The following is a 72,089-nucleotide window of genomic DNA, read 5'->3' as shown; positions in this document are numbered from 1 at the left end:
ACTTATTATTTTAATTATTTTTAGGGGGAAAAATAAGCTTTACTAATATTGAATATATAGCTTGACTTGGGTGCCCTCATGTTACCTTAAGATTCGTCTAGAGTTCTCTATAATAAGAATTTGGGGTGGGTTTGAATGATGGTTCCAGAGCACAGAGGGCTTGATAGAAGAGTCCTCCCTTGTCCCTTTATTTGAAGTATATGGTAACGGATCAAATGTTAAGTGTGACATAAGTAGATTTATGGCTTATATATCATTTTATGATATATTATATTTGGTTTTAACTAAAGTAGTTCTCATAATATGTACAAATGGCATTAAAATTATTCCAAAGGAGCATTATGCTAAGTGAAATAAGCCAGTCAGAGAAAGATAAATACCACATGATCTCACTCATTTGTGGATTATAGAGAACAACACAGACTGATGAAAAGGGACAGATCCAAAGACTGAGAAACAGCGATCAGGCTATCAATCCCCAGAAGGAAAGTAGGGGAGGGCGGGGGTAAGGGGAAGAGATCAACCGAAGGACTTGTAAACATGTATATAAGCCAAACCAATGGACATGGACAACAGGGGGATGGGAGCATGAGTGTGCGGGGCGGGGGGGTGGGGGGGAGGTTGGCGGTTAATGGGGGGGATGAGGACACATTTGTAATACCTTAACTAATAAAAAATAAAATAACATAAATAAAATAAAATTATTCCAAAGAAATCGGTGCTTGATAGTGACACTAGTAAAGCACACAAGGAAACAAGCAGACAGTGGAGCTGAACTTTCGGTTTCCTGATAAGAGCTCTTTTTATAGTTAACAATACTATATTACATACTTCAAAGTTGCTAAGATACTAGATCTTAAATGTCCTCACAGCAAAAAGAAATGATCATTATATGACACAGTGGAGATGTTAGCTAAGGCTGTGGTGGTAATCATACTGTAATAGATAAATGTATCAAATTAACATGCAGTACACTTTAAACTTACAAAATGTTATATGTCACTCATATCTCAATTTTTTTTAAAAAGAGCTCTTTTGTCAAATGTATTACAAGATGAAAACAATGGCAGCCTAATCAGATCTTAAAAGGTTGGGCAAAAATGTTCAAAATTGTCAAGAGGATTTTTTGAAATACTAGAGGCCCGGTGCACAAAAATTTGTGCACTCGGGGGGGGGGGGGGAGATGGAGGGGTCCCTCAGCCCGGCCTGTGCCCTCTCGCAGTCTGGGACCCCTCAGGGGATGACCACCTGCTGGCTTAGGTCCGCTCCCCAGGGGATTGGGCCTAAGATGGCAATCAGACATCCCTCTGGCAGCCCAGCAGCCCTCGGGGGATGTCCACTTGCCAGTGGGGAGCAGGCCTAAACTGCAGTCGGACATCCTTAGCGCTGCTGAGGAGGCAGGAGAGGCTCCCACCACCACTGCTGTACTGGCAGCCATCAGCCTGGCTGTGGCTGAGCAGAGCTCCTCCCATGTGGTAGCGCCCTGACCACCAGAGGGCAGCTTCTGCATTGAGTGTCTGCCCCCTGGTGGTCAGTGTGTGTCATAGTGACCAGTCATTCCCAGTCCTTCTGCTGTTAGGGTCAGTTTCCATATTACCCGTTTACTATATAGGATAGAGGCCTGGTGCACAGGTGGGCGCTGGCTGGTTTGCCCTGAAGGGTGTCCCGGATCAGGGTGGGGGTCCTGCTTGGGTGCCTGGCCAGCCTGGATGATGGGATGATGGCTGTTTGCAGCTGGTCAAACCCCCTTCAGGGGGGGGTCCCGCTTGGGTGACTGGCCAGCCTGGATGATGGGATGATGGCTGTTTGCAGCTGGTCATACACCCTTCAGGGTGGGGGTCCCGCTTAGGTGCCCGGCCAGCCTGGATGATGGGATGATGGCTGTTTGCAGCTGATCACACCCCCTTCAGGGTGGGGGTCCCCACCTGGGTGCCTGGCCAGCCTGGATGATGGGATGATGGCTGTTTGCAGCTGATAACACCCCCTTCAGGGTGGGGGTCCCCACTGGGGTGCCTGGCCAGTCTGGGTGAGGGGCTGAGGGCTGTTTTCAGGCTGGTGGGCGACTAAAGCTCCCAGCCTCTCCTTTTTTCTTTTTCTTTTTTTTATTCTGAGATTAATTTACCTTCTATAGCTGTCACTGGAGCTGAGAGCAGGCTCCAGCTCTGAAGTCGTTGCCGGCTGAAAGCAGGTACCTGGGTTTGTTTAGATTCTATAATTGAAACTCTGTTGCCATCACTGGCCGCTCTAAGCTCTGAGGCTGCGCTGGCTGAAAGCAGGTTTCTGGGGTTTGTTTAGGTTCTATAATTGCAACATTGTTTCATCTGGAGCTCAGAGCTGAGCTGCGGCAGGCGGGGAACGTTGACTTACTCCATCACTGGAGTAAACAAGACTCATGTTCATGTTCAATTCAGCTGCCTGGCTGCCAGCCGCCATCTTGGCTGGCAGTTAATTTGCATATCTCGCTGATTAGCCAATGGGAAGAGTAGCGAAGTTATGGTTAATTACCATGTTTCTCTATTATTAGATAGGATACTTTCACATCCACTATCATCCACAATTTAACTTAACTCTAAATGTTTAATGCATGTTGTTTTATTATGCTTTTGTGATACTTCTTTTTCAGCTATCACCATCATCAAAATCAATCCTATATAATAAAATCCTAATATGCAAATCGACCGAACGGCAGAACGACTGGTCACTATGACATCCACTGACCACCAGGAGCAGACACTCAACACAGGAGCTGCCCCCTGGTGGTCAGTGTGCTCCCACAGGGGGAGCACCGCTCAGCCAGAAGCTGGGCTCATGGCTGGTGAGCGAGCGCAGTGGTGGTGGCGGGAGCCTCTCCCGCCTCCGCTGCAGGCAGGCGGTAAGGAGCGACAGGGCACAAGCTGGGCTGAGGAACCCCACCCCCCACCCCCAGTGAATTTTGTGTACCAGGCCTTTAGTTTTCAATATAAGCTTCATTGGTTGTAAAATACTCAGAGAAAAGTGAATAGTCCCGGATATTTGACTATGTTAAGGAATTAATTTTTTTGTTATTTTTTTCTGTGTTAATAAGGTTGTGGCTTATTTTTTTTTAAATACATATTTTTAAGAATGTATATTGAAGCATTTACAGATGAATTATATGAAATCTCGAACTCGTTTCAAAATAATCCAGGGCAATGGTCAGGAGGAGTGTGAGGTATGGATAAACCAAGATTACTATGAACTTATAAGGGCTTAAATAGATGACAAATGCAAAGGGCTGTGTTGTAATATTCACCCTACTTTTCTATCTATTAAAAATTTCCATGTTAAAAAGGTAAAAATTTTTAATTTAGAAATTCATCTTTAATTTGTTGTATCACATAGTGCTAACAGTATTTTCAAATAATAAAGCATGTTCAATAGCATTGGTCTCACTAAATTATTATTAAAACAATATATATTCAACCACAACAACATTTTGGTGCCATTAATTTAAAGTTTGCATTGCTCCAGGGCTAGCCAATGCTTAGAGATAGCAAAGGCTCAGCAGAGTTCTGACAGGTGGCTCAGTTGGTTAGAGCATCATCCCGATTCTCCAAGGCTGTGCATTCTTTCCCCAGTCAGGGCACTTACAAGAATCAACCAATGAATGCACCCATAGGTGGAACAACAAATTGATGTCTCTCTCTCCTCTCTCATTAAAAATTAAATAAATAGAAAATTTAAAAGACTCAGCCGAGCAGTCATTGACATGCCAACTAACCAAGCCAAAACCAAACCTTCTCTATCTGGCTTATACACCCCAGAAGCAATATTATTCTGCTTTAGGCATAGTAGAGCCAGGTGCCAGAACACTAGGAACCACTCCTATAGCTCAAAACCCAAATAAAATATTCCAATTAAGCAGTCATAATCTGTTCACTCAGCACAGCTTTTCCAGCAAAGGCCTAAATTCAATTCTGGCAATGTCCTAAATCTTTCCCAGCTCTAGTCTCCTATCTATGCACCACCCTAATGGCTTTCCTACGTGGTCCTGTGTGGCACACCGTGACTCCTGTGCCTAGGACCTCTGAGTATAATTCACTTTGGTGTTCCCTGAGCCTCCCCTCTGTGGCTTCTGGTAAAGCATCTGTCTGACCATCTGATAAAAGAACACAAAACAGAAGCACATACAAAAAAAAAAAATGTGGAGGTCCTAGAAGTCATATAATCCCCAGTCAACAAGCCCAATGTAAGACTTTCTTCAATAGTGTCTTGCCGTGTGCTTGAAGAATTCTATTATGGTTTTAAACTCATCACTCCCCAAAGAAGCTGACTACATTGCTGGATTATGCTGCTTGCAATAAACAATCCTTAAATTGGCACTTGACAGTGAAAGGAAAGGAATGAAGACAAGTAGTATCACATAATTAACTTACTTTTCAGCAGTTCTGAAGTATATTCACCCTACTTTTATATTCAGAAGTGCTGAAAAGTGAGTTAATTTCTTTTTTAAAAAAAAATATTTTTATCGAGGAAGGGAGTGGGAGAGAGAGATATAGAAACATCATTGATGAGAGAGAATCATTGATTGGCTGCCTCCTGCATGCCCCACACTGGGGATCAAGCCCACAACCTGGGTATGTGCCCTGACTGGGAATTGAACCATGACTTCCTAGTTCCTAGGTCGACACTCAACCACTGAGCCATGCAAGCTGGGCAAGTGAGTTAATTTCTTGGTCCCTGAAACATACTGAAATGATCTTGCCTAACTTATATCAGTGTTCCTGAGTAGATTGTCTTTGATTACAAGACGCCAGGGCCAATTAGTCCAGAGCAACTTTTCCGCACTCTATCATTCATATCACCTACCCTATGATATATGCACTGATCGTTATAACCATTTAATTCAGAGAACTGAACAAGAATGACCTTGACATATTTGATTGAATTTGGAATCTAGGGGAAAAGAAAGTATTTCCTGTAAAAACCTTCCCTCCATTATTAGCAAATCTGAACAGGGCAGTGTGAAAATAATTTTCTCTGATTGAACCAACAACCACAAAACATCTGTTTTTACTGCTTCTTTCCCAAATTGGAAATGGTGACAGCTGTTACATTCTAATTCGCTGGTTCATGAAACCATTCAACTATTGATTGACCTCTGTTTGACTTTCATATTGCTTTATTGAAAAGAAAGTATGTTTCTTGGAAGAATGACATCGGTTTTAGTAATTTCAAGATTGAATTATAGGCAACAAATAGAAATATTCAAATTGGTCTGTAAATAGAGAACAAGGCGAATGGAATGTAATCCCTGGCTTCAGACAGAACTGAAAATAAAAATAAATATAAGACATCTGTTGAATATATTACACGTACATCCACCCTGGATTACAGCAGCAGTTCTAAAAATACTCACCGCTTTGTGTTTGTTTGTTTTTTAATTTCAGCTCTATTGAGGCATAACTGACATCTATTATTGACTTGCAGTTCTTGTTGCCATCCTCTCTTATGCCCCAGTGCCTCCTATCCTGCCTGACCCATTCAGATGCTGAAGCATTGGTGAGCCAAGTGGGTGGCAGCAGTGCTCATAGCCATGTACCCATGGGTTAGAGGTTATTTGAGATTAAGTAGAGATTCCGGAGCAGTATTAGCCAAAGTGGTTCAGAGATGTGTTGGTAGGATAAAGCGACAGCATTTAATAGGGTCAAAAGTGTAATGGATGTATCAAAATGAATGCAAAGTCTGATGAGATGGGGTTGAAAAACACTGAGGTTACTAGAAGAAGAAACAGTTAAAGATAGTTGTTGAGTCTAGTTTATATTTAATGGTTCAATAGGTCTCACAGACCCCTTTGAACCTGGAGCACTGTGCCTGCTGTGGAATCTGGCTTGCCAGGAAGGATACAGTCACTCAACTCACCTCTTCCCCCTTGCTCCATCGTCATAACCACAGACATGCCTGCTCTGGAGTGTGGGTGTGAGGTGAGAGGCCTTTGAGTGCCCCTCGGGCCCATAATCTAGTCAGGCCCTGGAGCTGTGTGTCAGGACCGGTTTGGGACAGAAGGCAATGTCCAAAAGCTAGGCGGAATTAAGGGTGAAGATTAATATATAAAGTGCAAGAAAGTGGAGAGGTGGATAACAGTGAATCCCTGGTATGGGCCAACTAGACTTCCACCTTGTAGCAGTTTCTGTCTTCTTGAATTACCCTCTGCCCTCAGGAAAGCATGCTTTAATGCAAGGTGTTGAGGGGTGCTATATAAAGCCTTGGCTATGTAAGAGTACACTGCAGTGGGGAGCGATTCCAGGTTTGGGTGGGCAGATGGCTGGGAAAATTTGGGGATTATGATCATGTACAAGGGATTCAAGCCATGTGATCCAAAATACAGCTTCGCACCTGTCTTCCACTGTCCCATCAAATCAGCCCAGCAAGAGTAATCCTGCTCCTGCCTGGGTGAAAACTCAGTCCCTCTGCCTTGCTGGTCACTCTTCAGTAAGAGTAAGCCCTGTGACCTTCTAACGTGGCAAATATAGTCACAACTCAGAAATGCAGTGTCTTAGGTTACAATCCAAACTTGAAATTTAACTTGAAACCTTCTCACTTACCTTCAGCTGAAGCCTTCTTTGAGCTGCTCACCTACAGTGGGAAGTGGGGCCTGGTCTTCCCTTTCTCTTTTATGGTGTCCTACTGTCTCTTCTATTTTATAGCTTGCTGTCATTCCCAGTTTCTCAGTCCTTCCTGTGTTGAAGGGAGATGGTGGGGAGAACAGTTAAGACCGATTGAGGGAGGCAAGGGGATCAAAATAATCCATGACATTCTCTTCCAAAACCTTCTTCATGAAATCCTTGGAAAACCCCTCCCCCTAATTTTTCATTTTTTCTGATGTGAGTGAGGGTCTTATAAATAAGTGTTGGTTATTTCCTTTGAAATTCTACATTCCAGGGAGTCTAGTACCTCGTGTGTTCTGGTGCTTCCTTCAAAAGTTCCAATTAAATATAGTGTTAACAACTATGTCATGGGGTGTTGGTGTCTTCGTCAGCCGCCAGTCGGGATGCTATAACAAAGTACCATAGATGGTGTGGTTTACAAACAACAGAAATTTTTTTCTCACAGCTCTGAAGGGTTGAAGTCTGGGATTGGGGTGCCAAGATGGGTGGATTCTGATGAGAGCACTCTTCCTGTTTGCAGACTGCTGGCTTCTTTTAATATTTCTGGCAGAAAAGCAAGGAAGCTCCCTCAAGTCTCTTTTATAAGAGCACTAAACCCTTCTATGAGGGAGTGAAAGCATTATACAAAGGAAGTTTAGAAGAATGATGAAGGCTTGAAATGGCACACTGTCCATTATGGTAACAATGGCAGCAAAATGGACTTTTGGGTGTAAACAGACTTACCCATCCAGTAATTGGAAACTTTAGGCCTCTTCTTGAAGGAACATTTAAATTTTCAATTAATGAACATTAAGTAAAAATTCAGTTCCTCAGTTGCCTTAGCCACATTTCAAATGCTCAGTATCTAAATGTGGCTAGTGGTGCTGTAGATAGTTTGGCTTAGTGGATAGAGCATTGGCTTGCGGACTGAAGGGTCCTGGGTTCGATTCTGGTCAAGGTCAAGTACCTCAGTTGCCAGCTAGACCCCTGACCCTGGTCGGGGTGCATGCGAGAGGCAACCAATCGATGTGTGTTTCTCACATCAATGTTTCTCTCTCTGTCTCTACCCGGCTTTTCCACTCTTTCTAAAAAATAATGGAAAAATTATGGGGCGTGGCCAGAGTGTTTTGGACAGGTTCAAGCCTTGGACTACTGAGAGGGCACCGTCTCATTGTCACGTGCAAGTCCCAGCCTGGAGGGCAGAGCCCTCCCAGCACAATTATAGCCAACAGCTATAGTTGTAAGCTTGAGCCTGTGATCTGAACACGTGGCCCCACCTGCCTGAGTGATAGAGTTCAGGTGCATGTAGTGGAGTGGGATTGAAGCTAATGAGAATGCTGTAAACAACTTGATCACGCCCTTACTATGCCTCCTGGCATTTGCTATAAAATAAAGACACGGCTTGTGGGCGTGGTCGCTCTTTCTCTCCATCAGAGGAGCAGCGTCCCACCGAGACCCAGCTTCCATTCTCATGTTTGTCTTTTCTTAATCCTTTCATCACCCCCACTCAGGATCACCCTTGGCCGTGCTGGTGCAGCACAAAAATATCCTTGGGTGATTAACAAAAATAAAATAAATGTGTCTAGTGGCTACTATATTAAACAGCACAGATAGAACATTTCATCATTGTAGAGATTCCTATAGAAAAGCACAGGTTTGGAATACACTCTTTGGGAAGTGGGGTGTTTGTGTAGGCAATTTGTTTTTGTGAAGGCGAGGTGTTGCTACTCGAAACTGAAAACTCATTTTCTAGGTTACTGCTCTTCCTGAGCTCTGGCCTCTGGAGGCGGGACTTTTGGGTGGCCAATAAATAACACCCCTTTCTTCTCCTCCTAAGTACACAGCAGTTTAGAAATAAGACCCAAGAGACAGTGGCATGCAGAAAAAAAAATTACCTTAATTACTGATAAAATTAATTAGAGAACATGGCTTTAGATCTTTAGCAAAATGAACTTTTGAAACTAGACAGACTTCACTCAGTGTATTCATTGGGAATCCAGGCCTCTGTAAGAACAGGAACATTTACCAGCTTATAACCTTGCCAAACTCACTAATCCTCCTTGAGCCTCAGTTTCTTTGTCTATAAAATGGGAATTGTATCTACTTCAACATTTTGTGGAAATAACTAAATAGATTGCTATAGTGCTTAGAATAGTGGCTGGCACACAGTTCAGTGCTATGTATGTGTTTGCATTTATTATTATTGCACAATGGAGGATAGCTCAGGATGCACCCTCTCTGCCAATAGGATCCAAAGGTACTTGGTCAGGCAAACTTAGCTCCTATTCCCAAGTTCATCAATTAGGTAAGTGAGGGGAGAAGGGATGGCTAGAGGTGTTCCTTTCATATTCTTAGTCCTGAGTCATAGAGTCAAAACCTTCACTCTATCAAAACAAGAGGAGTGGAGTATAGGTGTTTCCCCTAACAACAGGCTCATTCTTGGTATATATATTTTTTCTATTCTTTCTGTCCACACTCAAATAAATCTAGTAAAATGTTGTATTCCTTTCTTTCCCTTATGTCTGCAATGCCAAAATCAAACCCATGACCCAGTCTTAGTTTTTTAGTATGTGAAAATGGGGATAATAACTTGTCTAAACAGTCACATACCCTGTTTCTAGTCATTATGTGACAAATCTTAGAAAATCTCATTTCTATTTAACAAGGGCATCATAGGTTTCTAACTGAACTGCACTGTACATGTGTCTATTCATGTATTTTTAAACACTGAAATAAACTAAGACCAATCAGTGTGTGACCTATAAAAAATCCTGAGTTAAATTTTGGAAACAAAAAACAAAGACTATATAAAATGTTATTTCCCGAAAAGGTCTTAAGTTTCAACTTACTGAGTTTTTTATTGTTGTTATTTTGTGGGCTTTTTGTTGTTGGTTGTTTTTTTGTTTTGCCACTGAATCCTTTCTTCAAATGAAATCTTACTTGAAATCCAACATGTATAAGAGACCTGGCATGACAATCTCCCCAACTTCCCCATTCTCTCCCCCTCATCTCGATTGGCTGATGCACGCAGAAGGATCTATCAAGGTCTACTGTGGTGACCATTCATATTTAAAACCGAAATTTTTTTAAAAAAATATATTTTATTGATTTTTTACAGAGAGGAAGGGAGAGAGATAGTCAGAAACATCGATGAGAAAGAAACATCGATCAGCTGCCTCCTGCACACCTCCTACTGGGGATGTGCCCGCAACCCAGGTACATGCCCTTAACCGGAATCAAACCTGGGACCTTTCAGTCTGCAGGCCGACGCTCTATCCACTGAGCCAAACCGGTTTTGGCTAAAACCAAAATTTTATATTGTGAGTTCCATGACCTTAACAGCCTTTTTGGTTTGTTTGTTGTTGTTGTTTTTATCACTTTATTTCCAGTGCCCAGCATCTGACACAAAATTTGTGCTTGGTAAATATTTATTGAATGAATAGGACTTGGACTAAGTCACACACAGCAAATTGGTGAGGCCGAGACTTAGTATATAATGAGTGACTACACAGATATTGATGATATTACCAGGACAGGCAATAAAGAAGGACAAGTATGGAGAAAGAGATGCTGAGATCACTTTTGGATATGAGAGCTTGAGGTACTTATGGGGCATCCAAGTAGAGGTATGAACAGACAATAAGCTATTCAGTTGATGCAGCTTAGACTTGTCCAGCACTTCAATGCCTCTCTCTTAAAAATATTTTATTTATTTATATTTAATAATATTTATTGGGGTGACATTAATAAGATATTGGTTCCAAGTGTGCAATTCTATGACACATCATCTGTATCTTCAAAAAAAGGCTTTCAGCCCTGACTGGTTTGGCTCAGTGAATAGAGGGTCAACCTGCAGACTGAAGGGTCCCAGGTTCGATTCCAGCCAAAGGCATGTACCTTGGTTGAGGGCACATCCCCAATTGGGGGTATGCAGGAGGCAGCTGATCGATGTTTCTCTCTTATCGATGTTTCTAACTTTCTATCCCTCTACCTTCCTCTCTGTAAAAAAATCAATAAAATATATTTTAAAAAATTAAAAAAGGTTTTCACTCACTTTACTTTCAAGCACTATGCTACTCTGGGGATGTTTCCAGCCTTCGCATAGTCACTAGGGCAGAGTTTCTTAAACTTTAATGTGCAGCAAATCACATGAGGAATCTTGTTAAAATGCAGATTCAGAAAGTAGGGCCTGAGCTTCTACATTTTTAACAAGTTTCCAAGTGATGCACCACCCTTTTTGAGTAGTGAGACATTGCAAATCAGTGAAGATGGCACTAAGAGCTGGTTAACATTTCATTTTTTATTTTTGAAAAATTTCACAATCTTTATAAGTAGAGACTGGTGAACTTGCAAAATTCTGTTCCTTCTTAAAATAAATTTCTTCTCATAAACTTTGCTTTTGCACTTTGAAGAATGTTTAGTTTTTTTACATTAGGTTTAAAATATAATAAGGCTTTTAATTCATAATTTAAGATAAGCTCTTTTTAAAAATGTTTTTATTGATTTTAGAGAGAGAGAGGGAGAGATAGAAACATCGATGGGAGAGAATCAACATCAATCCACTGGGATCTAGCCCACAACCTGGGCATGAGCCCTGACCAGGAATTGAACTGGAGATCTCTTGGTGCATGGTCAACGCTAAATCACTGAGTGATACTGGCCAGCCTCAAGATTAAACTCTTCATTTTAATAATAATCCTACAAATTTCTTACTCTTTCAAAGAGGGGTGAGTGTGTGTGTGTGTGTGTGTGTGTGTGTGTGTGTGTGTGTTTTAGGATTTAACCTTAGGTTAAAGATAAGTTTAGCAGCTATTAGGAATAATGCAGCAGACAGGCAGGCTCTGGAAGTAGGTAAATTCAAGACATTTTGATACATTCAAACACTTAGAAAAAGTAGTAATTGCAAAATAGTGAGCTAGTTTAAAGCTAGGGAGAGGTATTGCTATTCAGCTATTCTTATCCTGCATTATAGAGATGATCCCATTCTAAAACAATAGAGATTTTTTTTTTTTGGAAATCAGTAGCTTTCTTAGCTATCATTAGATTCATTTAAACTGAATGAATAACTTAGGTATCAGCTATACCTTTATCTGTAAATAATTTTCCTTTACTGTGATTGTTTTATAAAATTCTATTATTTTTTTAATTCAAAAAATTTTTTAGTCAATAATATGGTAATAACTAGGTAAGGTGCCAGGTGAGTACTGGAAATACTGAAGTGACTTGATCAATTAGATGATTGTCTAACCACTATGCTGTATATCTGAAGTTAATACAAAATCATATTAAATGTAAAGTGTAACTGAAAAATAAATTTTTAAAAATATTATTATTATTATTATTATTTAGGATTTCTTGTAGTTCTGGATACTGAGAGACACCTGTGAATTAGAAAAAGATCTTTGAGTTCATGAAACTTAATTTGTGGGAAAACAGAGACAATAAAGAAGTAAATAAATATATTTTCATGTGAAGATATGTACTACTTAAAATAAAAAAGAGCAATGAGCTAGAGCAGCGGTCGCCAACAGGTGGCCCACGGACCACTGGTGGTCTGTGAGGTCCTTTTATCTCCACTTTACAGGTAAGGAAAATAAGATTTAGGTACCTTAGGCCACCTGCCCACGGTCACAGTTACACCAACAAGGAAATCGTAGAGCTGAGATTTGATCACAGTTCTATCAGCTGGGGATACTGAGCTCTGCTTAATCACTTAATTAGTGAGTAGTATCTCAAGTTTAATTCCTGCTTCTCTTTACAGGATCTCCATGGTATGGCCCACCAATCTTACTTAATTTCCTATTATTACTGAACTTGCATCTTCTACTCCACATTTCAAATATCTTCCTAGTTATCTCCTGTGCATTGACCTTTTCACTTCAATAAGATTGTAAGCTCCCTAAAACCACTCTTGTTTTAAATTTCTGTGAAGGGCACAATAAATTCTCATTAATACAGCAGGTGCTTTGTATCTATAGGTTCTGTATCCAAAGATTCCAGGAACCCGGATGGAAAATATTTTTTTAAATGCTATATTGTTGCTGACATATACTAGGTAGTTAGGTCTATGATGGCTATGTCTATACTGAACATGCACAAACTTTTTTTTGGTCATTATTCCCTAAATGATACAGTATAACAACTATTTACATTGTATTAAGTACTATAAGTACCCTATAGATGAATTGTAATATACAGGAGGATATGTGTAGGTTGTATGCAAAAACTATGTCATTTCATATAAGGGCCTTGAGCATTCCTGGATTTGATATGGGGAGGGGTTGGGGTGGGGCTCCTGGAATAAATCCCCTTCCAGAGGACTGTTACTGATAAAATCGTTAGCACAATCCTTGACACGTACGCATGCTGACTAAATGGTAACACTGATTACTACTACTGGAGGTTCTGATGCATCAAATTGAAGTTCCATAGGAAACCATAACATTCTGATCACTAACTCAATCCTAAGAACTTTTTGCTTGTTCTTATGATCTAGACTAGACGAATGTTTTTCCAAGCTAAGTTAGTACACTTCAGTCTTTTCTCACCCTTTTACCAAGTGTCAACAAGACAGACAACAGTAAGCAGCAACATTCATCCACCATTACTGAGTTCTTTAATTGGAGGCTGCTTTGGAGGAAATAAAAAAAAAAAATCGTTGTAATGTTTCTGAGGTGAATGGTCAACGTGCTTGCAATCAATCAATTTAACTTAATTTTATGGAGTTTACTAAGTGTCCAAGATTTCCTGGCTCGAGTTTCTGAAGTACAGAGTCTTACACAATCACATCTTCGCTTCGAATAGAATCGCCCCAGATCCAGCGACAGGCCTATGGGCCTCGCCATCTGACCTTGCTGTCGGAGCTGCATACACTTCCAAAGCGGCAGAGAAAAAAGGAGATCAGCGGCCCCAAAAGTCTCCTTCCGAAGGTCCCGCGGTCGGCCCCGCCCCCAGCGAGCGCGGCCGCGTCACGTGACGTCAGACGCCCTCCCGGAAGTGCTGCTGCGGAAACGGTGGGGGCGTGTCTCCAGGTCCCCCGGCGTGTAGTTACCGGAGAAACGCGGGAAGTGGGGTCCAGGCACGGTTCTCTCCACCGTTAAGGCTGTTTCAGTTCCAGCGCGAGCCGGTAGCCCGGCCGAGGCGTCGGGTGCGACGCCATGGAAGTGGTGGAGGCCGCCGCTGCGCAGCTGGAAACTCTGAAATTCGGCGGCACCGGCTTCGGGGGTGGCCACGGCGAGGCGGCGCCGTCCCCGGACACCGTTCCTGTCTCAGAGCCACCGCCGCCACCCCCGTCGGATGAGGGGGCCCCAGACACTGGGCGGGACGCGGAGGCGCCACCAGCCGGGGAGCAGCCGCCTGAACTGACGCTGAGCACCGCCGTCGGCGGGCCAGAACCGCCTCCTGGAGGGACAGGCGTCACGGGCCCGGGCGCAGCAGAGCCGGTGCCGACCCCGGACACCCCGGAGACCTCGGACTCGGATTCGGACAGGTCGGGTGCCTGCGGGTCCCGAGGCTGCGGGGAGAGGGCCCGTGTGACCGGCGGGAGGAGCCGGGGCCCGCGTGGGCCTGGGCGGGAGGGGAGGTCCCTGGCGCTCCCCGCGCACGTGTGGACAAGTGGCTCGGACCGCCCACTTCGGGTTGTTCACTGCAGATCCCTGGTGAATCTGAGCCTGATAATCAGATCTCTCTTCCCTAAATTTGGTAGTGTAAAAAAGGTGCTGTGCATAAATCGTAGCGTTTTCCGTTAAGATATGGAAACCTGCGGATATTGGGTTATTTCCTTAATATTTAGTTCGGCGGGTCCCTTTGCGGTTATAAGTTTGAGTTTCGTGTCAGATCTGACTTCTATTCTTCCATCCAGTTTAACGTGTGTTCTTGTTTTTGAACCAGATGAATTGAGGAGTGGTTAAAGGATTTTATATTCCCAGATTAGCTCCTGGCAATTTTGTTAATTCTTACAAGCCTTGTGGGGAGCTTCGTGAAATTTGCAAGGCACTGTTATTTAGTAGTATGATATGCTCTGATTCGGTTTCTTCAGGCCCCCCTTCCCCGCCCCACCTCCCCGTGTGTTTTAAAGATGAAACTTCTGTGGTGGGAGAGGACTAAAGTGTGTGGGATGTTCCTTACCCACACTGAACATGGTTTCCAAGTATTGGACTGTGTGGTGTGGGATACCGAACACAGGTGAGAAAAAAAAAAAAATGGACATGATCCCTGCCCCACATTCTAGCCAGAGGGATGACAAATATGAGTAAACGTATCAATAAACAGAGTTGATGAAAATTATCGTGAAGGAACAAGCAAGGCACCCAGAAAGTCTTCGGAGAGCCCAATCCTGTGGGACACTATGGCCATGTTCAAGTTTTTAATTCCAAGGTCTGGCGAAGCTGTTGAAGGATTTTAGGCAGAGCAGTGGCACACTCAGCTTAACATTCTAATAACGCTTTGCTCTGCAGAGGAAGAATTGAACTGGGCTCAAGAGTAAAAGCCGAGAAGCAAGGCTGGAACTAGTTGAAAGAGGTTGCATTGAGTCCATGAGGCGACCGTGATTGTGTCTGGATTCAATCACACTCATCAGGCTTGCTAATAGATGTGTCACTGGGCTAGACAAAGAGCCATCAGCTGGGTGGATTGTGGTACTGTTTACTAAGATAGGGGTCGGAGACCAGTGGGAATGTTTAATTTGGACAGTTAACTTATGATGTCTCTGACTGTCAGTTGGAGATGTCAGGCAAGCGGTAGTAGTATCATGAGTTTAGAGTTTGAAGGGCAGTTCTGGGCTGGAGATAGACATTTCAGCATCAGATTTCAGATAAGACTAACTTTTTATTATCGACATTTTCAAACTTGAAAAAAGTAGAGAGTAATATAATGATTGCACATACAGTCATCACTGGACTTAACAACTTCCAATATTTTGCTAATCTTGTTTTAGCTAACATTTCTAACTTTTTTTAACCTACTAGATTTAAAGCAAATCTCAGTGTGATTTTTTTTTTTTACTGTGCATCTCTAATTGATAAAACACTTTACATAACCACTATGTCATTATCAACTTTAATAAACTTAATTCTAATTCCTTAATATCATCTAATGCTTGGTCTGTATTTAGATTTTTCTGGTTGTCTGAAGGATGTCTTTTAACAGTTGGTTATTTGAATTAGAATTCAAACTGCATTTGAGTGTTATGTCTTTCAGGTCTTTTTTAAGTGAAGGTCGTATTTAAAATCATGAAGATAGAAGACTACATGAGAATGGAATACCCCTGTAGCATAGTGCATACCAAAAAAATGGAAATGTTTGAGGAAGTGAGTGGGGAACCTGTTAGATGTTGCTGAGAAGTTAAGATGACAGAAAGTTGCCTACTGGACTTGGCAACGTGGAGAGTATTGGTGACCTTGTAAGGAGTGATGATGATGGAAGCCAATTTTGGTGTAAAGATGGAGTTAGAAATAAAGGATTAGAGACAGCATGTGTTCACAGTTCTTTTAAGAAATTGTAAGTGGGAAATGAGTCCATAGCTGGAGAGATTAAACAGAGATACTACAGAATGTTTGGTATGCTGATGGGGCTGCTCTGGGGTAGAGGGAAAGATTCATAATACAGTAATAGTAGGAAGGAGTTCACTTGCAAATGGGATGGGTTCCAGAGCCTATGTGGTGAAATTGGCCTTTGCCTTTTCCTCCTGTAACAGGAGAAAAGACATTTGCCAAAGCTAGTGTTTTGTTTTCAAGCCCTTTCTAATCCAGCTGGGAAGACATGGTTTTCAATGAACTATGGTATAGTTCTAGTGGGCAGTTTGAAAAAAGTGCCATGAGAGATAGGGAAGGAAGTATATAATTGTACTTTGAGTGGGTGAGGGGTGGCTTCAGAAGAGGTAATATTGAGTTGAGTTTACAAAGAAACAATAATTTCTCTACATTGAGTACATTGTAGTCAAAGGAAATAGCACAAATACAGGGAAAGTTGGATGAGCTGCTTTGCTAGGTGTGTATGAGAAGTGATATGAGATGGAATTATGTAGGTTACCAGGAACCTGATTGCAGGGGCCTCTGAGGTGTCATAGTAAGGAGTATGGCCTTTAGCTTGTACACATTGTAGGTTATGGGAAAAAATTTAAGGTTTTTCTGAGTTTTAATATTTTCTCAATAAAAAATAGGAAGAATAGTCCAAAGCCATCACCTTGATTTAACAATTAACATTTCAGAACTATTAGATTCACAGGTATATGTTATTGAGCCATTTTAAAGTCATTTACACATAATACTTTATCCCTAAATAGTTTAGCACACATTCTCTAAGAGGACATTCTTTTACATAATCATAATATTTTATCACATGCAACATAATTAATAATAGTTTTCTCATATCTAATGTCCAGTCATGAATGTTATTTATTTTTATTAAATTACTAGGGGCCCGGTGCACGAAATTCGTGCACTGGGTGTGTGTGTGTGTGTGTGTGTGGGGGGGGGGGAGTGTCCCTCAGCCCAGCCTGCCCCCTCTCACATACTGGGAGCCCTCAGGCATTGACCCCCATCACCCTCCAATCGCAGGATCGGCCCCTTGCCCAGGCCTGACGCCTCTGACAGAGGCGTCAGGCCTGGGCAGGGAACCCTCATTTCCCCCCATCACTGGTTCAGCCCCCAGCCCAGGCCTGATGCCTCAGCCAGAGGCGTAGCCCCCCATCACCCTCCGATCGCCTGATTGGCCCCTTGCCCAGGCCTGACGCCTCCGCCAGAGGTGTCAGGCTTGGACAGGGACCCCCATCTCCCCCCGATCACTGGCTCTGGCCCCCGCCCAGGCCTGAGGCCTCTGGCCCAGGAATCATGCCTGGGCAGGGGACCCCCATCTCCCTCTGATCACTTGCTCCACCCCCTGCCCAAGCCTGACGCCTCTGACCCAGGCTTCAGGCCTGGGCAGGGGACCCCCAGCTCCCCGCGGTTGCAGGCTCCACCCCTGCCCAGGCGTAATGCCTCTGGCCTAGGCATCCGGCCCGGGCAGCGGGGACCTGCAGTGGCAGCGGGGGGCGCCGCGATCACGCGGGCTCTGCCCCTGCCCCTGCCCCTGCAGGATGCCTCTGGCTGAGGCGTCCGGCTCGGGCAGTGGGGACCCGCAGCTGCAGTGGCCCCGCGATGGTGGGCTTCGCTTTAGGCCCAGGCAAGGGACCCCTAGCTCCCGGGACTGCCAGCTTCGACCGTGTCCAGCTCCCATCGCTGGCTCCACCCCTACTTCCTGCTATCACTGGCCAGGGCGGCAAAGGCGCCTGATTCTCCCATCATGGCTGGGGGGCAGGGCAAAGGCGGCCCCAGGGCCGCCTTTGCCCTGCCCCCCAGCTCTTAGCTCCCCCCTGGGTTTCTGATCACTGTCAGTGGCAGGGGGCTTCTTCTTGCTTTCCCTTTCACCTCCCTGCATTGTGCCTACATATGCAAATTAACCACCAATCTTAGTTGGCAGTTAATTTGCATATAGCCCTAATTAGCCAATGAAAAGGGTATCGTCGTACGCCAATTACCATTTTTCTCTTTTATTAGATAGGATATCAGTGCTGAAGATTTAGGAGTTATCTGCACATGGATGATAATTGGAAACATTGCAGGGCATGAGATTATGCATAGGAAGAGTACAGAGAGAGAAGAGAATAAGTATGAAACTTTTAGAAACAGCATATAAAAGGGAGTGAAGGAGCCCTGGTCAGCATGCTCAGTGGTTAGAATGTCAGCTTGCTTACCCAAGGTGGATGGGTTTGTTTCCAGATCAAGGGGACGTACCTGGGTTGCAGCAGGTCTGATCCCTGCCACCAACCCTCAGGGCACATGTGGGAGGCAGAAGATGTGACAGAGACACATCAATGTTTCTCTCTTCTCCCCCCCTCCCTTCCACTCTCTAAAAAAATCAATGGAAAAAAATATCCTCACTTCTTGGATGAGGGTTAAGAAAATAAAAGGGAGTTAAGGGAATAGTCAGCAAACAAATTTTAAACTTAGAGTAGGGTTACTGGTAACAAGAATTGCTGTGGAAGTCATGGGCTTAAAGGAGTTGTTAAAGAATAGAATGGTCAGCATGGTTGGTAACTTGAGTTTCCAAGTTGTCTGAAGACTGAGAAGAAACTATTGGCAATTAAATGGCTAGGTGACCAATGAGAGAAGTGCATTGCCCAGAGTTCTCTTTGTCAGTGATTTGGCACATGATTAATTATATTAAGGCAGATGTGTGGTGTGTGAGACTATTGTAATTGAGTTGCAGTCATAGCACGGGTTTTGAAAATGTTATCAGTGGATTAAGGACTACTTTCCAAATACCAGAGTCAACTTCAAAATACTAGCTTTTGAATTATATCAGTAATAGTAAACATGTAGTAAAGTAGATATTTCCTAGTTGAATAATATATGTTAATACCGTCAAGTTACTGTTTTACTAAGTTTAAACTTTTCCTTTCCTACAGTGAAACAGATTCAGATAGTTCAAGCTCTTCCTCTTCCTCATCATCATCCTCATCTTCCTCTTCCTCTCGAATATTAGTTCCTCCAGTGCTGTCAGATGGAGATGAAGATGTACAAGTTGAGAAGGAAAATAAGAATTTTCCTCTTATTAAAACAAAAGATGAATTACTTCTTAACGTAAGTACTTAGATGTGTTAATAAACCTAATTTGGATGTTCTAAAATATACTAGAGGCCCGGTGCACAAAAATTTGTGCACTCGGGGGGAAGGGGGGCGTCCCTCAGCCCGGCCTGTGCCCTCTCGCAGTCTGGGACCCCTCAGGCAATAACGACCTGCTGGCTTAGGCCTGCTCATGGGTGGCAGAGGGCAGGCCCAATCCCTAGGTGCAGCCCCTGGTCTGGCTCAGAGCAGGGCCGATTGGGGAGTTGGGGCACCGCCCCCTGTCATGCACAGAGCAGGGTGGATTGGGAGGTTGCGATGCCACCCTCAGTCACGCTCAGGGTAGGGTCGATTGGGGGGTTGGGGCACCGCCCCCTGTCACCCATAGAGCAGGGCCGATCAGGGGGTTGGGGCGCCACCACTCTCACACTCAGGGCAGGGCCAATGGGGAGGTTATGGCTCTACCCCATCACACACAGAGCAGGGCCCGTGGGGGGGGGGGGGGGTTGGGGAGCAGCACCCTGTCACACACAGCCGCAGGGCGATCAGGGGGTTGGGGAGCTCCTCCCTATCAGGCACAGAGCAGGGCTGATCAGGGGGTTGGGGCACCTTCCCCTGTCACGAACAGAGCAGGGCGGATAGGGAGGTTGTGGCCCCGCCCCCTGTCACACACAGAGCCGCAGGGCGATCAAGGGGTTTGGGCGCTGCCCCCTGTCACGCTGATCCCGGTGCTGGGAGGCCTCTCGGCTCCGCTGATCCCCGTGCTAGGAGGCATATTACCCTTTTACTATATAGGATAGAGGCCTGATGCATGGGTGGGGCTGGCTGGTTTGCCCTGAAGGGTGTCCTGGATCAGGGTGGGGGTCCCCACTGGGGTGACTGGCCAGCCTGGATGAGGGGATGATGGCTGTTTGCAGCTGGTCACACACCCTTCAGGGTGGGGGTCCCCACTGGGGTGCCTGGCCAACCTGGATGAGGGGATGACGGCTGTTTGCAGCTGGTCACACATCCTTCAGGGTGGGGGTCCCCACTGGGGTGCCTGGCCAGTCTGGGTGAGGGGCTGAGGGCTGTTTTTCAGGCTGGCTGGTGACTGAAGCTCCCAACCGCTCCTTTTTTTCTATTTTTTTTTTTTTTTTTTTTTATTCTGGGCCAGCTTTATCTCTGGCTCCAGATCTGAGGCCTCTGCTGCTGAAAGCAGGTATCTGGATTGTTTGTGTTCTATAATTGAAACAATGTATAACTCCAGCTCTGAGATCCCCGCTCGCTGAAAGCAGGTTTCTGGGGTTTTGTTTAGCTTCTATATTTGTTACAATGTTTCTTAAACTACAGGCTCAGAGGCCGGCAAGGCAGGCGGGGAACATTGGAGTCCTCCGTCATTGAAGCAAGCAAACCTCATGTTAGCTTCCAGCTGCCTGGCTGCCGGCCGCCATCTTGGCTGGCAGTTAATTTGCATATCTCCCTAATTAGCCAATGGGAAGGGTAGCGGTCAGACACTAATTACCATGTTTCTCTTTTATTAGATAGGATTATGGTACTGATATTGATCTCCTTTGCTCTGTATCTGATCCATACATTTGAAAACATCCCAATTTTATTGGACACTAGAGGCCCGGTGCACAAAAATTTGTGCACTCGAGGGGGAAGGGGGGGTCCCTCAGCCTGGCCTGTGCCCTCTCGCAGTCTAGGACCCCTCGGGAGATAACGACCTGCTGGCTTAGGCCTGCTCCCGGGTGGCAGAGGGCAGGCCCAATCCCTAGGTGCAGCCCCTGGTCGGGCTCAGAGCAGGGCCAATTGGGGAGTTGGGGCGCCGCCCCCTGTCACACTCAAGGCAGGGTCGATGGGGAGGTTGTGGAGCAACCCCCTGTCACACACAGAGCAGGGCCCATCAGGGGGGTTGGGGCTCTGTACCCTGTCACGCACAGAGCAGGGCCCATCAGGGGGTTGGAGTGCTGCCCTCTATCACCCACAGAGCAGGGCGGATCAGGGGGTTGGGGCGCCGCCACTCTCACACTCAGGGCAGGGCTGATGGGGAGGTTATGGCTCTACCCCGTCACACACAGAGCAGGGCCCGTGGGGGGGGGGAGCTCCCCCCTATCAGGCACAGAGCAGGGTGGATAGGGAGGTTGTGGCCCCACCCCCGTCACACACAGAGCAGGGCGATCAGGGGGTTTGGGCGCTGCCCCCTGTCACGCTGATCCCGGTGCTGGGAGGCATATTACCCTTTTACTATATAGGATTGAGGCCTGGTGCATGGGTGGGGCCGGCTGGTTTGCCCTAAAGGGTGTCCTGGATCAGGGTGGGGGTCCCCACTGGGGTGCCTGGCCAGCCTGGGTGAGGGGCTGAGGGCTGTTTTCAGGCTGGGGGTGACTGAACTCCCAAACGCTCCTTTTTTCCTTTTTTTCCTTTTTTTTTTTTTTTAATTCTGGGCCAGCTTTAGCTTGAGGCTTGGCTCCAGCTCTTAGGCCTCCGGCTGAAAGTAGGTTTCTGGCCTTTGCTTACAATGTTGCCAATCTGCTGGCTGAAGTTGGGCGTATTTGTTACAATGTTTCTTAAACTGCCCGCTCAGAGGCCTGCAGCCGCAGGCGGGAACGGGAACGTTGGCGTCCTCCATCACTGAGGCAACCAAGCCTCATGTTAGTTTCAAGCTGCCTCGCTGCCGGCCGCCATCTTGGCTGACAGTTAATTTGCATATCTCGCTGATTAGCCAATGAAAAGGGTATCGGTCGTACGCCAATTACCATGTTTCTCTTTTATTAGATAGGATACTTTTGCCATGTCTTACCTTTCTTAACTAAAAGAGGATTGTCAGACGATTGATCTGGATAATTTCTAAGGTTGCTTCTAAATCTAGCATTTGGTAATTGTTCTTCCGGGGTGTTAACTTTAGCTTGCTACTCTCCATTTTTTTTCATCTTACCTTATGTAAATTTACAACCTTGCTTTTTTCTTTCTCTTTTAGTCCATAAGTCAGAACATTTTGTTAAGTTACAATTAAAATCAATGTTTTAATTGACTTGCACTAAGAAACATAGAAATTGAAATTAATTGGTTAAGGATTTCTACTGGATTTTTGAAGTGTTTTTGTTATTATAGTAGGAGAAAACTTGTTTATTAGAATGGTGTTTTTTGGCACTTGATAGGTTTTGTTTGTAAGGTTAGCTCTTGTATGGTTATTTCCTCTTAAACTGTGAGTTCTCCCACGTAGGAGAACGGTAATCTGGTGGTGGGAACCTCAACAAAAACACCTCAGAATTTGAGAACATAGGCTACATTGTCACATATTTATACTCTCTCCTCACACATGTCCTTTGTTGTTATTAGAGCTTTTTCAGTATTTAATGATCACTAATTATAATTATTACATAACACTTAGATGAGTGAAATAGTTTAATTCAATATTTGAGGGGGGGGGAAATTGAAAAGCCTAGAGGCTGCTGGGCACCTTTTCATCACTGAATTCAATTAATATTGTTTCTTTTTCTCTATGCATAATAAAAATTACCACCTTACTTATGCTATATATTTAAAACCCTTGGATGCTTATGCAACTTCATTAGTGGTTCATGTTTTAATCCTACAATCTGCCGAGCCAGCTCAGCCAAGGGTTCTGCAAGCCTGAGTGAGGGCGGTGAATGGATGAAGAAATGACAAAGAGAATAAGCTGGGTCTAGGTCAGTGATGGCGAACCTTTTGAACTCAGCGTGTCAGCATTTTGAAAAACCCTAACTTAACTCTGGTGCCGTGTCACATATAGAAATTTTTTGATATTTGCGACCATAGTAAAACAAAGACTTATATTTTTGATATTTATCTTGTATATTTAAATGTCATTTAACAAAGAAAAATCAACCAAAAAAATGAGTTCGCATGTCACCTCTGACACGCGTATTATAGGTTTGCCATCACTGGTCTAGGTGGATCTTCCTGTGTCTGGCTAAGGCCACAGAGAGAGATCTAGAGGCAAGCTGAGCCTTTATTTTATAGCCAGAGGTAAACAAGGTAGTGGTCACCACAGTTACAATGTTCTTGTGAGTTTCACTTGTTTTGGCAGCACTTGCTACATCTTCCTCAGCCCATTAGCTTCCCAGATAAGATTTAGGGAGAGTCATAAGGTCAAGCCTAATTATGGTAAGAGGGCTGTGCCCTCTAAGTTGGACTTGTTAGTGGCTTTGCCAACAGGTCAGTCCGAGGCTTAACCCTATAGCCGTGCCCTACAACAATCATTGATATCAGTGGTCTTTTTACACAAAGGCTCCCCCAACTGACTATTTTCTGAAAGTATTGGGAGAATTGTTTGATCTTTTTCCTGTATCTTGCTCTTCTTTGCACCTAGCTTTTCTCTTAGAGTACAAAAATCCTGTCTAATAATAGACAAACATGGTAATTAACCATACATCCGCTACGCTTCCCATTGGGTAATCAGCAGGATATGCAAATTAACTGCCAACAAAGATGGCGGCCGGCAGCCACACAGCCGAAGCGAACATGAGGCTTGCTTGCTCCAGGGATGGAGGAAGCCAACGTTCCCCGCCTGCCTCGCCCTGCTCTAAGCTACACTCTAAGCAACAAAGTTGCAATTATAGAAGCTAAACAAGCTCCAGATACCTGCTTTCATCCAGCTTCGGCCTCAGAGCTTAGAGCAGCAGTGATGGCAACAATGTTTCAATTATATAAGCTTAACAAACCCAGATACCTGCTTTCAGCCAGCCGCAGCCTCAGAGCTGGAGCCGGGCCTCAGAGCTGGAGCCGGCTCTCAGCTCCAGTGACAGCTATAGAAGGTAAATAAGTCCCAGAATAAAAAAACAAAACTAAACAAAAAACAGATAAAAAGGAGAAGCTGGGATCTTCAGTTGCCCGCCAGCCTGAAAACGGCCCTCAGCCCCTTACCCAGGCACCCCAGTGGGGACCCCCCCACCCTGAAGGGGATGTGACCAGCTGCAAACAGCCATCAGCCCCTCATCCAGGCTGGCCAGGCACCCAAGTGGGACCCCCACCCTGATCTGGGACACCATTCAGGGCAAACCAGCCGGCCCCCACCCGTGCACCAGGTCTCTATCCTATAGAGTAAAAGGGTAATATGCAAACTGACCCTAACAGCAGAAAGACTGGGAATGACTGGTCACTATGATACACACTGACCACCAGGGGGCAGACGCTCAATGCAGGAGCTGCCCTCTGGTGGTCAGTGAGCTCTCATATGGAGGAGCTCTGCTCAGCCACAAGCCAGGCTGACGGCTGCCAGTACAGCATTGGTAGTGGGAGCCTCTCCTGCCTCCTCAGCAGCGCTAAGGATGTCCGACTGCAGCTTAGGCCTGCTCCCCGCTGGCAAGTGGACATCCCCCGAGGGCTGCCGGGCTGCCAGAGGGATGTCTGATTGCCATCCTGGCCCAATCCCCCGGGGAGCAGGCCTAAGCCAGCAAGTGGTCACCCCCGAGGGGTCCCAGACTGCGAAAGGGCATAGGCTGGGCTGAGGGACCCTCCCCCCTCTCCCCAGTGCACAAATTTTTGTGCACCGGGCCTCTAGTCAACAAATAAAAGACCACAGTACTTTTGTATATGTATGTATATTGTCTTAATTTTTTTACTAGATCTGTAATACTTACCTTGGGACGTCTTGAAATTTAATACAAAATCTTAGTCTACGTATTATTTTTCTAAATAGAATGCCCATATTTTCATCAGAAAGTCAAAAAGAGTCCATGGCCACAAAGAGGCTAAGAACCATGTTCTTTGACAGACTAAGTTTATATCTGATCTTTATAGCTTCTCTATTGCCCAGTAGAGTGCTATACAGGTAATGGGTTTTCAGTCAGTGGTAATAGAATGAATAATTGAGGGGGTAGGTATCTTTCATTCATTCTTAAGCTATTATAGCACACCTGCCATATGCTAGGTGCTATTATTAAGACCCATCCAGTTTCTCCTTTCATAGTGTTTAGTGGAGAAAAACAGACAATAATTAAAGAAGAGACAAATGAATTTAATTATAGGAAGTATCAATTAATTGTGTGAGTGTATGTTTGGCTCATATCAGAAAATTACATTTTTGATGGGAATATATGTTAGCTTTTAAAACTTGGAACAATGGGCTTGTTCTTTATTTTTGTGCCAGTACTGAGGGATTTTTGGGAAGAATGGAAGAGCAATTGTAGTCCTTACTTTTCAATTTTGTATTCTTTTTTTTTTTTTTAACATCACAATATGCTTTTAAAGAAATTTTGCATTGTGCTCACATTCCCTTAAATGTTGTTCCCAAGGGTTCTCAAACTCTAGTCCAACCAAAATCTTGGGAGAGGCAGACAGTTTGGTGTAAAAACACAGGTGGGGGTAGGAGGCAGCGAAAGGAGAAAGTAGCCTTTCAGTTAAAGATCAGCCCTCAGTTTAAAGTAACATATTTTGCCCAAGAGCTTTTTACTTTATTTATTTTTATATATTTTTATTGATTTCAGAGAGGAAGAGAGAGGGAGAGAGAGAAACATCAATGATGAGAGAAAATCATTGATTGGCTGCCTTCTGCATGTCCCCTACTGGGGATTGAGCCTGCAACCCGGGCATGTGCCCTTGATTGGAATCAAATGTTAACCCTTCAGTCCTCAGGCTGATGCTCTACCCACTGACCTAAACCAGCTAGGGCCAGCCCTCAGTTTAAAGGTTAGCTTTGGGCAGGTTGGCCTGAGGTGGAGTCATGGTCAGAAGGAGAAGCAGTTTTATATCTTGACTAACTGTTCACTTTATATTTACACAATTGAGTAAACTTACTAGAAGTTCTTGGTCCTTTGCTAGACTCTGTTGCTAGAGCTAGGTAGAGGAATGAGTTCCCTGGTCTGCCCTAAATTATTTGGCTTAGAGCTCTGAAAGAGTGTATTAGGAACTCTCAAGTTCAAGGGAAGAGAAAGACTTAGGCCCCATTACCAAGGATGGTTTGGCTACAGTATTCAGTATCTTAAGACTGTTTTCTCTGTCTCTCAGTAGGTGTTTCTCCGTGGGCCTGGCAGTTTGGCCACTGATTCTCCTGTATGAAAGTCATGGGAAGGACTTTTACTGGTTTACCTGGGCCCTGGTACACAGCCCTGAACAAATTACTGAGGCTAGTGGAATGGGTATTTCCACTGCTTGGAAATGATTCATAAGTCCTGTTTCTGTGGGAGAGTATGTAGGAAAAAGTATGCTTGAGAGAAAGCACGTGGGCGAGTGTGTGGGTGGGAGTGTATAAGGGCAGTTAACAGGAAGGGAGTGTGAATGTGTATATTTTGAGGAGGGTAGGGGTTGAGTGGGTGGTATCAACCCCAGGCAGACTGCAGGCATGGGTTCTCTGTCACAGGAAAGACAGGATCCATTTCAGAAGGGGATCTGTCAGTCAGTAATAGTAGTTATCTTCTATAGAGGGAAAAAGGGAAACACTTAGAAGAAGTTATCACATATGACTTAAGTTGCAGTCTTGTGGTTGTGAACAACAGAGACTCAAATTAGTTGATTAGAGGAGGGATTTGCTCTAAACTTGCATAGGAAAGCCATTAAGAATAAGGGCAGCAGTGGACGATGTCCTAGGAAGTGTTCTCTGTTTTCTTGTAACTCTGGCTGGTGTTGCATGTGCTGTTTTGTTCGGGTCTCGTGAAATAGTAAACACCAGCTAGAGTTAGTGCTAACAAAATATACTTTCTACAGAAAAGTGATGAAATAGTCTATCCATGCTGTCTTTGCTTAAAGGTATTCATAAAATGGGCCAAGAAGTTAAACAATATTAGCGCTTGTGCTGGATCTTTAGAGATCTCTAGAACATAGACATGCCCAATTTAACCCAATTTTATGTCCTACCTCTTTATAAAGCAGCGGTTCTCAACCTGTGGGCTGCGACCCCTTTGGGGGTCGAACGACCCTTTCACAGGGGTCGCTTAAGACCGGAAAACACATACATAATTACATATTGTTTTTTGTGATTAATCACTATGCTTTAATTATCTTCAATTTGTAACAATGAAAATACATCCTGCAGATCAGATATTTACATTACAATTCATAACAGTAGCAAAATTACAGTTATGAAGTAGCAACGAAAATAATTTTATGGTTAGGGATCACCACAACATGAGGAACTGTATTAAAGGGTCGCGGCATTAGGAAGGTTGAGAACCACTGTTACAAAGTGCCACATTCTAGCAGGTGTCCATCTTCAGACATGCTGAGCTTAATTTTTACCTCCATTTAGTCTGTTTCTCAAGCAGGAATGTTGCCTCCTTGGATGAGGCTTATCTTCAAGTGTAGATATGTGGAAGTACATAGGTGAAATAACCTTGAGATTGTTAATTTAGAATTAAACCTTAGATAGTTGCAACAGTCCCTTGGCAAGATTTGGTTATAACTTGGATGAAAAGCAGGGGTAAGGCAAAGAGGGATTAATCACCTAGGGTAGTAAACACACAATGCAATATAGATGATATATTGTAGAATTATACACCTGAAACATATAATTTTATTAACCAATGTAATCAATAAATTCAATTTGAAAAAAAAGGATTAGTGAGCTATAGAAGAAGTAGAAAGAGTCTTAATTGGTTCTTTTCATAATGCCATAATTTCATAATATTTGACATTAAATATTATCAAGTAGAGTTATACTTTTATTATTTACTTACTTAAACATAAACCCTTCTTTAATGTTGAGAAGGTTTTTGTTTAACCTATATAGTAAATGTAAAACAACATAAATATTATGGCCTTGGAACTACATTAAACCACATAGGGTTTATTTCATGTTTCGGTGAATTGGAAAATTAGATTAGTTTTGAAAAATGTTCTCAGCAATTTATGCCTTGCTCTTCATTCAGATAAATCAGATATCACTAAAAATTTAGAATAATAAAAGCATTTATGGGATTGTGCCATTTCAAAGCCTGAATCAGAAAGGAATTTTATAAATTAGTGCCTGTTTTTTTCTACTTCTGAAAACCTGAAATTTTTATTACAATGCTTACGATTATAATACTTCAATGAGGATAATAATGTGTGTTTGTATATAAAATATAGCATGACCAAGGAAAAAATTTAATGCTTGTAGGCAATTTTGGTAAATTTTACATTCATAATTTGGAGACTGCCTATGTTATATTTTAAAACAAATGTACTTTGTAGTTAGATTGAATGCACTATATTCTGTTTCTGATTATGACAGTGCAGACACATATCCTATAATATTCTAACATGATGATATGGAAATACCTGGGCAGAAGACAGTGGCTAGAAGTTACAGTGGATTATTTCATACCTTTTTTTTTAATCTCCACTATGAAATTATATTTCATCTTGGCCTACACATAAGATACTAATATTTTGTGTTTCCTTGTGCAAAATTATTTCCGTAAAGCATATATTTAGCATGAGCGGTCCTTTCAACTTAAAATAAAAACTGTTTTATTCAGTAGAGCATATATGTCCTGTGTATATAAACATATATGACTGTTAGAGAGAAACATTGCATTTATTAGATTCCTCCATTCCCCAGTAGGTTTTAATTGAGTTCTTATTGCTTAGGACAGTGGTCGGCAAACTGCAGCTTGTGAGCCACATGTGGCTCTTTGTTCTCTTGAGTGTGGCTCTTCCACAAAATACCACGTGCGGGCGCGCATGTACAATGCGACTGAAACTTCGTGGCCCATGCACAGAAGTCGGTTTTCGGAAAGGAGATAGACAAAACAAGTATACAAGACAAGTGTGGATGGGAGAGTTGGAAGGGGTCGACCTCAGCGAATGTACCTCAATCAGACTGAGGACATTTTCAGCAAAGGCCAGCTTAGGAGTACCCTAATTAAGTTAATAACAATGTACCTACCTATATAGTTTAAGTTTAAAAAATTTGGCTCTCAAAAGAAATTTTAGTCTTTGTACTGTTGATATTTGGCTCTGTTGACTAATGAGTTTGCCTACCACTGGCTTAGGATGAAGATAAATGTCTGTTAAAGGGGAATTTAGCTAGAGATTGAGCATACACACATAAGCGGGAAGCAAAGTAACACCAGAGAGGTGATGATTGCATGGTATTGGGCAAAAGAAGTCATTGGATTGAGTGGAAGGGCAGATAACTTGCACTACAGTGGTCAAAGAAGGCTCATGGCTTGACCTTAGATTGAAAGATGGGTAGGTGATAGGTCAAGAGAGTATGAACTTTCCCAGTGAAAGGACCAGGTTTGTTGCTTGACATTCCCAGTGCTGGTTACATAGTAGGGGCTCAGGAAAGGTTTCTTTGTTTATTCATTCATTATCATGCATAAAGTTAAATGGGACTAAGAATTGATGACATTTTTACAATTATTTGGTAGTGCTTTTATCTTCATGGTACATAAAATCAGTTTTAGATTTGATGAAATATGACCTTGTTAGTATCAATACAATGCTAGAATTCATTGTTTTATTGAGATGGATTATAATTGTATTTTACTTTTATGTGTCAATTTTTGGAGGTATTCTTATTAAATTTTTTTGTGACAGTAATTTTGGGGGGAAAAATAGGATGAGAGCATTGTATTTATTTAAAAAAAGAAAAATATAAAGACAGTACAAAGAAATGTTGACTTTTATTTATTTATTTTTATTGTTGACAGTTATTATAGATGTCCCCCAATTTCTCCCCCTCCCTTTTGCTCCCCTCCTCCCAACCCCTGCCTCACCCCAGGCCTTTACCACACTATTGTCTGTGTCCATTGGCTACCATGCATATATGTATGTAAGTTCTTTGGTTAATCTCTTACTGTCTCCCCATTCCTCTCTGAGATATGTCAGTCTGTTCCACACATTCATGCCTCTGGATCTATTTTGTTAGGCAGTGTATTATGTTCATTAGATTTCACATATAAGTGAGATCATGTGATAGTTGTCTTTTCCTACCTGGCTTTGCTCAGCATAATCTTCAGGTCTATTCATGTTGCCAACAAAGGACAAGAAATCTGTCTTTTTTTACAGCTACATAGTATTCCATTGTGTAAATGTACCACAGCTTTTTCTATCCACTCATCTACTGATGGGCACTTGGACTGTTTCTAGATCTTAGCTATTGTAAGTAATGCTGCTATGAATATAGGGGTACATATATTCTTTCTGATTGGTGTTTTGGGCTTCTTAGGATATATTCTTAGAAGTGGGATTGTTGGGTCAAACAGTAGTTCCGTTTTTAATTTTTTGAGTAAATTCCATACTGTTTTCCATAGTGACTGCACCAATCTGCATCCTCACCAGTGTACTAGCATTCCCTTTTTTCCACATCTTTGTAAGCACTTGTTGTTTGTTGATATATTGATGATGGCCATTCTGGTAGGTCAGAGGTGATAGTTCATTTTAGTTTTAATTTGCATCTCTCTGATGATTAGTGACATTCAGCATTTTTCGTGTGTCTATTGGTCATCTGTATGCCCTCTTTGGAGAAGTGCCTATTTTTAAATTGTGTTGTCTTCCTTTTGTTGAGTTATATGAGTTCTTTATATGTTTTAGAAATTAACCTCTTATCAGATGTATTATTGGCAAATATGTTTTTCCATACAGTGGGTTCCCTTTTCATTTTGATCATGGTTTCTTTTGCTGTGCAAAAGCTGTTTTGTTTGATGTAGTCCCATTTGTTTATATTTTCTTTTGTTTATCTTGCCTAACTTTAATTTTTAGATGAAAATATTTAATGGGCTAGTCTTAATCTGAGTTTAGTGTTATATACAATAGGGTAATTAATGAGGGCAATTAATTACTTAGCTAAAGAAATAGTTGAGTTCCATGAAATGTTGTAAAGGTAATTTTCCTAAAGAAGTTGATGAGTTAGACCAAGTGTTATATGTGATCATAGTTAACACACTTAGTGTACAGATCTAATCCATTCTTTTTTTTTTTTTTTAAGGGGGAAAATCTACTTTTTTTTTTTATTGCTTAAAGTGTTACAAAGGGTATTACATATGTGTCCATTTTTAACCCCCGCCCTAGACAGTCCATAGCCTCCCCTATCCCCCAGTGTCTTATTTCCATTGGTTATGCTTATATGCATGCATACAAGTCCTTTGGTTGATCTCTTACCCCCCTACCTCTTGCCCCCCAACCCTCCCCGGCCTTCCTGCTGCAGTTTGACGATCTGTTTGAGGCAGCTCTGCCTCTGTATCTATTATTGTTCAAAAGTTTCTAATGGTCTCTATTATCCATGAATGAATGAGATCATGTGGTATTTTTCCTTCATTGACTGGCTTATTTCACTTAGCATAATGCTCTCCAGTTCCATCCATGACGTTGCAAATGGTAAGAGTTCCTTCCTTTTTAGAGCAGCATAGTATTCCATCGTGTAGATGTACCACAGTTTTCTAATCCATTCATCTACTGATGGGCACTTAGGCTGTTTCCAGATCTTAGCTATGGTGAATTGTGCTGCTATGAACATAGGGGTGCATATATCCTTTCTGATTGGTGTTTCTGGTTTCTTGGGATATATTCCTAGAAGTGGGATCACAGGGTCAAATGGGAGTTCCATTTTCAGTTTTTTAAGGAAACTCCATACTGTCTTCCATAGTGGCTGCACCAGTCTACATTCCCACCAGCAGTGCACGAGTGTTCCTTTTTCTCCACATCCTCTCCAGCACTTGTCGTTTGTTGATTTGTTGATGATAGCCAGTCTGACAGGTGTGAGATGGTACCTCATTGCTGTTTTGATTTGCATTTCTCGGATGATTAGTGACTTTGAGCATGTTTTCATATGTCTCTTGGCTTTCTGAATGTCCTCTTTTGAAAGGTGTCTATTTAGGTCCTTTGCCCATTTTTTGATTGGATTGTTTATCTTCCTTTTGTTAAGTTGTATGAGTTCCCTATAAATTTTGGAGATTAGGCCCTCTAATCCATTCTTTTATCTAATACTAGAGGCCCAGTGCACGAATTTGTCCACGGGTGGGGTCTGGCCAGCCTGCCCCAATGGGGGCTGATCGGGGCCTGGCCAGTGCAGGGGGAAGGGACACAGGAGGTTGGCCGCCCCGCCCCTGATCTGGCTGATCATTCAGGCGTTACGATTGCTGGCTTTTTATGTATATACATGTTTTACCAGCTATAGGGGGAAACAAGTTTCTAATAATGGCCCTCAGTACTCCAGGGATTGGATCTTACTTTCCAACCATATCTGAAAAGTGAAGGCACACCTAATATCATCAGGTAATTGGCAACCACTTCTATGTCCTCTATTCTTAAGTAATATGAGAAAAGTGGTCAAATAATTTCATTCTGCTTTCCTCACTTTTAAAAATTCTCCCCAAACTAGCAACCAAAAGGTTAGTTGCCATTTGGAGTGATTCCTTTCCCAATACCCCCTGCTGCTGCCCTTTTTTATATTTGTGAGTGAAAACCCAAATTAAGGTTCTTTAGATAATTTTGCCTCAGAAGGCCATCAGATTACTGATTTTTCCCCCTAGCCCAGTCAGTGGTTGGCAAACTCATTAGTCAACAGAGCCAAATATCAACAGTACAACGATTGAAATTTCTTTTGAGAGCCAAATTTTTTAAACTTAAACTATATAGGTAGGTTCATTGTTATTAACTTAATTAGGGTACTCCTAAGCTGGCCTTTGCTGAAAACGTCCTCAGTCTGATTGAGGTACATTCGCTGAGGTCGACCCCTTCCAACTCTCCCATCCTCAACTCGTGCATGAATCGCGTGCCTCCCCTGCGCTGCGTATCCCGCGGCACACTCTCCCGTCGCCCGACTGACCAACACCCCCCACTTCTTCTAATGCCACTTCTTCAAAATAGACTCGCTCAGGCCGAAAACCAACTTCTGCGCATGGGCCATGAAGTTCCAATCACACTGTATGTGCATGCCCGCATGTGGTGTTTTGTGGAAGAGCCACACTCAAGGGGCCAAAGAGCCGCATGTAGCTCATGAGCCGCAGTTTGCTGACCTCTGCCCTAGCCTATAATAAGCCTTCAGAGGGCTAGGGAAGTATGAATGTCATCTTTTTAGAAAGCCACTTTTGACCCATTTGCATTAGCTCCTTCAATTTTTGTGCTGGAAGATGTAGATACCCATTTTTTGATAGGTGCATCTACAATTTAATTTTTAATAGAGTGGAATTTTAATGTTATGTGCTACTACTCATTTGAATATTTTGCTTAACTGAACGATCTTGTAGACCATGCAGATGATTGAGAATCAGGATACAATAGTATTATTATAACACAGGCAATAATTGCTCTTTCATGGATATTTCAGAAGTGTAGGTTGGATCTTGCATTTCTTTAGTACTATAGATATGAGTATCTATTATTACAGAATCATAGTCATTTTGTTGGGGTCTCATATATAATTATTACATTTATACACTCACTTTTTTATTACATGCTATTAAATTTTTTAATTGCATTATTAGCCATTTTTATGCACTATCAGAATTTTTGCGTAGTTTCTTCACTATTTATAAGAAAACTGATACCCAGAAAGTGACTTGCCTAAGTGAGGAGGAGCAGAACTCTAGTAATAGCGAGGTTTCAGTCTGCTATATTTTCAGTACTTGGGGAGATGTGCTCAATAACATTGTAATTTGACCATTTAAACTACTGATTATTTGGTTTCTGACTAATATATATATTGCATATTTTGTCATGTGAAGGATGATTGTATCATCTAATGTAAGCTTTCTAAAATTGTATTTGCTTGGGCCATATTGCCTCTTAAAGCCTTTGACTTGGAACTATAGAGTATCTAGGAAAATTAGTTGGATTGTTTTACTATGTTAAATTCCAGTGGTTCATTTGCCAAATGCTGTGATGTGTCTGGGGATTTTTGTTTCCATATGACCTTTTCTTTTGCTGATGATATGAATGAAATATTTTTTTCTTTTAGTTGCCTACTCTTTGTTATTGTATATAGAAGTATTGAATATGTCCAGAAAAATTATTTCTACTCTTGATTTTTGAGTCTGTAAACATTAATTTTATTTAAATGATAGCATGGATATTTATCTCTAGTTGCAGGTACTGTACGTAAAAAACATTTAGTTTCATTTTAATTTTGGAAAATAACAATTATGAAAATAGATGTTTATCACAAATCTTTGTTTCCCAAGTAGAATAATCAGGTTAGCATTAAGACTTCATAGTCATATGGTGTATACTATTATAATATGGTCTTAAAATTATACCTGTATTAGTGACTGAAAATAGATTGGTGCTATTCATTTATGCTATTCCTGGTTATGTTTTGTAATAGAGGACTTTTGGATATATGACACTATAAAGCAGTGCTGTTCAATAGGTAGGTCTTCCTGCAATGATAGAAATCCACTATAACTTAATGTGTGCTTAAGCCTTTGTCTTATGCTACTTGAGTACTTGAAATGTGGTTAGTGTGACTGGAGAGTGCATTTTAAATTTTATTTAATTAAATTTAAATAAATAAGTGTCTAGTATTGGACAAGCAGAATAAAATTAGTTTTTCCCACCCACTCATCCATCTTTCCATGAGGGTAGTAGGTTCATATTTTAAACTTCTTCACTTGCAGTAAATAGCCTTCTTCTGTTATTTTCAGTAAATTTGATTTTTACTTATATGATGATGAAGCTTTTTCTATCTTAAGTTTCCCTTACCTCTACCTGTAATTTTTTACCTATAATTTTTTAGTTAATCTGTGTGAATTTTATTTCTGATTCTTTATATTTTATTCTATGTGCAGGGTCAAAATGGTAGTGTTTTGCCATATTTTTTTTCGTATTGGAGTGTATCTGTTTGTTTCTCCTTTTCTGTCACACATACACATCCTTTCCCCACTCACAGAAAACCGAAGTGATTGATTTTTTTATTTCCTTAAAGAGATTATGAGACCTATGAGACTGAGGAGATTTATTTATTATCTTACCTGGGGCAGCTGCTGTGTTATCAGGGAGCCAAGTGTTAACCTAATAATGATAATAAAGTTTGTTGCTGCAAACCTGAGGTATCTATTTATCAATTCTAGGCAGTGAAGCTTCCTTCCAAGCCTGCCTTTTTTACTTTATTTTTGAGATGTTGGGTTGAGATTCTTTTTGTTCCTCAAGAATTCTCTTTTGAATTCTAAGAATTGTATTTTCCATACCTGATTTTTGCTTTGACGGAAAGACTCATCTCTTTGAGATTTTTGTTTAGCATGGACTAATGAAATAAGTCTATTCATTTAGTAAATAAATACCAAGCATTTCTTCTGTGCTAGTCATTGTCCTGGGTCCTATAGCAAGGCGCAAGACTGGCCAGGTTAAGTTTTTGTTGGATTTGTTGTCTAGTTAGAAAAATTGACTTTAAGAAGTAAACAGGATTTTAGACGGTAATGTCTAACAAGAAAAGCAGTAGGATAATTTGATAGAGTGACCAGGCTTATTGGTGGTATAGTGGTTTAGATATAGCAATTAGGGAAGAGAAGGGGTTATTTGACATCCAAACATCAATACAAGATCTTTTATTGCCCATTTTGACATGGCAATCCAAGAACTTTCCCTTTGAAGTTCTACCTCTAAACCTGCCACAAATCTTTATAGAAAGCACATCGCTTGGGTGATTTCTTGATGGAGTTTGGGATGACATTTTCCCTCTTTGGTCCTACTTTTCTAGCATGCTCATTTACAAAAACACAAATGTATCTTTTCTCCCTTGGTTGGTCCCAAAATCTCTGCCATTTTCAAAGCAAATGCAGTACTATGCTGCTTGATTTAACTGCACTTTCAAGGGCAAACTCTGTAATAGGCTTTCAACCTGGAATTGTACAGGCTTGATTTCACTTACTGATTCCACTCATGTCAGACATGTTTCATGTATAATATTTAGTTCTTTATATAGCTTTTGTGTTCTGCAGATATTTTGGATAGAGATTTTATGCACAACACTTTATAGGCAGGTTTGTTTCTATTAAGAGGCAACATAATGCCTTCATTGGCTTCTTTAAGGAATGCTCAGGAAAGTGTATATACATGTGTTAAGAACGTACTGGGATCATTGAACTGGAATTAAGAGTATGGTGGTGATCACAGATCACAGTGCCTGTGTTTTCTCCCCTAAGTTTGGTTCTATATGAAATCAGAGATCTTGCCCGTTTGTGGGCAAAACTTTTATTTCTGGTCATACATCGGTCAAAATAGGGTAGCAACAGGAATTAAGGGGGCCTGCCAGTTTGTTTTTTACCATAAGTATCAGTCCTTACACACTACAAATATTCTGGCTTTGTGCATCTTCCCTTGTATTCCTCATGCTGGATGTTTCATAGACATTCTTAGAACAGAGACTTCATCAGACTATATAGACTGACCTGCTTAACTCAGAATAAATTATAATGATCTCAAAAGATTATAAAAAAGCATTTGATAAACATCAATAATCATTTCTGATTTGAAAAATAAAACTTGGTAAGATAGGAATAGATGGATACTTTTTTAATCTTATTAGAAAGAAATTCCAATGAAAATGTATCTTTTTGCTAACCATTTGAAAAGTTCCTAATAAAGAATTGGACATATCACAGTTGCTTGGTACTTGACATTCTGGAAATACCAACCAATGCTGAAAAGTGAAAAATATGATGTACTAATACTGGAAAGAAGGAGTACGTATATTTTTAAAATATGTAACATAGTGAATACATAAGAAAATCCCTAGACACAAATTTCAGCATGATGTTTTCTGGTGCTTAAATAGTACTCTATAAAGAATCCATTTTTTTTTTAATTAAATCTTTATTGTTCAGATTATTACATTTGTTCCTCTTTTTGCCCCCCATAACTCCCCTCCTCCCAGTTCCCACCCCACCCTCTGCCCTCACTCCCCACCCACTATCCTCATCCATAGGTGCACGATTTTTGTCCAGTCTCTTCCCGCATCCCCCTCACCCCTTTCCCCTCCAAGAATAGTCAGTCCATTCCCTTTCTATGTCCCTGATTCTATTATAATCACCAGTTCATTCTGTTCATCAGATTATTTATTCACTTGATTCTTAGATTCACTTGTTGATAGATGTGTATTTGTTGTTCATAATTTGTATCTTTACCTTTTTCTTCTTCTTCCTCTTCTTAAAGGATACCTTTCAGCATTTCATATAATACTGGCTTGGTGGTGATGAACTCCTTTAGCTTTTCCTTATCTGTGAAGCTCTTTCTGACCTTCAATTCTGAATGATAGCTTTGCTGGATAAAGTAATCTTGGTTGTAGGTTCTTGGTATTCATCACTTTGAATATTTCTTGCCACTCCCTTCTGGCCTGCAAAGTTTCTATTGAGAAATCAGCTGACTGTCATATGGGTATTCCCTTGTAGGTAACTGAGTTTCTTTCTCTTGCTGCTTTTAAGATTCTCTCTTTGTCTTTTGCTCTTGGCATTTTAATTATGATGTGTCTTGGTGTGGTCCTCTTTGGATTCCTTTTGTTTGGGTTTCTCTGCGCTTTCTGGACTTGTAAGTCTATTTCTTTCACCAGGTAGGGGAAGTTTTCTGTCATTATTTCTTCAAATAGGTTTTCAATATCTTGCTCTCTCTCATCTTCTGGCACCCCTATAATTCTAATGTTGGTACGCTTGAAGCTGTCCCAGAGGCTCCTTACACTATCTTCGTATTTTCGGATTCTTTTTCATTTTGCTTTTCCAGTTGGGTGTTTTTTGCTTCTTCGCATTTCAAATCTTTGACTTGATTCTTGCGCTCCTCTGGTCTGCTGTTGGGAGTCTGTATAATATTCTTTATTTCGGTCAGTGTATGCTTAATTTCTAGTTGGTTCTTTATCACAACATTGAGGGTCTCAGATTTCTTGTAGATCTCATTAATTTTATCGGCAGTTTCTAGAAAATTATTGAAAGACCTTAAAAGTGTGGTTCTGAACTCTATATCCTCCATTGACAATTTTGTCCTGTTTCTTTGTCTCCACATTTTTTATGCTTTCTTGGTGCACCCCCTAGTGGTCTTTGTGCGCAGTCTTGTTGTAGTTAAGCCTTCATTGTTGTAGGTAATACTTGGGGGGGATTTGACCTCCAGGCCAACTGGCTGTGAGAATCAGCTGTGTCTGCGGTGGGAGAACTTCCGTCCTCTGGGGAGGTGCTAATCTAGCCTTTGCCTGAGGCTATCTGGCAAATGCCTTTGTGCAGGGCTTGGGCGGGGCGGGTCGCATGGGATCAACAGCGCAGGCAAAGCGAGCACTTATGGTTGCTCTCAGTCCCGTCCCCAGAGGCTCTGCCTCTCAGAGTCCCAGCAACCGCTGCAAACCTCAGAGAGAAAGCTGCCCTCGAGTTCCGACTGATGCCAGACAGTCCCGCTTCTCCCGTTTGAGTCTGGGTTCCTAGAGACTCACCCAGAACTGGAGCTCAGAGCCTGAGACTCCCTCCCGATTGAAACAGACAACCACACCCTCAGCCGCCAGCCCGCTCCGCACGCACCTCCACACCTTTGTATTTTCCGCACTGTGCCTCCTCTTAGTCTTGGTATGGTGTTCTCTTTCCTTCTAGTTGAAGAATTTTCCCTCAGCCAGCCTTCCTGTGGTTCTGGGTGATGTCCATTCCGTCTTTTAGTTGTATTTTTGAAGTGGTTGTGCGAGGCAGCAATCTCCAGTGTTTACCCATCTTGGTTCTCTCTCAAGAATCCATTTATAATAGCAATAAAAAACATTAAATACCTAGTAACTTATAATAGCAAATAAGGTACAAAATGGCTTTGAATAAGCCTAATGACTATGTAGGTACTGTAGGAAGACAACTGTAATTAAATATTTTAATTCATACTAACAACACTAATATAACAAACTGGTTTTAAAGTTTAGTGAAGTAAATATGTGCAAATAGCTAGAAAAATTCCAAGGGGAAATATATTACTGTGAGGATGGATAGGGAAACTAGCCCTTATTCCCAAATATTAAAACATAATATGAAAGGCATAGTTATTAAAATAGTTTAGTACTGACACTGAAATAGATCAGTAGAACCAAATGGAAACTTCAACAAAACCTGAAATGTATAAGTACATTTAGTATATGTTAAAATTTGTTTTTTTGATCAGTAGGGAAAAGAGATGAATGGATTATTTTTCAATGTGTGGGGATAACTGGCTAATAATTTGGATGAAAATAAATCCAATCTTTGCCTTGCTTTTATATAAGAATAAAATCACAAATGGACCAAATATGCAAATATTAAAAATGAAACTAGAAGAGCAATGAAAACATGAGTGAATTTTAAAAGTTAATTTCATCAAGGGCAGGTCTTTCTAAATGTAACATACACAAGTGTCAAAAAGCTAAGAAAAGATTGATATATTTGCTACATAAAAATTAAAATAACTAAAGTTCATTACACAACAAATGCTAAAGAATATGCTGGGAGGTGAGGGAGTGGGTATTTGCTACATTTATTATATATATAAAAGCCTAAATGACCATCTGACTTGTAGCTGTGATGCACAATGACCCTCAGGGCCAGATGCTCAACGCAGGAGCTGCCGAGCTGCAATAACTTGGCAGCTGTGGTTCTCAGGTGACATACCTGGAACCACAGAGAGGGAGCCCTCTAGCAATCCAGGACCCCTCGGGGGATGTCAGAGAGCCAGTTTCAGCCCAGTCCCCGCAAGCCAGGCCAAGGGACCCCACTGGTGCACAAATCTGTGCACCAGCTCTCTAGTATTTGTATAAAGGGCAGACATTCTTAAAAACTTAGTTATCTTATAAATTAATAAAAAGATAAGACAACCATGTAAAATATACAAACAATTCATAAATACATAAAAATAACCAGAAAACATGCAAAAATATTCAGTTTTCTTGATTAATGATGAAATTCCAATTAAAACAAGATACTGTTTTAGACCCATCAGACTGGAAAATATTTGCTTATTAGTGATGGCTTATTAATGATGGCAAGGATGTAGGAAAATCTCGTATATATAATTCGTGGAAGTGTGAATTGATGTAACCTTTTTGGAATGAACCTGTCAAAATTAAAAATGCTCATGTCTTTGGATTTAGCAGTTACTACACTTAGGAGAATTTATCACAGTGCTTATTTAGAAATACATGTGAAAGAATAAATATTGTTTCATTGTGTGTAATGGTAAAAATTTGAAGAAGGCAGGTGTTTCATTAGGTGACAGGTGTACTAAATTATGGTATATCTATATAGTGGAATACTGTAAGAATGTTTTTTTTTTTTTTAATATATTTTATTGATTTTTTACAGAGAGAAAGGGAGAGAGACAGAGAGTCAGAAACATCGATGAGAGAGAAACATCGATCAGCTGCCTCCTGCACATCTCCCACTGGGGATGTGCCCGCAACCCAGGCACATGCCCTCGACCGGAATCGAACCTGGGACCTTTCAGTCCACAGGCCGACGCTCTATCCACTGAGCCAAACTGGTTCCGGCACCATAAGAATGTTTAGATAAAATTAGATATTTATGTTTTGGTGTAGAAGGATGTGTAAGATGTAATAGGTGAAAAGGATAGCTTATGTCACGATGTCTATTTTATTTAAGTGAAACATTTTAAAGTTAGTAATGTGAAGTTTATATCTGCATAGTAAATATATTTGAAAGACTTTAACAACAGCAATCTATGGAGAGGAATTGCGAGGTTGAAAGGAATAGATTAGGGGAATTTTTTTCTTTTTACTTTGCACTCTTTTTTACTACTGTTTCCTTTTTTAAAAAAACCCAGATACTTGTATTAGTTTTATGCTTTAAAGTTTTAAAGAGCCAAAAACAGTATCAAGTTTAGATTTGTATCAAAACATAATTACATTGCATGGGATTTTATTCCTCCTAATAGAAAATACAGAATGAGGAACCTTTCATTTTGTGGTCAAATAACATTTATTTAGTATTTGAGAATAGCATTGATTTTTGTCTCTGAAGTGTTAATGGCATGTGGTCTGTACTTCTATCGAGTTCAGATATTTTATTAAAGATCTAACAGCACTTCTCTCAGAGATTTCCCTACCCTTTCTTCTACCAGCACACTCCTGATTTTATTTATCTAGTAGGTTCTATCATAGTCCAAAAGTAATGACAGTTCTTCCTCTAGATCTTCCTGTAATTCGGGTGGGCAACAGGGCAGATTTCATCACTATACTACTGTGTTAAAAATAACATTGGCCAATTGTAAGAGGTGCCACTCCCTGAACCAGAATCGGTGTGGGATCCGTATGACAGTTTTCCCTCTAAAATATCATTAAAGCCCTGCTGTCTGCAGTCTCTTGACATTATAGTTTTCCAGTCTGATATTTCACAGGGTGTGGGGTTTCTTTAGCTAAGAACTTCATAAACAAGGCTATTTTATATCACATGTCCTTTATTAGTTCTAACAACTGAACTTTCTTCACTCTTCTGATACACACATGGACCACTTTCAAGTAATGGTCTTGCCAAGAAAAGACTCTCTGTATTTAATATGATAAAATGACAAGTGGTTGTCCTCTTCCTAAAAGTACAGAAAAGTTCTGATATGTAAAACACAATCATTCCTTCCACAGCCATGCAGAGGTAAGTCTTCTGCATTGCGTTGCTTAACACATTTCTTACCGCTCAGGAGTTTTCTCGTGTTTCGAGCGCCATCTGTTAAGGACCGCTCACGAGTGTTCTCATTTTTCATGCCCATGGAAAAAGGAGCGAATCTAGATACTTATGTAAATTTTGTTTGGTCCATCTTCATAGAGGAAAATGTTTTACGCAGTACCATACGTTAAAAAAGTACTAGGAACTTTAATTGTTTAATTGGTTTTGTAAATAAAAATGTTATAATTATTGAAAACAACACCTAAAGTGCATTATGATGATTTAAATAACATGCAGTTTGCCCCAAAACGTGCGGTCCCTGGTGTATGTCTTAGAAATTTCTCTGCGGTACGCAATGTGTTTAAGACCCTTAGTGAGGCTCTTTATAAGTAATCCTTGATCAGAAAATGGCACGTGCCTGAAGCAAGTTATACTTTGATACTGGGTAAGTGGTTTTGTTAAAAACTTTTTTTGAGTCCCTGTAGAGGAAATTCATTACCCATGATGCATTCATCTGTAATAACATTGTATTATTTAGGTTTTCCAACCTTTTTCAACATTTATCCAGAAGTTATCTTTCTCCTCCCAAACTAACTCCTAACATGCTATTAATTGTGATCTTTTGGCAAAGGTCAAGAATAGAAAGAAAGCTATGTTTATTTAATTTAAAGGCTACGGCCCGTTTCAGTCTTAGATTTTTCTTCAATTTCATCTCTACTTCAATGTCTAGTTTCTATAGCAACTGAATTAGGTGCTAGATCAGAAAAAAGAAATCTTCTGATGTTAAAAATTTGGTTTTTAACCTAGAGAGGGAAGAAAACAGGCAACACTCTCAACTGTTTTCCCTGGGCTGATGCCTACATTCTGTTTCCAGGAATTCTGTATTTTTTCCTAAAGAGGCCAGACACTTAACTCTTCTTTCACAAAGCCCTAAAAAGGACTGCTGCATCTCTGTTCAACAACTTAATCACAGTAAATTTAATTGATTAATCAAATCAAGGCAGCTAAGAGAGAGAACTCTTCCTCTGTGGAGAAACTAGTGAGTGACCAGTGGAACTGTTTTTTGTTTTTTTTCTCAAATGGAATGTCTCTGGGAATTATGTGAATTGTCTCTTTTTTTAATCTTGGATTCCTTAACAATAACTTTTTCTTTTTTATTGGTCTCTTGTTCAAGTGTGATTGGGAAAATCTCGAATGGTACTTCTGTCTATATTCTCAGTCTATCTGGGTTAGGGAGTGGGCACGACATATTATGTCACGTAAATGGGGAGATGGAGGTGGGAGAAATGCTGTTAGACACTAAAATAGATTACATCAAGGGGATGGTATAAGTACTTAATGTTGCATCTTCATAAATGTGAATAGTATTTAAATGGAAGCTAATTTTTTTTTTTTAAATTAAGTTGTCGAAGCTGGAGGAAGATTAATGTGTTTTTTTTATATAATAGGAACTACCTTCAGTTGAAGAACTAACCATTATTTTGCCTGAAGATATTGAATTAAAGCCTCTTGGGATGGTTTCAAGTATTATTGAACAATTAGGTATGTAAATAATTTTATTAATAAAAATGATATATAAGTAATGCATTAATCAAATCAGAGATTTTATGACTAGTGAATTTTGAACAGATTAATTTTACTTATGTAATTCATAAATATATTTTCTTTATAAAAATTTAAAGTCTGCTTTTACTGACATGTTTCTCCAGAATTTTCTTTGATGTGCAATATTCGTTTTCTGTTGCTATTAAGTTACTACAAATTTAGTGGCTTAAAATAATACAAAGTTATTATTTTGCAGTTCTTTGGGCCAGAAATTTGTCATGGATCTTACTGAGTTAAAATCAAGGGGCCCATCAGGGCTTAAATTTTTTTTGTAGAGGCTCTAGGGGAGAATTCATTTCCTTTCTCCATTCAACTTCTAACAGCTGCCTGCACTCCTTGGTTCCAGACTCCCTTCTTTCACCCTCAAAACCAATAATGTAACTTCTCTCAGAACAGAGCCTGGAAAGCTTCTCTGCTTTTACAGACTCCTTAGTCCTTCATGTGTATTCTAGGGTAATTGCTCCATCTCAAGGTTCTTAACACTAATCACAACTGCAATGGAAAAAAAATTATTTATTTTTAATGAAAGGTAACATTCACATGTTTAGGGATTAGGGTATGGTTATCTTTTTTTGTGGAGAGGGCATTATTCTGCTTACTGCCTTAAATTTTATTTTATAAACATGTAAATTAGGAATTTCTGTGATGTAATACTGATATGAATGGCACGAAATATGAAACTGTTGAATATGAGACAACTAGACATTAAGGATTTCCTTTTAGTTCCAAGAGATAGGTATCAAAGGGCCTTGAAATTAACGTAGCTGCCATTAACTCTCATTGTGAGATACATTTGAGAATAGAACTCAGCGTTGACAGACATAGGATTTTTGAACTGGGAAAAAAAAGTAGATCATACACCAGCTCCCTTAGTTTTTAGGACTTAAGGGACCCAGAAAAATGTTTCACTTGCATTTATGAGTCATTGGTAGAAATTAGACTTTATCTTTTGACCTTTTTCTAATAGTATACATATCAGTGTTTTTTAAAAATTAATATAAATTTAGATAAATCTGTACTTTTGTAATTTATTAAAATTTAGGTTAAAGTGGAACATTTTTAATAAAAAGTATAGTTATTAAAACTCTGTACATAATTCTCAAGTTATTACATTAGTTTTTGAGTCATCTTATTGATAACTGGAACAGTAGGCCAAGGATTTTCCCCCGGGGTCATGTCTTGTGACTCGAAAGAATGGACCAGAAGATTTAAGCAAAAGTGTGGAAAATTATTACAAGCAGAGTCAGACTTCCTGCAAGGGGAGGGGGACCCAGTAATGGGATGCCCCTTAAAGCCTTGTAGTCCAGGGGTATATATTTGCTACAAGCCTATCTGTGTCATCAATTGATCGATTCCCTCAATTGTTTTTGCCCAGCAACAGACCTGATCTTTCCCTGTTCCTATGTGTTCTTTCTCTGTTCTCTGTTCCTGTGTTGAACTTTCTCTTTTTCTATGCCTTTGTACACCTTGTGACTGCAGGCTCTCCCTTGTTTTCCCATGCCTCCTGCTTTGAGTCCAGAAACATTTTATTATTTCTGCTAGGTTGGTTTCTGTGATTAGGCTTGCTCGCACTGCCATGTCTGCCCCTATGTGCCTTTGTTTTCCACTGGACCCCTACCATATCTGCCTGCATTTCAAGCTAACTTCTTTCATTATGGTATTTAATAATATGCATAAATAAGTGAAACGGGTAATTACTTGATTATAGCGTGTGAATTGAACATTTATTAGACTTGATGTATATAGGAGATTGTAGGAGATGATTGAGAATGAATTCTGTTAGTGCTCACTATCCTTATCTTTATTCCAGAAGCAGATCTAACTCAAAGAATGTTGACTCATGATTGGTTGCTTATATGTACATTCAGAATTTAGAAGCACTAGTTGCTGCCCCCCACACTCCCATCCCCATTGCCATTTTGCCTCTGGTTTGGGGTCTCCCTAGTCCCTCCAAGATCATCTTGCCCCCACCCTCATATTTAGGGTGGATGTGGGCTTACAGATACAAAGGCCCTGCTCCCACCCCTGTAGTCCACCTAGCAATTTCCCCCTTCCTGCCCTGGGGGCCCGAGATGTAGATATTATACAAAGGTTTCTAAATCCCCTTTTTTTCTGTGCACTTTTTTATTTAAGAAGATGGGATCCCAGGTGGGAACCCTCTACATTAAATTGGTGTTTAGGAAAAAAAATTAGCTGAAATTTTTTGAATGAATCTTCACAATCTGAACTAATATGTTTTTTCTAAGTAGAGATGGCATTATCTATATAATGTGACAAAGTAGTCTTGCTCGTTGCTCTAATTTTCTAAGAACCTATCATCCCCCCACCCCCCTTTTGCTGTAATAGATTGTTTAACATTTGTGGCACTTAAAAAGAATTGGGGTATGCTAGACTAGTGGAATAATGCTTTTGCTTTTTGAGAAAAAGTGATAAAAATTACTGTGTGCTCTCTCATTCTTCTTCTGTTCTGAGGAAGATACTTCTGTGGTTAACTTTTTCATATAGCAGTAAGTAATCAGTGCTCATAGAAAAGAATGTGAGAAAAAAAACCTAATTTTTTCTAAAACAGGAGTTTTGTGACTAAATTATATGTTTTTGGGGTAAAAATTGCTTGAGAAAATGTACATGGCTTGAATTTGTTGATTTTAATGGGTGAGTCAAATTTTCTGTGAGATTTTATACTTTAATTTTCTTTCTTAGAATTTTAGCTTTTTGTATGAAATAAAAATAGAATCTATTTCACTGTGCTATGTTTAATAAATAGAATTTGTTTATCCATGAGGCATAGTTACTGTGGCATATTATTTCACCTTAAATTTCATATTAAAGCCTAAATTCTCATTTAAATTCTATATTACCTCCTGATTAAATCTTAAAATAATCTGATTTGTTTCATTTTTCAGTAATAATTGAATCTATGCCTAAACTACCTCCAGTTAATGAGGAGACTGTAATTTTTAAGAGCGATCGGCAGACAGCAGGGAAGGTTTGTAAAAAATTTCAAATTCTACAAATTATTGTTTCCTTGTGGCTTACTGTTTTTGACTTTCTTTATCTGCCCTAAAAACAGCTTATTAATTTTAGTAGATGAGCAGTCTATAACTCTCAGATTGTATATTCCCTTAGTACATCTTAATTTTCATCAGTACTTTGTCTGTATATTGATTTAATACTGCTTATTACTCTTTGCTGATTGAGTCATTAAATAGGCATGTATAGGTATTTTGTTAGGCAGGGGCTCTTCATATTAAATAAGACACAGTTCCCTATTCTCCATGTACTCACTATTAAATGCAGCAGATTATTTCCACCATGTAGTAGGTCTGAAACTTTTTTGGTTTGTGAGTCCCATTGAATAATGGCTCTCAAATTATGGATTATTGATATATATAGTTAAGTAGTATCCTTAAGGTGAGGTTTCTTTTAATATCTTAATAATGGAACAAACCTGTGTGTTCATCCTTGATATGGAAGACCTCAAATTTTACCCAACGGTTACACAATTCTGAGCAGTCAGTAGAAGACATAAAACTTTCTTAGATTAATCCTGGCCTGTGTGGCTCAGTTGGTTGAATGTCGTCCTGTGCACCAAGAGGTTGCTGGTTCAATTCCCAGTCAGGGCACATGCCCAAGTTAAGACTCTTATCTCCAGTTAGGGTGCATGTAGGAAGCAGCCAATCGATGTTTCTTGGTCACATTAATGTTTTTCTCTCTCCCCCTCTCCCTCTCCTAAAAATCAATAAAACCATATTTTTAAAAAACCCAACAACTCAGATCAAATCTGTAAATACCCATCAAGTGTTGCTTTTCTGGGAAAGAGTTTTATTCACCTCAGTATTCCTCCACTGTATGTAATACAGTCCTTCATAAATTATATGTGCTAAGTAAATGTGTATTGAGTTGAAAACAAATAAGAAACCAGCTGATATTCTTTGTAGAAGCAACTCTCTGGAGCTTAGTTTTTCCCAAATAAGCAACAGTTGGCTTCTTTTTTTTGTTTTAGGAAATATGATTTACATTTAATCAAAAAAAGGGCATATTTTGAATTGTATTATTGGGTCATTCATATACTAGTAACCTTTCCTTTTCTCTGCCTTTTCCTTTTATTCCATTCTCGCACATAAGTTGACAGACTACTATACCAAATAGAAATAAATCACTTAGGAATGCAAAGCAATCGGTGGCAGAACTAATTGAAGTCTAGAGCTAATATATTTTGGCAATTCTTGAGAAGGTTTGTGAGAGGAACAAAGACTTTTAAATGTCTGAAAATGATGCTCTACTTTTTCCCCCTCAAATAACTAGACTTTATACTTTTGCTTCAATTATGGGTACTGCCGGTGTCTTGTAAGGAGTTAAAGATACATTAGGGGCTTAAGTTCTCCCTGCCAATTGGGATAGTACATTCTGCCCTGGTGAAAAAACAAAACATGTCTTTCTGTCCTCAAGAAAGTAGTAGAAGACGAAAAGGGAAAAGACGCAAGGGAAAACTTATTTCTGTATTTGTCTCACTGAATTGAGCAGATTATCTCCATGATTCCTTTTATTTATGATTTTTATGACAGTTGTCCTTTTTTTTTTTTCTAAATAGCCAACTTAAATAATTTCAATTTCAGTGTACCTCTAAATTCTCATTTCTTATATCCTCCAATACATTTAAATTCTCATTCCTATAATTGTAATTGAAAGAAGTCAGATAAAAATGCAATATTTACACTAAGCATGTCAAACTCGCAGCCTCCAACAAATGTTTTTGCGGCCCAGCCAATATAATAGTATGTAAGAAATGTTTTAGTAAAAATTTTGTAACTTAATTATTACGATATCCTGTTATATATAATTATTAATACTGAACTACAGTGTTCACTAATGACTGATTACTATAATCATGTTGCATTCATTTTCTTTACGCGCAGGCACACCATTTCTCTCCACTAATAATTGCAGTAAATATTTTAGCAGCCGATAGCAACATCATTAGTCTTTTTTTTATTGTTTAAAGTATTACATATGTCTCCTTTTTTCCCAATTGACCTCCCCTCTACCCCCCGCCACTCCTACTTCCCAGGACAAGCCCCCACCACCCCAGTGTCTGTGTCCATTGGTTATGTTAATATGCATGCATACAAGTCCTTTGGTTGATCTCTAACGCCTCCCTCCCCTGCCTTCTCTCTGAGATTGGACGGTCTGTTCAGTGTTACCTTGTCTTTGGATCTGTTTTTGTTCATCAGTTTATGTTGTTCATTATATCCCACGTATGAATGAGATCATGTGATATTATTCTTTCTCTGGCTGGCTTATTTCACTTAGCATAATGCTCTCCAGTTCCATCCATGCTGTTGCAAATGGTACAAGTTTTTCCTTTTTTATAGCAGCATAGTATTCCACTGGGTAGATGTACCACAGTTTTCTAATCCACTCATCTGCTGATGGGCACTTAGGCTGTTTCCAAATCTTAGCTATTGTAAATTGTGCTGCTGTGAGCATAGGGGTGCATATATCCTTTCTGATTGGTGTTTCTGTTTTCTTGGGATATATTCCTAGAAGTGGGATCACTGGGTCAAATGGGAGTTCCATTTTTTACTTTTTGAAGAAACTCCATGCTGTTCTCCACAGTGGCTGCACCAGTTTGCATTCGCACCAACAGTGCATGAGGGCTCCTTTTTCTCCACATCCTCACCAGCACTTGTCATTTGTTGATTTGTTGATGATAACCATTCTGACAGGTGTGAGATGGTACTTCATTGTTGTTTTGATTTACATCTCCCAGATGATTAATGACTTTGAGCATGTTTTCATATGTCTCTTGGTCTTCCTTATGTCTTTTTTTGAAAAGTATCTATTTAGATCCGTTGCCCATTTTTTGATTGGGTTGTTTATCTTCCTTTTGTTATGTTGTATGAGTTCCCTGTAAATTTTGGAGATTAACTCTTTTCTGAGATAGCATTGGCAAATATGTTCTCCCATGCAGTGGGCTTTCTTGTTTTGTTAATGGTTTCTTTTGCTGTGCAGAAGCTTTTTATTTTGATGTAGTCCCATTTGTTTATTTTCTCCCTAGTTTCCATTGCCTTAGGAGCTGTATCAGTAAAGATATTGCCACGCCATATGTCTGCAATTTTGCTCCCTGTGGAGTCTTGTAGGATTTTTATGGTTTCCTGTCTCACATTTAAGTCCTTTAGCCATTTTGAGTTTATTTTTTGTGTATGGTATAAGTTGGTGATCTAGTTTCATTTTTTTGCATGAATCTGACCAATTTTCCCAACACCATTTATTGAAGAGACTATCTTTACTCCATTGTATGCTCTTGCCTCCTTTGTCAAATATTAATTGAGCATAATGGCTTGGGTCTATTTCTGGGTTCTCTGTTCTGTTCCATTGTGCCAGTACCAGGAGTTTTGAGAACCGTGGCTTTGAAATACAGCTTGATATCTGGTATTGTGATTCCTCCAACTTTGTTTTTCTTTCTCAGGATTGCTGTGGCTATTCGGGGTCTTTTTTTATTCCAGATGAATTTTTGAAGAGTTTGTTCTGCGTCTGTGAAATATGCCATTGGTATTTTAATTGGGATTGCCTTGAACCTATAAATTGCTTTGGGTAGTATGGACATTTTAATGATGTCGATTCTACCAATCCATGAACACTGTATGTTCTTCCATTTGTTTATGTCTTCCTCTATCTCTTTCTTCAATGTCCTGCAGTTTTCCGAGTACAGGTCTTTTACCTCCGTACTTAGGTTTATTCCTAGGTATCTTAATTTTTTTGGAGCAATGGTAAATGGGATTTATTTTTTTAGTTTCTCTTACTGTGAGTTCATTATTGATGTATAAAAAAGCCATAGATTTTTGGGTGTTAATTTTGTATCCTGCTATATTGCTGAATTCACTTACTAAGTTTAGTACTTTTTAGATGGAGCCTTTCAGGCTTTCTATATACAATATCATGTCATCTGCAAATAATGACAGTTTTACTTCTTCTATTCCAATTTGCCTTTTATTTCTTCTTATTGTCTGATCGCTATGGCTAGTACTTCCAGTACTATGTCGAATAGGAGTGGTGAAAGTGGGCATCCCTGTCTTGTTCCTGTTCTTAGGGGAAATGGTTTTAGTTTTTGCCCATTGAGTATGATGTTGGCTATAGGTTTGTCATATAAGGCTTTTATTATGTTGAGGTATGGTCCCTTGATTCCCACTTTGTTGAAAATTTTTATCAAGAAACGGTGTTGGATTTTGTCAAATGCTTTTTCTGCATCGATTGATATTATGTGATTTTTGTCTCTCAATTTGTTTATGTGATATATCACATTTATTGATTTGCAGATATTGTACTATCCTTGCATCCCTGGAATAAATCCCACTGGGTCATGGTATATGATCTTTCTAATGTAATGCTGGATCAGATTTGCTAGAATTTTGTTGAAGTTTTTAGCATCAATGTTCATCAAGGATATTGGCCGGTAGTTCTCTTTTTTGTGGTATCTTTATCTGGTTTTGGAATTAGGGTAAACATCATTAGACTCGTACTGACTTGTTAGGTGTGCGCAACAGGAAATATTTCACTTTCAGAGAACAAGAAAAATAGGTTTATTTGCATTACGTTTATTAATTTGTGCAGTTTTTCAGTGTCTGGTAAGTTAATGTTTATGAAAAACTAATTTTTATTAAAATGTTCTATTTTATGTTAACGATTACTCATTCATTTCAGCCCTTTGTATTCAGCATGTCGCTATCAAAATAAACCTAAATTTCTATGAAAATTGAAGTTTTTTTGTTTTTTGTGGCCCACGTCAACTTATTAAACCTTGTTATTTGGCGGTGTTAGCCTTTGAGTTTGACATGCTGGATTTATACCTCTAATTCTAGCTATGCATAAGTACAGAGAGAAAAATTAAACTATTTCTAAATTTTACATAGAAAGCATTGTAAATTGAAGGAAGTTAGAAGTCTATCAAAAATATTTGATTATAAATCTAAGCACCTTGAAATGTTTCCCCAAATAATGGCAGGAGTTGGGGAGAGGGTTGGAAGTATTGTTAGTTCTACCAGTGTATTTTTTAAAATGCACTGATTCTGTAAGGAGGTTGAATTATCCCCATCCCCATTTACTCAAAAATTTAAAGTTAAAAAGGAGCAAAATTGATTTTACCACCCAGATAGTTTGACTTATTTCCCTTCTACCTCCCTCCCCATTCCCACTGACCTAAGGAGAGCAACTTCAGATTTGTCATTTCTACCTTTTGCCTTTTCATAATGATTTGATAATAATTATCCTATATAATAAGAGGATAATATGCAAATAGACCGAACGACAGAACAACTGAACAGCCAATCAAAGCATAATATGCTAATGATATGCTAAGGCTGCTTAACCGCTTGCTATGACATGCATTGACTACTAGGGGGCAGGTGCAGAATGTGGCAGGCCTCAGCAGCAGGCAGCAGAGCACAGAACATGGTGGGCATGGGCCACTGCGGGATGGTGGAGCAGGTGCAGGAAGTGGGGGGCGGGGGCTTGGTGCCAGACCAAGGCAGGGCACTGGTGGCTGTCATCGGGGCGAGCCTCTGGTGGTTACTGAAAATTATTTGCTCCTGTGTACCATTGTCTCACCTGGTGCTCACACCTGCTGCCAACGCTGGCCCTGATCGCCCCTCAGGGCTTCTCAACCTCCCCCTGCGCCCCAATCGCTCCATGCTGTCAGCGGGTGCAAGCGGGGCTGGTGCCATCAGCACGTGGGAGTGGCAGCAGCGGGAGCAGGGATGCCCGCAGACAGAGAACCAGGGGCCAGTAGGTGGGGCCGGGTGGGGGTGTGGAGGATGGGCCGGGTGGCTAGGGACCCTACTCATGCATGAATTTTGTGCACTGGGCCTCTAGTTATTTAATAATGATTAATTTATTTTGATAAATAATGAAATTCCATTTTTAATAATTGTTTAATATCAGAGGATTTTTAAATAAAGGTCAACCTGTGCCATGTATTATTCCTGTATAATATGAATTTGTTGGTTATTTGTTTTGCATTTAGTTTTCAGTGTTAGAGTAGGTTTTGTTTTTGTTTATTTTACGTTTTAATAAACCAGAACCATGAAATCTATTTTTCTGTCAAATATCATTGGATAGGAATTTTTACTGAATTTTTTCAATAAAAACGATTTTAAGTATAATAATTTTACATGAAATAAACATTAATATTTCAAGAAAAAAGATTTTAAATATAATAATATTACCAAAACTTTACTAACATAGTATAATAAACACAAAAGTTGTAGGAAATATTAAAAATCTGCAAATAACAGGATTACTTCTATTATATTCTAAAATTTTTTTTACTGATCTTTTTAGAAAGAATATTTTTATTACTGGCTTGCTTGGTAACATGTGATGATATTTTGGAAGTCTTCATATTATACTGATAGAGTATTTTTTTTCCTCCCTCAGTAACTTGTGTAATATACATGGTGATTGAAATAATTATTTGACTTAGTCAATGAAGTACAGTACTGTTCCTTCATTTTTTATTTTTATACTTTCTTCATTTTTATTAATGGGAAGTCAAATATTATACAGTGATTGATAGATACAATTCTGGATGACTGTGGAGGTTCATCTCCCTCTTTCCCCTTTTGGTAGTTTAGTGAAAAGCTGCATCAGCTGAAAACACTCTGAAGTCTATTCTCTGAGCTGCAGCATGCAGATCTTGACGCCCCCCACAGGCCCAGCTTTCGGCATTGTTCTGGGGGCCTGGAAATTCCTTGATATGTTTCTTGTTTCCCAGAGAAACTAGGAGTTAACTAGTCCCTCTTAGGCTAACGGGTAAGCATGGTGTGTGTGGAAAGGGGAGGAGAATGTGGCTGGCTTACTCTCTCTCGGAGTGCTTTCTGTGCATGTCCAGCCAGCTGACTCAGGCAGGCCCCCAACTGCAGGAACTTTGTTCATGTTGCATACAGAACACCTAAGCCCAGCCTGTGCAGTGGAATGAATTTGGGTACCTGAGCATGCTTTTACTTTTCTGTTTGTCAGTTTTTTCTTAACCTACCTTCTGCTCTATCTGTGCTATGTGGTAGTAGTGTGTGTGTCTGTGACCCTTTATGGGACAGGAATCCTTTGAGGTCTTTCAGCAGAAAGGTACTGCTTTGAATAAGAGATGGCAAGTATTAAATGCTAGAGCCAAGTGGAACGACACTTAGAATGCCCCCTGAAATGACAGGGCAAGTATAAAACATTAGGTAGGTTACATTTTTGTGTATTTCTACAGAATGTATACTGTTATTTAAGATATAAAGAAAGCTACTTGCCTAGCTTAATGTAAATCTTATAATTACTGTCCTAAGTTCTATTTCTCAAACTGCCCTTGCAGCCTATTCCTTTCTTTTCTATCTCTGGTTAGATAGTGTGGAAGTTACAAAGTATCCAAAGTCAGGTGGAAAGACTGAGCAGGGAGTCAAGGTTTAATGGAACTTGGAGATGAAGTAGGTTGGTCTGAGCCTTGCTTTGTCTGAAGTTCTTCACAGTTTACCCCTCAGGTATTAGCCACCCTAAAATCTATACTTTGAAGCTGATAGTTTTTAAAAATATTGTTAAATCCTTTTTTATAACTCCAGATTAGCTAAATTGCTTATGTGTACACAGTCAAGTTTTCCTGTGAGTGTTTGAGGTAGGATCATATATATACCCCTTGCATTATCATGAGTGATTTTTAATTGAAAACTAGACAGATTACTGTTTGCCAGGAGTTGAGGAGGAGGTGGGAGGGAGGAAAGTATGAGTGACTATAAAAAGGCAACATGGATCTTTTCCTGTTTTGGAAATGTTCTTTATCTTGATTGTATTGTTGTCAATATCCTGGTTATAATATTTTACTGTATCATTTTATTCCTTTGACATTGACAAAATTACCTTTTATAACAAGTATCAGTGCTTTCCATTTTAAATATTGCTTTTTGAGTCATTATATTATAAGGAGGCCTTTGTGTTCTATTCTACAGATATTTGAGATATTTGGACCTGTTGCACATCCATTTTATGTATTACGGTTTAATTCTTCAGAACACATTGAGAGTAAAGGTATTAAAATGAAGGATACTATGTATTTTGCTCCATCAATGAAAGACTTCACCCAATATGTATTCACAGGAAAACAGTAAGTAATTTTTACCACCACCACCAGTAACTGCATATTAGTTGTTGTTTGCTTATCTTGTATTGTAAATCAGCAAGTGAGATACAAGACACCTTAATGACCCAATTAATTAGGAGTCATTTATTGCACATGGCCCAGAGGAAGGTATTTCTTAGAAATCTCTGGGCGAAATCACACAGGAAATACCCATATTTATACCTTTTGAGCTTCTTTGTCTGCAGATTTTACAAAGAGCTCTGTGTGAGTTATTGTTACAGACAGTTTGTAATCTTGGATACATAAATAACAAACATTTGGCATAAGAATATGGGAATTATTATCAGTATTAGTCCATTACGTTAGATGGCTAGCTTGCAAGGTCAGACAGTTAAGTTTTTATCTTTTTCTATTACTCAAACTAAAACAGGTATTTTATAGAATAAGAGACTGTCTAAAAATGACAGTTTACAGAATAAGGGACTATCTAACAATAGCAGAGAATTTCAAACAGCAGTTTTTTATGCAAGATGGAGGTTACTATGCTTCAATTTAATATTTATATTTTAGGAATAATTCTCAGCAGTGGTAGTTTTAAATAGTATCTGTCTTTTTTAGTTCATTTATCTTCCTAATAACACACCTGAAAGCTACAATTATCAAATTTTACAGCTAGAGATCATATATTTTGCTGACAATGATTTGCTCCAACTAGTAGCAATATATTTGGGCCATATAAACTTTCTGAATTCTGATTCACTGCATTTTTCATTACATGCATTCTTATATATACATGCTACTTCAGTATCAGTATTACCATTTAAAAAATTCTTTTCCATTTTAAATAAAATTTTTATTGGATTAAATTCTAGACTTATTTCATAATTTTCAAGAAACTTTGTAATTCTCAAGGAAAAAAAGAAAATAAGGAGATTTCAGGTTGCTTGTATATTGTAAACTTACAGAAGAAACCACTAAAATGTGTCCCTGGAAAGTTGTGTATCAAGTGGTGATAAACGGAATTTACTTAAGTGATAACTTATTACTCCCATTTTGTCTGTAACTTATGCTAAATGATGCCTATAGTATGTGGGGGGTAATATTTCCACATATTTATGCTCCCACTGGTTGTGTATTTTTCTTGTGTTAATTGTGTTGCCAAGTGTTAGCTGTAAAGCTGCTTATATCATTCGAATTTATTATTATTATTTAATTTAATTTTTATGTAAACTAATGGCAAATAGTTCAAGTAGAATAGCCTTTTCTATAAAAATTAGTTGAATGCTTCATAAAGCTGTAATGAATATGAGCTACTAAAAATATTGTCAAATTAGAAGTGGAAGAAAAGCCCACAAAACATTGGGAGGGGGAGTGGGGATCTTAAATCCAAAAAGACTGTACTCAGTTTGACACACAAGTCTCTTTCATAGGTGAAACATCAGGGATATGGTTTTTGTAAGAAATAGAAAGGCAACTTCAAGCAGTGAATAGTATTGTGCTATGACAAAGTACTAGGCATAATTAAGTCTCTATACTACTTACATATTAAATCAAGTTTCTGAATTTCATTATTTCAGAAATGAAAATTTTGTTCCTGATAATTAATTAAGCTTATGTTTAAGAATCCACATAATTATCTGAAGGACCATTTTACAAAACCTAACTTATTCTTCAGGCTGTGTAAAGTTAACTTTTCTAAATAACTGCTAAGACAGGTGAATTAAATAGACAGCAAAGTCGTAAAGATTATGTAATATATTTTAAAATCATGCCTTAAATAATTAGTATTCCATTCTGCTTTGAATATTAGGGTGTTGCTGTGGATATGCCATATATTTTTCTTTTGCCATATAAAATTCTTTACCTTAAAACAGATAAAACTAAAAAATAATTCTGAAATATTTATTAAAATAGATTTTAAGTAATAGGAGCAGTCTTTGTTTTTTATTTGTAAGAACAAGAATTTTGTCCTGGAAAGAAATAATAAACTAAAGAGTTGGGGAATTAGGCCTACTCTGCAGAGGCACCACTTTGACCTCAGGAGAGGTCAGAGCATGTTCTGTTCAAGACTGCATTTTGGTGTCTGTCATGGGAATTCAGTGGAATACTTTGCCTTTGAGGTAGAGAAGGTCAGCTCACTCCAGCGAACTTGCCTCTAGGAAGGCTGTTTAAATCTTAGCTACCTACGCATGAACTTTCTGTGAAAAGTGGTTTTTCAAATGTTGCTTGATCTTTTCTTTAGTAGATTTTGATTTTCAAAACTAAATGCACTATTTGGGGTACTTTTCCCATTAGTGTCATTAAAGTCCAAACTAAAGGCACCTCAGGCCATGAGATGGCATATATGGAAAAAAGGAGTACTAGAGCTATGTTAAATGTATAGGTGTACAATGATAATTTTTTTAAGTGGTGGAAAAATCACTGTTAATGCCTCACGTATAATGTCATAGTTCTGAATCAAAATTTCAGAACAAACTTAATGATTTCCATATTGTGCCAGATTGACATCTGCCAATTGAATTTTATGGATTTAAGATGAATGAATTAATGATTTTAATGAATTCTTAAGAACCCCATTTATTTTTGAGATCTAGTTTAAAGCAGTGAGGGACTAATACTTTTTAATCCTATATAATAGAAGTATAGTATACAAATTGTCCCCTCGACCAAGAATTCTTCCAGGAGTTCGACCATGGAGTGGGGCCGGCTGGGGGAAGGGAGGGAGGCCCTGGCCAGCAGCAGCAGGCAGCCAGGGGAAGGGAGAGAGTACCCAGCCAACCGCCACCAGCCACTAGCGACCCTACCAGTGAACTGGGGTTCTAGTCCTATATAATAAAAGCCTAATATGCAAATCGACCGAATGGCATAACAACCTGTTGCTATGATGCTCACTGACCACTAGGGGGCAGACGCTCAATGCAGGAGCTGCCCGCAGGCCCTAGGCCAGCCAAGGTGTGTGCCAGCAGCCTCCCCCTCTCCCCCCCCCCCCCAATCGCCCCACAGATTGGCCCTGATTGCCGGCCAAGCCTAGGGGCCCTACCCATACACGAATTTTGTGCATTGGGCCTCTAGTATCTTATCTAATAAAGAGGGAATATGCAAATTGGCTGTCATGCCATAACAGTCAAGATGGCTGTGCCCACAGTGGAGGCCAAGTTTCTTTTCTTTTCTTTTTTTTCTTAAATATATTTTATTGATATTTTACAGAGAGGAAGGGAGAGAGATAGAGAGTTAGAAACATCGATGAGAGAGAAACATCGATCAGCTGCCTCCTGCACATCTCCCACTGGGGATATGCCCGCAACCCAGGTACACGCCCTTGACCGGAATCGAACCTGGGACCCTTCAGTCTGCAGGCCGACGCTCCATCCACTGAGCCAAACCGGTTTCGGCAGGCCGAGTTTCCATAACGAGCCTTAACAAGCAATGAGCAGGGACCTGAGGCTGCATGGTGCTGGGCTGGGGCAGGAGACCTGAGGCTGCGCCCCCCGCCTGATGGGGCTTGACAAGGGACCTCAGGCTATGCCCCCGCCCCGGTGCTGGGCCGGGGGACCTCAGGCCACGTCCTCCACCCGGCAGAGCTTGACAGGGAACCTCAGGCCATGCCCCACCCCCCACCCCCCACCCAGCAGAGCTTGACAGGGGACCTCAGGCCGCATCCTTACCAAGCGGAGCTTGACGGGGGACCTCAGGGCGCACCCCCTGAACCGGGCCAGGGGACCTGAGGCCATGCCTCCCCCTCCCCCCCCCCCCGCCTTGCTGGGCTTGATGGAGGACCTCAGGCCGCGCCCCCCACCCAGCAGGCCTTGACAGGGTTGGGGCCAGCCAGGTCTGGATCTAGCCCAATGGTGGTGGGGCCTGCTGGTTCTGGGTCTCGTGCGATTTTGGGGCGCACATGGTGGGCAGGGATTTGACTCTGATTCCCATGGCGTGCCCCAGACTCTGACAGTAGGAAGATTTTCATATACATTTTACTAATTTTCTTTCATCTCTGACACTTCTATTATAGAGAAAGGGCAAATAGCAATATTAAAACATTTCCTCTAATTCCCTTTTAATGTGCATAAATTTCGTGCATCAGGTCACTAGTTTTAATATAATCAAATAATAAGATATTGTCAAACTATTAAATCAAAAAGATTACTAAGTGCCGGGAGCCGGTCCATGGTTGCTGTTTCAAGGGACCTGGCATATATGGCATATTGTTCTAAATATGTTTGCTCACCTTCTTGGCACTATGTGTTTTAACCAAGGTCTCTGAGAAAGGTTGTTTCCCCAGGTAGGGATTTTCCCCTGAAGTTAGGGAGGGAATAAAACCTCTTAACTAAGTGCCAGGCGGGTAATTAATCACTTTAACTACGAACAATCATGCTTAAGCTACATAATCTTTACTCCCTGGAATGGAGATAAGAAACGCCCTAACCTTTGGAATAGAGATTGATAGGCTTGGAATCAACTGGTATAAATACAGATGTAACAAGACAGAACTTAGAAGACAGAACCTACACAGAACGTTCTCTATAGAGACAGAAGAACTTCGCTGGAGAGAACATGGCAAAAGATCCTGGACAGAAACTGGCCTCAGAACCTAGAGACAGAACCTAGCGAGAGAACATGGCAAAAGATCCTGGACTGAACCTGACTACAGAAATTGACAAGAGAACCTGACTAGAACCTGGTGACTGAACCTGGCTGGAGAACCTGGACAGAACCTGGCTGGAGAACCTAGCGAGGGAACATGGCTACAGAACCTGGCTGGAGAACCTAGCAAGAGAACATGGACACAGAACCTGGCTGGAGATCCTAACCAGAACTTCGCTGGAGATCCAGACCAGAACTTGGCTGGAGATCCTAGCTAGAGATCCTGGCTAGGCTGCTGATCAACTGAACGCTGTCTCTGTGTCATTCCTTCTTCTCCGACTCCGTCTACACCTTTGGGAACCCCTTAACCTGCTGGGGCAGGACCCCAGCAACTAAGATTTAAAATGAGCTTTCTTAAATTATAATTATACTCATAGTAGATATGTATACTTTTGTTGGTCATGGCGTATAAAACTTTCCACTAAAAGTAATTAATGCTTGTGATTATACTGTCCTTCAGAATCTTCAAAACTCCTCTTCCTCCCCAAACTAGATAGCCTTTTACCCTCTCTGCTTTGACAATCACTGAATAAGCATTGGTTATTCATGGAGTATTGATATTCTTCAGGTAAATTGAGGAAAAAGAATTTCATGTTGTTATCATTACCATTAAACCCATAAAATCTTAAGACAAGGAAATGCCTCATACTTGTTTTCCTGTCCTTAGCACCTGGAACAGTGTCTGACCTATAGTTTGTGTAGAATAAGCATTTATTGAAGTGAGTTTTATCAACTGAGCTCAGATATCATGAAAGCATTAATCAAGTCATAGCATCTGGAGATGCTTGTGAACTGCAAAAGTACTTTTGTCTGCACACCACAGCCTTCACTTCTTACTCTGACCTCCCCACCCCCAATTCTAAAATGTCCAAATGTTGTATTTTTCTTATGAGCTTCCCACATCTTCAGAAACAAGTTAAAGGACATAAAAACGGTCTTTTATTTTTAGCTTTTATTTTCATGTATGTTGCAGAATTAAGAGTTGAGTTCATGTCTTCTACTTTTAAAGTTACTATTATTATTTTGGTTAATCATCACCTGAGGTTATTTTCTCCATTGATGTTTAGAGAGAGTGGAAGGGAGGGGGAGACAGAAAAACAATGGGAGAGAAAGACAGATCCAAATCGATTGGTTGCCTCCTGTATGTGCCCCGACCGGGCCAGGTTTCAAACCTGCAACCCATTAGACTGGGAATTGAACCCGTGACTCTTTGGTGCACAAGCTGATGCTCTAACCACAACCACTGACCCAGAGCCACGCCTGTCAGGGGATACTTTTATTATTTTTAATACGTAAAGTTACAGGTGCTTAACAGTGTCAGCAAGTATTTTGACTTTTGTTTTCTCTTCCTAGGGAGAAGGGATCGGATGCATCATGGGAAAATGATCAAGAACCACCACCAGACGTAAGGATAAGTCTTTTTGCACAATATTTTAGAAAGTAAGGCAGGACTTAATCTTATAAATTCATTATCCTTGACCTTAATGCTCTTCATATGCCCTCTGTGAGCCTATGCATTATCCTGTCTCCCATGTGACTGCTGTATGCCTTTCAATAAGAATTTTTTATTGATCATTTAAAAGATATTTTTAGTCACATTTTAATAATTATTAGCATATCATTTCACTTATAATCTCCTGTTTTTAATCAGTTTAATGCCTGGAGAGAATTGTCATTATTTTTAAAAATTTTATTCTTCAATTTAGTGATTTTGCCATGTCAGACATAAAGATATTTATTAATGGCGTGTTTAATAAGGTGCCTTTCTTTTGGAGGTACAGAATTATTAGAATCTATCTACCCTTCCATTTTTACAATATAATTACCTTCTTTAAAATAATTTTTTTGCCTGGCTGGTGTTGCTTAGCAGTTAAGCATCAACCTGTGAAGCAGGAAGTCATGGTTTGATTCCTGGTTAGAGCACTTGCCCCAGTGCCAGCTCCATCCTCAGTGGGGGGGGGGGGGGGGGGGGCATGGAAGAGGCAGCTAATCAATAATTTTCTCTCTAGTCATCAATATTTCTCTCTGAAATATCTCTATTCATCTCCCTTCCTCTCTCTGAAATCAATAAAAATTTTCTTTGTAAAAAGAGTTTATTTTATTTTTGTAATCTATGCCAACCAGACTAGTTTTATGTTCCAGAGTAGCTTGATAACACGGTCTTTCAAAAGATATGAAATAGAGTCAGTGATAATCTGTAGAATTACTTGATTTCCCTTTGCATGGAGATATTTAAGCATATTTTTAAGTTATTAAAATACAGAAATTACAGCAATGAGTGTATACATTTCTTGAAAATAGTATGAATTTATACAGTATAAAATAATGATTATAATTGAGAGTCTTTATATGTGCTCAGTAGTTCTGATGAAGTTTCTCAGTATTATAAATTCTAGGTATTTGTAGATTTAACCTTATTTATTTTACATGCCCTCAATGCTGAAGATTCATGGTCTATATTAATGTCTAATTTTGCTGAGACATGAATCAGGCAATGCTCACTTACAGGGTCACTTAACCACTGTGAGTCATTTGACGAGTGAGTAATCTTAGTTAGTATCCATATTACCATGGGATTTTATTTTCTAGTTTATGTTGTATATACATGTGATTTCCATTAAGGCCCTGAAGAATCACTTAATGTTCTTAATTACTTATAGGGCATTTTATTATTGAAATTACATGTTTTTAAAGTACTCGAGACTTTACAAAAATCTTAAAAGATATTTCTTGTGAAGTGCAAGTATTCTTATACATCCCTGTTGTTTCAGACTTAAGCATTAAAGTTGCTAAGTATGGCAATGCTCACTGTCTATAAAATTGTTTGATTAGGTTAATTATGAAATTAAATCTGAGCATACTTCATGCATTTTTTTTCTAAATAGTTGACTGTCCGTTATTTTCATAATATGGAAAACTCTAAAATTCTAAAGTTTATTTTATTATGATGACATTTTATAGTTTAGAATATGGCTTGATATTAAACTGTTTTTAAAAAATCATGCTGTGCAAATAGGAAATGTTGGGCTTGCATAAAGGAGCTAAAACTTACAGAGAATGCATCTTAATCGTCTTCATATTCATTTCTGATATATGGATACTTAAAAATGAACTAGAAGCCCGGTGCACAAAAATTTGTGCACTGGCCCCGGGGGGGGGGGGGCCCTCACCCAACCTGTGCCCTCTCACAGTCTGGGATCCCTCAGGAGATAATCACCTGCTGGCTTAGGCCTGCTCCCCTGGTGGCAGATGGCACGCCCAATCCTGCAGTGTCTGCCCCATCTCCCCCGGTCACACACAGCAGGCCCAGATCCGGCGCTGGGGCAGGCCAGCGGTTCGGGATCGCGTTGCCGTCCGCCCCACATATGGCAGGCCAGGATCTCACACTGGGGCGGCCGGCAGCTGGGGATCACGCTGCCGCCAGCCCCAGACAGGGCGGCGCAGCGGGATCTGCCTGCAGTATGCAAATTAGCCGCCATTTTTGTTGCCGGTTAATTTGCATATCACGCTGGTTAGCCCATGGGAGGCATAGCGAGGATACGGTAGATTACCATGTTTCTCTATTATTAGATAGGATGTGTTTAATGAATGCAAATTTAAATTAATTTGTGTTTAAGGAAAATGAAATTTTACCTGATTGTAGGGAGGTGATAGCAAAATATTGGCAAAACTATCTCTCTAAAATAGCCTATTACTAATTAAAATCCTTTAATGTCTCTCTCCTGCTTTTAGGACAATGCCAAGTTATTTAAAATAGCACAATAAGTTTTTGGTCTCTAATTTCAGTGTCTGATTTTTCTCTTTAAGAAGCTTTCAGATTGTCTTACAAAACCATTCTCATTTCTTGAATATACTGACTGAGCCTCTACACATATTCTCAGTCCTTGGAAATTTTCTTTTTCTTATTTTCACTGTTAACTCATCATGAGAGATTTATGTTGGGTTACCCATACCAAGAAATCTTCCTTGCCCTTCTTTTTTTCCTTCAGCCTCCTATTGCCATAGCACTAAATAAATCATAGCACCTGCTCATTGGTTTATGTGTCTACCTTCTCATTTGACTGTACAGTTACAGAGAAAGAAATGTTTTTCATCTGATTTCAATACTTCCTACTGCCTGGCAGATAGCAGATTTCACATGAGCTTAAACATCTTACCACATTAAGATCAGTAAACGTATGTGAAGGTGCTAAAATTCTTTGATATTTCTGAATTTGATCATGGATTCTGAGGTTATGGACTTTTGGTCCATAACTGAACTGAAAATCCTATACATTACAAGATTTTATAAATCCTTTTAAATGTGACACATGCATACACAGTGAACCTGCTTTTGTTTTTCTAAGAAACATAATATCTGCTTTTTGATATTAATAGAATAATAAATGCCTGAAATCTAGGCATAGAAGTCATAATATATAAAGCTTCTACGTCTTATTTTTTTGGTGGGTTATAACAGTGAATCTCAATTCTTAGTTACTTATGACTTGCTCTCTTATAATTTAAAGTGATTTCCTCTTGGAAGTTGCATCATGCATGTATCTGCTTATCAAAGCCTTTTTCTGAAATCCTCTCTAAATAACATCCCTCAAGATTTTCTCTGCCCTTACTTTGCCTTATTGTGTATTTATAACCTTTACTATTCCTGACATTATATTAGTAAAAAATGAATATCTGTATGGTGTTTAGAACAGTGTTTGGTTTATACTGGGAATGTGTAAATTTTTGAATAAAAGGTATAACATTCTCCTATTTTTAAAAATATGTTTTTATTGATTTTAGAGAGAGGGGAAGGGAGAGGGGGAAGGGAGGGGGGAGAGAGAGAGAGAGAGAACCATTAATGTGAGAGAGAAGCATCCATCAGTTGCCTCCTGCAGGCATCCTACTGGGGATCAAACGTGCAACCTGGGTATGTGCCCTGACCAGGAATCCAACCAGTGAGCTTTTGGTGCATGGGACAACTCTCAGCCAACTGAGCCAAGCTGGCCAGGGTCCAATTCTCATATATTTACATTAGATCTGATACTTTGTCATTTGCATATTCCTAACTGATCCTTTCTTTAGCATTTTTGGCTGGTACTATGATGAATCTTGACTCTAAACTGGAAGTTAAACTTCTAGCTAGGAAGTAGCCGTATCTCAAGGTTGTGAAAATCGGAATTTTAAAATTACCTATCAGAAACTTTGTAGGAATTAAAAAACTAAAAAGCCTTGAGTACTCATCTGATTACTGGCCTGTGTCTAGTAAGAGCTTTAGACAGTTATAAAAAAAACCTTTATTTTTCTATGATGTGTAATTAATTCAGATATTACTGCAACTACTAAATATCAAAAGAGTATCTTTTAGTGACAGTGTTAAATAATAGGATTATTCTTCTCATCTCTAAGTATGTACCATTGAATTGGTAAATTCATGTGATGTAAATCTATAATATATTTTTCTCTGTTAGGCCTTAGATTTCAGTGATGATGAAAAGGAAAAAGAAGCCAAACACAGAAAAAAAAATCGCATTCAAGGCCGGAAAAAATTTAAATCTCAATTTAATGAGTCAGGTGAGCAAATACAGCATATAGCAATTTTTTAAAAATCTTTACTTACATTTATATGTCCATTAGTAATAAAACTGAAGAAAATATCTGGGTTTTATTTTTTATTTCCTGCTATGCAACTAGCATTGAAGACATTTTAAAGCAAGAAATGTTCAGTGGTGGTTTTTCAAACTTGAGGAAGTAAAAATGACTCCTGTGGGGAAAAGACATACTAAACTTTGTTAGAGTTATTTGTGCTCATTAGCATTTTTTCTTAAAAAATCTAGTGGCTTCCATATTTAGAATTAAATGATATGATACCTAATATCTTACTCAAGATACTTTATTTTTAACATTCATTTCATTTTATTATACTTTTTCTATTTTCTATTTCCTTTTTAAAACTAAACTTTTTATAGATTGACATGGAATTGTAAGAAATAATAAAGAGATCTTATATGCCCATTACCCCATTTCCTGCAATAGTAATATCTTGCAAAACTATACAGTAAAATATCACAACCAAGATATTGACAATGATACTGTCAAGATGCAAAACATTTCCAAAACAGAAAAAGATCCCTCATGTTGCCTTTTTATAAAGTCACTCACACTTTCCTCCCTCCCACCTCCTCCTCAACTCCTGGCAGCCAGTAATCTGTTCTCTATTTCTATAATATAATTTGTCATGTCAAGAATGCTTATATAAATGAAGTCACACGGGCCGCATGCCTCATTTAAATAAACGAGTTTGACATGCTTGATCTAGATTGTTGTATGTGTCAAGTTTGTTTCTTTTCATTCCAGAGTGGCATGTGAATATGCCACAGCTTTTTTAACCATTCATGCATTGAAGGACATCTGGGTTGTTAACAGCTTTGGGTTATATTAATTGAAGTTGTTTTATACACTTGTGTACAGGTTTTTGTGTAAACACAAATTTTTGTTTCTTTGGTCTAAGAGTGCATTTGTTGGATAATATGATGGTTGTATATGTAGTTCCTCAAGAACTTGCCACACTGTTTTCGGTGTGGCTGTACCACTTTACATTCCCATCACCAGAGTGTGAGTGACTGTTTTTCTGCATTCTCACAAGCATTTGGTGTTGTCACTGTTTTTTTATTTTAGCCATTTTTTTAGGTAGGTAGTGATATCTGTGATTTTAACTTGCACTTTCCTAATGGCTACTGATATTGAACATCTTTCCATTTCTTCAATGATATCTTTATGTCTTTTACCCATTATCTAATTATATTTCTGTTTAATTCTTGAATTATGAGTTTGTACATAATTTCTTCCAGTCTTTAGCCTGTGTTTTTATCCTCTTGAAAGGGTCATTTGCAAAACAAAGTTTTTAATTTTGATTAACCAAATTTATCAGTTCTCCTTTTATGGAGTCTGAGAATTTCTTGCCTAGACCTATTTCCAAAGATTTTCTCTTATTTTGTTTTCTAAAAGTTTGCAAAATTATTTTAGGTATTCTAGTTCCTTTGCCTTTTCATATAAATTGTAGAATAATCTTTATATTGACAAAAAGCCTTGCTGGGATTTTGTTAGGAATTGCATTAAACCTGTATGTATATTAATTTGGAGAGAATTAACATATTAACTGTATTAGTGAGTTTTCACTTCTAAAATTTATATTTCATTGTGGGGGTTTTTTTTGCTATTTTCTATTTGTTTTAATATGTTCATAATTTCTTGTTGAAGCATTTTTATGACTATTCTAAAATATTTCTCAGATAATTCTAACATTTTGTCATCTTGGTATTGGCCTTGATTAATTTTCCCTTTTCATTGAGTTTGGAATTTTCTTGGCTCTTGGTATGATGAGTTATTTTTAATTGAAACATGGACATTTTGGGTATGATGTTACAAGACTCTATATGTTACTTCTGTTTTAGCAGTCTTGGTTTTAAAACTGCTCTGGTAGGGAAAGGAAGGGAGGATGTTATATTATTACTCTTCCTACCAGATAGGGACACAAGTCTAGGTTTTCTTCTCAGTCTCTGTTGACACCTGAGGCCAGGAGGTGCGTTTTATTGATGGGCAAGGGTGGGCCCCCTCTTGGGTAGGGTTACCTCATTACCGCTCCCCTGACAACAGTGGGGGATGGCCTCGCTACCGCTGGGTGGTGCTCAAAGCCCTGCCTCTCCCCTAGGGCTTCTCTGACACCACCCAGTGCAGGAGGTGGAGGAGGTCTGTGTTGTGGCAGTGGAGGCAGAGGTCCAGGTTCCCCAGGTGATCTCCAGGGTCACTGCAGGAGGCCTGTAACTGGCTCCTTGTTCAACCTGCTCTGACATGACCTGGTAGGAGGTCGAGGCATCTCATTAAGCCTATTAAGGGAGGAAGTCTAGGCTCCCCACTCAGCTTCTGAGAGTGTGGGTGATGAGATGTCTAGTGTTCTCTCTGCTGTTTAGTTGGAGTCCAGTGGTCATTGTCTAAAGTTTTATTACCTTGCTAGTTTTCCCTTTTCTGATTCTCTGGCTTTTTGGATGCTTTAAAATTGATCATTTTCAGCCTTATGCATTTTTAACTGCCGTAAGATATATTGAAAGTTAAAGAAAAGACTTTATTGAAATTTTAAACAGTATTTTTTTATGTGTTAAATTAATTTTTTTTTATGTTTTTTTTTTTACCCTGCTCAAAGGTGAAGATTTTGCAGAAGTACATCAGAATTGGAATGCTCATAGCTCTTCTTCAGAGCATTCACAAGGATATCGAAACAGAGAATTCACACCAGGATTTTCCCGAGGTAGATATCCTCGACCTTGCTATGGCAGGCCCCCACCTCCACAGTTTTATAACTCAGAGCATATGGTACCTCAGGAGACTTCAGGATTTCCACCTCAGAGACAAGATAATCTTATACCACAGTATCCCTTTCCTCCTCCAGTGTTTGACATGCATAATTTTTCACTCCCTCCTCCACTACCACCACCACCTCCACCTCCACCACCTGCATTTGTAAACATGGGTTGGCCTGCACCTAACATGCCACCTCATCCATTATTTCCCATGCCATACTCCATACCCCCACCTCCTCCCCCTCCACCCCTGCCTCCCTCCTCCTCTTCTGGAGATAGTAATTCTTCTCATTTTGGAAATTACTATTAGGTAAATATGTGCATTACCAGAGAAATGTATAAATTTTTTTTATTTTATATGGGAAAGCTTTTTCTTTTATATGGGAAGAATTTTTTTGAAGAGAGAGATTATGGCTCTAGATTTTTAAAACATTGTGAAAAACTGAATGTTTCCTTTAGTTATAAGTTGATATATATTTATAACCTTTGTGAAATTGTATCCATATGAAAATTTCACTTTAGATTTGTTGGGGAGATTACAATTATGTAATATTTAATTAAAACTGTTAATCCATGTTTAATAAACAATATATATAGGTTTAAGAATAGATTCTGAAGCAACTTTCATCATGGATGAAAACATACTGAACATACTGATTTTCTTATTGGTCTGAAAATATGATGTTGAAGTCTTATTGAGAGTCTTTAAAATAAACTATTTTTATAAATTTAGACTTTGGAAGTTGATTTTGATTATAAGTGCAAATTACCAGTAAATTTGAATGTTCTGATGAAACCAAACAAGTGAAGGGTACTGAGAAGGAAAGCCTTGTATGTTGGTGAAGCTGTGACTATAATTATAGCTTTTTATTATCTGTGCAGATTTCCATTATTTGGGCACTATTCAGTAGACTTTACTATTTAACCATTTAAAGGAACACAAAGATTATTGGCAATATAGTACGTTATTATTCACACTAAAAGGCATTTGACCCCATACTAGATTATATCTTCCATATCCATTTCCCAGATTCTCACATGCCTGGCACAGCTTAGGTGCTTAATAAATATTTAATGAGCCCTAGCTGGTTTGGCTCAGTGGATAGGGTGTCGGCCTGCAGACTGAAGGGTCCCGGGTTCAATTCTGGGCAAGGGCACATGCTTGGGTTGCAGGCTCAATCCCCAGTGGGGGGCATGCAGGAGGCAGCCACTCAATGATACTCTCTCATCATTGATGTTTCTATCTCTTCCTACCTCTCTGAAATCAATAAAAATATATTTAAAAAAATAATAAAATATTTAATGAATGACTGAATTTAGAGTTTTTAATCAAATGACCAGTGAGTATTACTTTACATTCTGAAATGTAAATGTATGGGAAATTATGGAATTTTAGTAATAGAGACCTTAGAAGTAGTCTAAACTAGTCCTCATTTAACAAGTAAGAGCCTAGCCTAAGGGTCAAAAAGGTTAAGTGTCTTAACTCAGTGAGGTAGCAAGGAGTTGAACCTAGTTTTATTCATTCTCAGATCAACACTTCGTGCGAAGTTGGTACTTCACAAACTCCTTGACAGTCTTAGAAAATAATATTGGCATACACATTGGGGTGATTAAGACCACTTTCATCACAAGCCCGTAGACTCTGGTTGCACTGGGCCCCTTTTCACCTCCCCATGGGCAAAGGGGTCTCTGCCGGGTTTCTCCGGCACAAGCTGAGAAGCTCTTGTTCTGATGTACACTGGCTTCATCATGTGTCATACTTGGTTACTTTTTCTTGAAATGTAGTTCCCTTTAGGAGTTACCTTCATAGGTTATGGCAGTCTTTTTCTGATTGATAGGATATTGTCAGAGTTAAATGAGATTACATCTGGAAACACTAAAAAAAAAAAAAGACTTTTGTACAATGGGAAGAGTAAGATGTTACCATCCAGGAATGATAAATCAAGTTGTTTTAATCACCATGGTATCTGACAGTAGGTATTTAATATCTAAAGAAACAGCTGAATGATACCATTTAATATCTGCTTTCAATGAAGTTGCTACCTAAACATCTAGATTCAATTTGTCTTCTTCCTTATACTTAATTCAGGGTTTCTGAAACGTCGGGGGGCCTAGAAATCACCTATAATTATCACCTAAGTTGTGGGTAGCTTGTAAAAAATGCACATTCTTGGACTTTATCCCAAATTCAAATCCAGTAGATCTATGAGTCTTAGTAAACTATTTAACAGGTACCCCTCTGGGTGATTAACTTCAGGATTTATTCTTAGTCTGTATAGATTTCAGCATAAAGATACTACTACAGTTTCTTGGCCATTAACTGGAACTTCAGGGAGTGCTGTTTGGAGTAGTGGTGAGGATGGAGGGAGTTGATAGGCAAGAGAGAGAAATAAAACCATAGCTTCTTAAATTTTATCTGTATCATCTCACATGGTTTTCAGAGCTGTATTTTGTCAACTACATCTGTCTGTGGAGATTAGGAGGAGTACCTATTGTCTCTCTTACCAGGAAGAGAAATACTGTTTTCGTATCCCCACCTTGATCTTAGAGTGTTACTTTTAAAATTGTGTGGCCCTAGATCTTTAAAAGTGCTAGCTGATATAAAGATAAATACAACATTCTACTCAGTTTCTTACCTCAGAGAATCCTATCTAATAAAAGTGATACACAAATAGACCGTAACTCTGTGACAGATGGAGGCGCCCACAGCCAATAGGAGGGAATATGCAAATTCATGTGACAAAGATGGCAGTGGCTGGGCCAGGAAGCTTGCGATGAGGCAAGCCGATGAGCAGCACGATGAGCGCCATCAGCAGGCCCATGCTGGCTGTCCACTGCTGCGACAGTGGTGCGGGGCCCTTGCTGGCGGGGGCGGCAGTAAGGCAGGTGTCAGCAGTCTTGCCACTGAGGCAAGGCCAATGACAGGTTGCAGGGCTCCGAGTTGCCCAGGATGAGCACCCTGTGCCCATGCCAAACTGCGGGGGCAGGGGGTGTGGTGGGCTTGGGCCAGATGTGGCAAGGAAGCAATGATTAGTGCATCTGACAGCTAATGCTGAACACCCAAGAGGTTGGGGCAGCTGGGCCTGTGGAGGGAGGTCATGGCCAGGTCAGGGCAGCCGCAGCGTGGAGCCAGAGGCATGGGCACCGGGTGCCTTCCCCGCCGGAGCTGCACGCTGTCTCCGCGCCTCTGCTGCCAGAGCCGCTGCCACTGCTGGAACAGCTGCCGGGACCTCAGCATGTTTCTGAGCGTGCTGAGCCCACAGCCCAGGCACCCAACACCCACCCCACCCCGCTCCCACTCCCCAAGCCAACCTCAGGAGCCTCACATCAGACTCCTGCAGCCAACCCGGGCAAAGGCATGCCCCTAGCTGTCTCCCCCTATCCCCCACCCCAACTCCCTGCATCCTCCTCGCACCCACAGCTCAGAGGCTCTGGGAAGTCCGCTGCAGATCTCCCAGCCAGCGCCTCCCGGCGCCTGTAAGCGCACCCCTTTCTGCACCCATCGGTTCTGGTGTCCCATTTCCCCAAGCTCCCTATAGCATCTGGCTCTCACCTGCATCCCTGCCAGCTCCCGAGACCCCCACTCTCTCCTGCACCCTCACTCTCTCCTGCACTCCATCCCTTTCTGCGCTTCTTTTGCCTCCTGCGTTTAGCTCTCTCCTGCGCCCCCGCTCCCCTGGCTCCCTGTCTATTTCCAGTGCCCAGATTTCCAGCCGGGCGAGCCCTTGCTTCCTGTGGCAGAGAGGGAACCTCGGTGTTCTCTAAGCACCCGAGAGCTTTGGACAGCCTGTCTACAAGGGTTGGAGGAGTTTGGCTGAGAGATTGTTCCTCAGGTTGGGCAGCCTAGCGGAGTGAGTGTAAAACCCATTCCCCTTCTAGCGGGGACCCAGTCAGCCTGCACCCTGCCAACTCCAGGGATTGAAAGTGGGTGTTAGTGGTTAGAGGAAACTTTCCAGCCGAGCGCCTGGCTAAAGCAAACTGCATCTTTCAGGAATGCTCTCTGGGTGCTGTTCTTGCCAGGAGCTTGCCTTCCACTGCAGTAAATGCAGCAAGGAAGCAATGATTAGTGCATCTGACAGCTAACACTGAGAACCAGTAGGAAAAACACACGCTCCCAGGCCCAGCTGGCGAATCTGAGTATGATGCAACCGTGTGTGCCTGTACGACAAAGAGAGAGGCTTCAGGAAACGCAAAAGTTTAAGCATAGAGTAAATGACACTGCCACCAAGAAAGAGCACACTTAATTACACTTTGGACTTTTCACAGTCAGTAAGGCCACCTGTATTCTGTGCTTTATGATTCTCATGATCTGATCATTTGAGTTGGGCCAATACAAACAAAAAGGCACTGTTGGCTTTGGTTGAGGTAATGAACTGCGATTTCAGATTTCTTGGTTATTTTCTCCTTTGCCCAAGTTCCCAGATTCTCAAAACTCTAGGATTAGTTTTGGGAGGGATGAGAGAAGAAAATATATAAATACTCAAGAGTATTAAAATCAGTTAGCAGTCGAGAGTATAGCCATAGTTTTTGAGTTGGCAAATAAATCGGTTTGAAATTCGTGAGCCTGGCCTCTGGCCAGGCCCGGTGCAGAACGCTTGCGTCATTGCAGGCCAGGCTGAGGGACACCCCCCCCCCCCCCCCACACACACACACACAAATTTCGTGCACCAGGCCTCTAGTTGTTTATATTAGCCTTTTCCTATGATAGATTAACA

At 40.2% G+C, this 72,089-nt stretch overlaps 1 protein-coding gene across 2 annotated transcripts; it reads left to right on the top strand.

Annotated features, from left to right (window-relative positions):
- The first annotated feature begins 13,615 nt into the window (after positions 1-13,615).
- Positions 13,616-68,106, top strand: NAF1 (nuclear assembly factor 1 ribonucleoprotein). 2 transcript variants are annotated; one of them, XM_059697755.1, is made up of 8 exons: positions 13,616-14,094; positions 19,051-19,225; positions 43,131-43,224; positions 46,191-46,273; positions 54,267-54,421; positions 60,392-60,443; positions 64,489-64,591; positions 67,218-68,106. In XM_059697755.1, the coding sequence occupies exons 1-8, from the start codon at positions 13,763-13,765 to the stop codon at positions 67,682-67,684; spliced, it is 1,461 nt and encodes a 486-aa protein (XP_059553738.1). In that variant the 5' UTR covers positions 13,616-13,762; the 3' UTR covers positions 67,685-68,106. The 2 variants fall into 2 exon arrangements, with proteins under 2 accessions (XP_059553738.1, XP_059553739.1); XM_059697756.1 differs by lacking the exons at positions 43,131-43,224; positions 46,191-46,273.
- Positions 68,107-72,089: the final 3,983 nt, after the last annotated feature.

This window comes from Myotis daubentonii, chromosome 5 (assembly GCF_963259705.1).
Source record: "Myotis daubentonii chromosome 5, mMyoDau2.1, whole genome shotgun sequence".
Classification (NCBI taxonomy): domain Eukaryota; kingdom Metazoa; phylum Chordata; class Mammalia; order Chiroptera; family Vespertilionidae; genus Myotis; species Myotis daubentonii.
This window is presented reverse-complemented; position numbering and strand designations above follow the sequence as displayed.

Coding starts and splice junctions, on each gene's coding strand:
- NAF1 (XM_059697755.1), top strand. CDS start 13,763: ATGGAAGTGGTGGAGGCCGCCGCTGCGCAGCTGGAAACTCTGAAATTC. Junction 43,225..46,190: donor AAGTATTATTGAACAATTAG/GTATGTAAATAA, acceptor TTCATTTTTCAG/TAATAATTGAATCTATGCCT. Junction 46,274..54,266: donor ATCGGCAGACAGCAGGGAAG/GTTTGTAAAAAA, acceptor TCTATTCTACAG/ATATTTGAGATATTTGGACC.